We start from the raw sequence: 72,089 nt of genomic DNA, 5'->3' as shown, positions 1-72,089 counted from the left end.
CTTTGCCTTGCAGAAGCTTTTCAGTTTCAATAGGTCTTATTTATTAATCACTGATCTTCTTGCCTACAGTATTCGTGTTCTGTTCAAAAAAGTGTCTCCTGTGCCTGTGTGTTCAAGGATATTCCCTACTTTCTCTTCTACCACATTCAGTATATCTGGTTTTATGTTGAGGTCTTTGATCAACTTGTACTTGGTATTTATGCAGGGTAAGAATATAAATGGAGGCTTTTTGCTCTGCCTGGTCCTGTAGCTGCTTTTAAAATAACCACCCATAGGTTTAATATTAATTATAAATGTATGACCAATGAATGATTCAGGCTTATTATTAGCTATCTCTTTCACTTGAATTAACCCATTTCTATTAATCTAAGTATTACCATGTGGCCGTGATATTATTGGTCTGTTGGCACATTATTTCTTCGGCAGGTGGATGGCGTCTTCCAGACTCCGTCCTTCTCCTCTATCTCTGTTTGGATTTCCCTTCAAGCTCTGTCCTGCCTTTCCACAGGCCAAAGCAGCTTTATTTATCAACCAATGAGAGCAACAGCATACAGAAAGACATCCCACAGCTTAATGAATTTATTTAAATTCTTCTACATGCAGACATTCTGTTTGACTAGCAGCATTTGTTGAAGATGATGTCTTTTTTTCCAGTGTGTCTTTCTGGCTTCTTTATGAAAAATTAGGTGTCCATATGTATAAGAATTTATGTCTGTATCTTTGGTTTGATTCCATTAATCAATATATTTTTATGCCAATATCATGTGGTTTTTATTACTTCAGTTTTATAGTACAACTTGATATCAGGGATGGTGAAAGCTCTCTCAGATCTTTAATTATTCAGGATTGTTGTAGCTATCCTGCTTTTTTTCCATATAAAGTTAAGAATTGTCCTTTCAAGGTCTGTAAGAAATTTTGTTGGAATTTTGATGGGGATTGCACTGAATCTGTAGACTGCTTTTGGTAGGATGGCCATTTATACTATGTTAATCCTATGTATCCATGAGGATGGGAGGTTTTTCTATCTTCTGATATCTTCTTCAATTTCTTTCTTCAAAAACTTGAAGTTTTTATCATTCAAATCTTTCACTTGCTTGGTTAGAATTACCCTAAGATATTTTATATTATTTGAGGCTATTGTGATGGTTATGGTTTCCCTGATTTCTTTCTGGTCCATTTGTCATTTGTACATAACAGGACTGACTACTGATCCTTCTCTTTCTTCTTTCTTTCTTTCTTTCTTTCTTTCTTTCTTTCTTTCTTTCTTTCTTTCTTTCTTCCTTCCTTCCTTCCTTCCTTCCTTCCTTCCTTTCTTTCTTTCTTTCTTTCTTTCTTTCTTTCTTTCTTTCTTTCTTTCTTTCTTTCCTTTTTAAGTTTATCTTGTTTACAGTCACATTTCTGAAGGTGTTCATCAGCTGTCAGAGTTTCCTGGTGGAATTTAGGGTCACTTATGTATACTATCATATCATCTTTTGACAAATAAAGATACTTTGACTTCTTCCTTTCCAATTTGTATCCTCTTGATTTCCTTCAGTTGCCTTATTGTTCTAGCTAAAACCTCAAGTAGTTTATTGAATAAATATATGGAGAGTAGATGGCTTTGTCTTGTTCCTGATTTTACTGGGATTGATTGCTTTGAGTTTCTCTCCATTTAATTTAATGATTTAATGTTGGCTATAGGCTTATTGTAAATTGTCATTATCATGTTGAGGCATGCTCCTTGTATCCCTAATCTCTCCACAGCTTTCATCATGGAGAGGTATTAAATTCTGTTTAAAACTTTTTTCAGCATCTAATGAGATGCTCATATGTTGTGGGTTTTTTTTCTGTCAGTTTGTTTATGTGGTGGATTATATTTACTGATTTCTTTATGTTGAATTATTCCTACATCTCTGGGATAAAGCCTACTTAATCATGGTGGGTGATCTTTTTGATGTGCTCTTGAATTCAGTTTGCAATTATTTTGTTGGGTATTTCAACATCTATGTTCATAAAAGAAATTGGTCTGTAATTCTCTTTGTTAAATCTTTATGTGGTTTGATATTAGAGTGACTGTAGTCTTGTAAGTTGGGCAATGCTCCTTCTCTTTCAATTTTATGGAATAGTTTGAGAAGTATTGGTATTAACTCTTCTTTGGAAATCTTATATAATTCTGTGCTAAAACTGTCTGGCCCTGGGTTTTAGGGGGTTGTGAGACTTTCAATGACTACTTCTATTTCATCATGGATTATAGGTCTATTTAAATTGTTTATCAATCTTGATTTAGCTTTGGTAAGTGGTATATATTAAGAAAGTTATCCGTTTCTTTTAGATGTTTCAATTTGGTAGAGTGTAGGTTTTTAAAGTATTACCTAATGAGTCTTTGGATTTCCCAGATGTCTATGGTTAAGCCATACTTTTTGTTTTTGATTTTATTAATTTAGATATTCTCTCTGTGTCTTTTGGTTAGTTTGGATAAAAGTTTGCCTATCTTGTTGATTTTTTTCAATAAATTAAATTTTTGTTTTATTCATTCTTTATATTCTTTTTTATTTCTATTTTAATAATTTCAACCCTCATTTTGATTTTTTCTGCCATCTACTCCTCTTGTCTGTGCTTACTTCATTTTAATAGAGCTTTTGGGTGCACTGTAAAGTTACTAGATTGAGATCCCGCTAACTTTTCTTATGTAAGCACTTAGTGCTATGAAATTCCTTCTTGGCAATATTTTCATTGTGTTCCATAAATTTGGGTATATTGTGTATTCATTTTGATTGAATTTTAGAAAGTCTTTAATTTCTTTCTTTATTTCTGTCTTGACCTACTTTTCATTCAGTAGGAAGTTGTTCAATTTCCATGTGTTATAGCCCCACATTTGGTAGAAAACGTTGAACAAAGGAGATTAGAATCAGAGTTTTTGTTTTGAAAAGAAAAAAAAGGGGGATACTGATATAATAGAACAAAAGGGTACAATCAACTTTGAAAAGAAAAAGGGGATGATAGAGATTTGATAAGATAAAAGGTAGATTATTGAGTGTACTTTTAGGTAGTCCAGATAGAAGAATTTAATGAAGAGTCAATTTCAGCATTGCTTTATAAGAATAGAGAGGAACAGCCTAAGTTTTTCAGACAACCAACCTTAATATTTCCGGTAACCTCACAGGAGTTGCCAAATGGCAGAGTCTCTGTTATAACTACCTGTACTCCTGTGCCAATGTTAGATTTAAAGAGATTCAAGAAAGCATTAGTCTTCCTTGAGGCATGCATTGACCTTTTGTGAAACAAATGTTAAACTCGTGGTCAGTTTCTAATATAATTATCCCTAACAACTGGATAGATTTGGTTAGGGTGTTTAAGAACCCAGTCCACAATTTCAATTAAGTACATGGTTCAGAGAAAAGGCTAAGATTCTTGAACAACGGAATAAAGCTAGAGGTAGAGAAATATCCAAGATTTAATTATTTTTAAATTGTTTTTATTAAACTATATATTTTTCTCTGCTCTACTCCCTTCCTTTTCTCCCCCCACCCATGATCCCCATGCTCCCAATTTACTTAGAAGAACTTTTCCTTTTTTACTTCCCATGTAGATTAGATCTATGCATGTCTCTCTTAGGGTCCTCTTTGTTGTCTAGGTTCTCTGGGATTGTGAATAGCAATCCACATACTTATAAACTCCTGATTTTTGACAAAGAAGCAAAAAATATAAAATGGAAAAAAGAAAGCATATTCAACAAATTGTGCAATGAAAATAGATTAATATCTATCATCATGCACAAAACTCAAGTCCAAATGGATCAAAGGCCTCAAAATAAAACCAACCACACTGAACCTCATAGAAGAGAAAGTGAGAAGTACACTTGAATGTGTTGACACAAGAGACCACTTCCTAAATATAATCCCAGGGGCTCAAACACTGAGAAAAAGAAGTAATAAATGGGACCTCCTGAAACTGAGAAACTTCTGTAAAGTAAAGAACACGGTCAACAAGACAAAACAACAACATACAGAATGGGAAAAGATCTTCACTAACCCCATATCAGACAGAGGGCTGATCTCCAAAATATACAAAGAACTCAAGAAATTGGTCATCAAAAGAACAAATAACCCAATAATTTAAGCGTACAGATATAAACAGAAAATTCTTAACAGATGAATATAAAATAACTGAAAGACACTTAAGGAAATGTTCAACATTCTTAGCCATCAGAGAAATGCAATCAAAACAGCTCTGAGATTCCATCTTACACCTGTAAGAATGACCAAGATCAAAAACACTGGTGACAACTTATGCTCGAGAGGATGTGCCATAAAGGGAACACTCCTTCATTGCTGATGGGAGTGCAAAATGGTACAGCCACTTTGGATATCAGTATGGTGATTTCTCAGAAAATTAGGAAATAACCTACTTCAAGACCCAGTAATACCACTTTTTGGTATATAGCCAAAGGATGCTTGATCATACCACAAGCACATATGCTCAACTATTTATAGCAGCATTATTTGTCATAGCCAGCACCTGGAAACAACTTAAATGCCCCTCTATCGAAGAATGGATAAGGAAAATGTGCTACATTTACAAAATGGAGTACTATACAACAGAAAAAATAATGACATCTTGAAATTTGCTGGTAAATGGATGGATCTAGAAAATATCATATTGAGTGAGATAACCCAAACCCAGAAAGACAAAATATGTACTCGTTCTAAGTGGCTTTTAGACATAAGGCAAAGAAAAGCCAAGATCAAATTCTTGGAGGAGAGGAGACTATGCTACTACAGAAAGGCAGGCTGTATGTGAGGACCACACCCTGGATTTATGCCATGCAGCAGCTTTGAACGCTTGAGACAGAATTGGAGAATTAGGAAAGAAAATTGAGTCATTTACTAAAGTTATGCAGGGCCCAAAGGAAGTCTTTACGGATTTCTTACAAAGATTGACTCCAGCAGTAGACAGGGTGATACCAAATTCAGAAGCTAGACAAGTAATAATTGAATTTCTGGCTTCTGAGAATGTCAGTTCTCCATGCAAAAAGAAAAATAGGCCATTAAAGGCAAGGTCAGCACCTTTGAAGGAATGGATCTGAGATACAATTAATATGAAATCTAATATAAAATATAATGATATATGGATGGGAGAGTTGATTTCCAGAGGTTTGAGGAAACACCCAAATGTCAAATGTTATAATTGTGAGAAACAAGGTCAATTTTAAAGGAATTGGTAGACAGGGTATTCCCAGAAATAATGTTTTGTCTAAGAATAATCCGTTCAGAATGCCTCTTTCTTCTGGATTATGTGAAAGGTGTAGCAAAAGCAGGCATTGGACTAATGAATGCAGGTCAACGAGGAGCACTCATGGTAATCCTTTGCTATCAGGAAACTCCATGAGGACCCTGAGGCCCCTATGCCAAATCTGATTCAGTCGTTTTCTGCCATTCTAGAGGAAACTCCTTCCCAGAGCAATTAAAGAACCTAATAACTATTCATTTCCTTAAATTGTTGGTTTGTGTTTTCCTGTTTTTCTTTAAGGAATTTTTTCATTTCCTCTTTAAAGATCTTTATCATCTTCATATAGTTTGTTTTAAGGTCTTTCACTTGTGCTTTAGCTATGTTGGGATATTCAGGGCCTGCTGTAGTAGGATAGCTGTGATCTAGTGGAGCCATAGTGCCCTGACAGTTATTGACTGTGTCCTTACACTAGCATCTAGGCATCTGAATTTTGAGTAATTATAGGTCTAGATGTTGATCTGGGTTTATATTTGTTGGCTGGGTGTTTTGTTCTTTGGTTTCTGTTTCTTCTCTGGATTTTCAGAATAGACTGTGTTGCCTATCTTACTGACCTGCTCAGTTGGTGTGTTCAAGGGGAATGCTTGCTGGTGTTTGAGGCCGGGGAAAGAGGAGGCCAGGGGAGATGGCCTGTTGCAGGACTAGGGGTGACCCTGAGAATTGGGTCTGTTATAACAGAGAGAGTAGGGTAGGTTTGTGGGCAGTCTTACTGGTCGTTGGCAAGTGTGGTGTATGGTTGATCACGCGTGTCTCTCTGAGTTGGAGGCTGAGACAGAGAGGAGTTTGGGAGGAGGACAGGGGTAGGGTTGCAGGGGTAGGGTTGCAGGGGTAGGGTTGCAGGGGTAGGGTTGCAGTGATGGTGTGTAGCCTCCAAGGGAGGTGTGGCACAGGGGAGGAGAAGTTGTATCTGGTGTCCTGTTGCAGTACAAGGAGGACCCTGAAAATTGGGTCTAAGGTAACATCAGAAGGGGGACAGTCCATGGGCAGTCTTCTAAGTCTTATCCATGTACGTTTCTGATTTTTGACTCTTCTGATTGTTCCCTCGATGTTGTGAACTTTCCCCTCCAGGTTCTGTTTGAAACCTTCTCCCTGTTTGTAGCATTTTTTTTTTAGGTCATTGGTCATTTCTTTTAATTAATTTTGAAATTTCTACCTTGTGGTTTACCTAGTTCAATATCTTTGACTTGGGCAGCTGAGAAGTTATGATCTTTCCGTGTGCTATGATTTTGCAGCTACTGTTTTGACATCCTTTCCAGTTCCGGAGAGGTCGTATTGAGCATCTGTCTCTTGAAGGCTCATTCCTAGGACTATTCATTGAAGGGAAAAAATGCTACTTTGTGAGCAGTTCCTGCTTCACCTCAAACTGCATTAGTTTATCTCTCTGTGCTACAGGTCAGGGTCTTGGCTCTTTGCAGCTCTTCCTCCATTTTTGTCTTTGGGATGGACTCTATATTTTCTCATTCTTACTTTCTTATTCACCACTCTCTCAGAAACAGACTAATGGGCTTTGCATGGAATGTCAAATGTCAAAATACAGAACCAAGCACAAATTCAATTTATAAAGCATGATATAAATGTTCGAGCAGATCCGACAGAAGTATATGCCAAGAACACTGTGAACTGAGAACAGCTTATAGGAAAGAAAAAAGTGTATAAATAGGCTAAGAAATAACTGATGTTCGGTTGGAACTTCCAGGTTGCCCCTGCATGACCCGGAAATCTCCATTCCTATCTCTCTCCCACTCTTTCCAAACTCCATCCTCTCAGAGAATCTTCGACATAGAAAAGGCGCCCAAAAACACAGTTCTGTGTTCCTGGTGACTACTGAAACTCCCTCCCCTGTTGCTGCCAGTAGCCAAAGTCTCCACCTAAGCATTCTGGCTTTTGACCAGATTTGCGCACAAACCCAACTGCTGGTGGACACCTCGCCTACAGGCTGTATAATCTCCTTGCTTTAGTTTGGGTGTGTGGTTTCTCTGACCTCAATCTGGGACTGGAGAATCGACTGAGGAGTTGTTTTGCTCAAATAAGCCCGTTGTTTATACTTTTTCAGTTTGGCTTGATCTGGCTTACTCCACCGGTGGAGAAACCTATTGCCCAGGTACAGAAAACCTATTAACTTCTACTTGAAGTCATGTATGCAGCTGCAATGACATAGAAACATAAAACAAAAGGTGAGGGAAAGAGAGGTTAAAAGCTGGTTAAAAAAATTCTCTCTATTTGTCCTTCACAGAATAATCACTCTAAAAGAAATCTTATTTTAATTGTCCTGAGTACTCATGAGAAAAATCATGTAAACTGGGTTTTCAAAATAAACAACTTCCTTAAAAATCATTGTCATTATTGTTTTCCAAACCATCAATTTCTGCATTCTTAAAATGCCTCTAACCACTCAAAAAGCCCATTCACAATATGTCATTTTTGGTTTGGTGGAAAGAATTCCTTTCCTACCCCAAAATGAAATTATCATTTCACAACAACACATTGTTTCTTTGCAAATATGTGCCAAGAAGCTTTTTGGAAAAAAAAATCCTTTTAAAAAGTAGCTTTATTTGAAAGCCTTTTGTAAGAGACTGCTTCCACAAAAACGACGCTTGCCCTTCTGCATCTATGCCTATTGTCTGCAGTGTCACTGGGCCTTTAGGAGTGTGTGTGTATGTGTGTGTGTGTGTGTGTGTGTGTGTGTGTGTGTGAGAGAGAGAGAGAGAGAGAGAGAGAGAGAGAGAGAGAGACCCATCCAGTCTCTCCACTAGGCACAGAAGCAGCTGAACTATAATTGACATGCCCTCCAGCTGCCTCCCAATCCTCCAGCCAAGCCTAGGTGTTAATTAAGATTAGCACCCCCAGCTGTATCCTGCTTCTTAAAACTATCTGGGCGAAATCTGCCACCAGTCCAGGAGCAAGTTAGATCCATTATCTATCTCCCTTTCCACTCAATCCCAGAGAAAGACTAAATTCAGGAATAACATTGGGACTTTGAGAAGACACATGGGAAAGAAATGCTTCTCTTACACTGGGATGAAGAAGGAACAGGGACTGTCTGAAATGTTTGTTGGCAAACAATGCCAATCAGTAGTTTCTTTAAGAAAGAGAGTTTGTTTGGGCTTAAGGGTCTTTTTCAAAAATATTTTTATTCATTTTTTTCATACCAACCACAATTTCCCATCCCATCCCTACTCCTGCTCCCCAACCCCCTGTCTCTTCTCACCCCACCCCAGCCCCAATCTACTCCTCTAAAAGAGTAAGGCCTCCCATGAGGAATCTTCAAAGCCTGGTACATTCCCTTGAGGCAGGACCAAGAACTCTTCCCCTCCCCCGCATCAAGGCTGAGCTCTAGGAGTTCAGTGGCAGAGAGGGAGGAGAGATTATATGAGCAAGGGAGGTCAAGATCAAGATAAGGAAATCTACAGAGAACTGAACCAAGCTCATGGGAACCCACGAACTCTAAATGGACAGCTGTGGAGCCTGTCTGGGACTGAATTAGACCCTGTGCATTGTGGGAAACAGTTCTGTATCTTAGTCTGTTTAAGGGGCCCCATTAATTCCTTAAATTAATTCCTCCAGCAAGGCCACAGCTCCTAAACCTATCTAAACAGCGCCATCAACTGGTGACCACATATTCAAGTACATATGCCCATGGAGTACACTCTCAAACTACCACAAGGTCCATCTGAGAGGGTGGTGAAATGTGAATGGAAACATAGTGCTTGGTACAGAAGTATGATGCTGTCCAAAAATTAAAATAATAAAAAGTCCAAGGTAAATGGTATTTCTTGCCATGCCTCTGAGAATCACCTTGACTACTTACCCAGTTTGCAAATCTCTGGCCAGTGTGCAGAACTTAAGATCTGAAATCCTGGCCTTGACTTCTGGCCCTGCCACTTCTCTAGCTTTTCCTTGGTTTCAGAGGAAAACGTTGATGGAGAGAGAAGTGAAGCTAGCAAGAGAAAGGATAGGTTGGTAATACTGAGCCAAATCCTCCAAAGGAAGGCAATTCTAGCTAGTTATTGATGGTCTAAGAGTACAAACAGGCCTACTGTTTCAGAACCTTGAGTAAGAGTGGACAATGCTCAACGAAAATGTTGACTGGGTAATTCAGAGGAAGTAGAAAGTCAGAGCTAGAGGCAGCACTACCTTTGAGTGGGTACATATGAGTCCAGGGGCCAGCTCTATCATTCAGCATGCAAGCAAGTGTGGCTTGTCACTAATCCTACTCAAAAAAGTCATGGTGAGAATCTGCCTTGGAATTGGGGAGACACAACCACAGAGTTGTGTATGAAAGAGTCCACGTCAGCTTGCAGTCACTCACAAGAAAATGGACAGAAGAGGTTAATGATCCTAAGTGAGAACCAGCCATGTTTATCATAAACCAATCTAGCAAGGAGTCTTTCGATATTGTCTTGCAGTACATGGTCCACTTCCTAAGATGGCAAAAACAGCAGTGTCTCCCTTGAGTTCTGAGCTTCAAGGTACAGAAAACTCATGTGATGCTCAGGATCCCTGGCCCATCCCTGGTAGTCATGAATCCAGTTGTGATAATCTGTTCCATAGCCTAGAACCTATCTGTGCTCTGGCCCAAATCTCTTATATACAGTGAAATACAGATGGCAAGCTTGCTGGGTCTAGCACCCCCACCTCTGGGCTTGAGGTTCCTTTGTTTTGCTTTGTGTGTGTGTGTGTGTGTGTGTGTGTGTGTGTGTGTGTGTGTGTGTGTTAGATAAATCTGACTGACAGATACCAGCTGGTTAGTATTTGGGGGGTTGGTTCCTCCTCAATGTGACCTCAAATGGTGTCACATTCCTGAGGACAGAGAGCAGTTCTCAGGTGCCAAGTCTCTTAACAGGAGGAGGTCAGAAGGAGGGATTGATGGGAGAGAGGAGGTAGAGAGTTTAGTATAGATTTGAGGAGAGGCATGCCCTAAGACCACCAATGTGTTTGAGAGAACACTCACTAATCCCACTGTTAACAAGCAAAAAGGCACACAGACCTCCTTCACAGACAGTTCTGTCTTCTGGCTATGCCACACACCCTTGGGCAGGTGACATACTGCCACTGTAGCTCTCACTGAGGAGTTGAATGTGTGAGAACTTGAGTGTACTAGATGACTACTAGCACAACAGAGTACTAGTTGATTATTAGATGTAGTACTAGCACAGCGAAGTACTAGTTGAATACTAGATGTAGCACTAGCACAGTGGAGTACTAGCTGAGTACTAGATGTAGTACTAGCACAGCGGAGTACTAGTTGTGTACTAGATGTAGTACTAGCACAGTGGAGTACTAGATGTAGTACTAGCACAGCAGAGTACTAGTTGAGTACTAGATGTAGTACTAGCACAGTAGAGTACTAGTTGAGTACTAGATGCAGTACCAGCACAGAGGAGTACTAGTTGAGTACTAGATGCAGTACTAGCACAGTAGAGTACTAGTTGAGTACTAGCACAGCAGAGTACAGAGCGATAGATGTAGTATTAGCATAGCAGAGTACTAGTTGAGTACTAGACATAATACTATCACAGCAGAATACTAGTTGAGTATTGGATGGAGTACTAGCACAACAGAGTACTAGTTGAGTACAAGATATAATACTAGCACAGCAGAGTATTAATTGAGTACTAGATGTAGTGCTATCGTAGCAGAGTACTAGTTGAGCGCTAGATGTAGTAATAGCATAGCAGAGTACTAATTGAGTACTAGATGGAGTACTAGCACAGCAGAGTACTAGTTGAGTACTAGATGGAGTACTAGCACAGCCGAGTATTAGTTGAGTACTAGATGGAGTACTAACACAGTGGAATACTAGTACTACACTTGGCTTTCAGATTTTCCCATACAAGGTTATAAGTTTGTCTGCCCCTCAGTTTCTCTTCTGCACAATGGAGACTGTTCTAAGAATAGGGAAATGATGTAGGCCCTTCTTCTGTGTCAGACATGGCTCCATCAGCCTTGTGTTTATTCATCTGGAAATTGAGTCTGATGTGTAGCAAACCCCACTTGACAGGTTGAGCTCTGGTGCCAAGGTTCTGCCTCAGGAATCCATGCAAACAAGATGACAGAAACACCTATGCTTTGCTGGGTGGAGAGTCGGGCTATGGTGATGAGAGCCCGGCGTCAGAGGGGTACCAGGAGCACAGCAAACCACGGAGGGGCAGCCTGCCCTCCACCTAAGTGCAGGTCAAAGTTAGGAAACCCTCATGTCTCCTCTTATTTGAGGAGCTTACATATTATGCTGATATATAATATCAAGTGTGAACATGGGATGTGGGAGTAGAAGTCAGCCTGTTTGGGGGACTGAACAGGAATAGCAAGAGAGAAGGGAGGAAGTGGAGGGAGTGAGCATGGTCAAAGCATGACATACTCATAGGAGAGTGTCTCTGTGAAATTCTTCACTGTGTGTAATATATATATATATACATATATATGTATATATATAAATTATATATGAGAGAGAGTTTGGTATGAGGTAGTCAGATAGACAGAAAAGGAAAATTAGCCTACTGAAGCCAATTTAATATAATTTATAAAAATATATTTTTGCCCGTTACTAGAGAAGTTTTGCTTCTTTATCATAAAAATGTCAAATTTCCACGGAGTCTATTAGCTTGAAGAGAATTTCTACTAATGTCTGCTTGGGGAAATTCACAGATCTGGGTTTCTTAACGTCCCTGACTTTGGCTGAATGTCCGTGTATGAAAAGGCAAATGTGAACAAGTACAATCTGTGCCTCACAAAGACGGGGCCCAGCAGCCATAGGCCTGACTTGCCTCTCACCACACTCTGCCAACGGCTCCCGGAGGACATGCCTTCCATAGGCGCCAGCAAGGAAAGGCCGTGACTCAGGGTGAGTCTGCAGCTGTCTCGCGGGGCAGCACCGCTCTGAGGAGTGATGCCATCTTAAAGCAGCCAAGTCTAACGTAGGGTGTGGAACGGAGACTCTCATTTCCAGTGTGAGTTCTACTTAGAGAGGGTAAAAGTAGTTTTTCATTTTGATAAGACGCTTTCTGCAAGTCTAGGACAGAGGTGAAACAGGACCACTTTCTTACTGTTTTGTGTGGTGGGAGCTATCATTTCCCAGATATTTGCCTACAAGATAATCATAACCACTATTAAGAATAATATGTATGATGTGTGAACTGTGGTGACATTTTGATAACAAAATATGTGTCTCTCCATGCGATTACTGGCATGACGGCTATGGGTGTAACCAAACACTTTTCTAGTTGGAGCTGAGGACTATTATTGGTTGTTTTAACTCTTTTTATTCTTTGGCTTTTTTCTCTTTAGGGGACCTGTCACCCAGCTCCTACATAAATCACAGAGTCTTATTCTTATTTATGAATGCCCAGCCTTACCTTGACTTGTTTCTAGCCAGCTTTCCTGGACTTAAATTATCCCATCTATCTTTTGCCTCTGGAATTTTTTTTATGTGAATACAAGTTTTATCTTTTAACAGAGTTTTACAAATGCAGACCTATTTAAATAACATCATAAATTTATAAGAATGATAAAATAATTACCCCTGTTACTCCCATGAGTACTTTTCAGGTAAAAAAATAACAATCTCACACTTATACAGTGTCATAATCCAAATCTAGTTTGCCTGCGTCTAAGTCCAGGGACCCCCATCAATGAGGAATCTTGAATTCAGAGGTAAGTAAATGCTTGCCCAAGATCAAGTATCAGGGTTCTCCATCAAACAACCTTCTCTGGAACTGAAGAGAACATTCTTTCACTAAGGTAGTATTAAATTCTTTTTATCACCAACCTAGTTGATAACGTCAAGCCTTATCTTTGGTTGTCATCCTCCTCCTCTTCCTCCTTCTTCTTCCTCCTCCTCCACTCAGGCCTGACTTCAAATACATAAGAGTAAAAGGGTCAGAGGAGGAATCACAGAAGGAAAGCATTCTGATAATAAAACACCGTGCGACATGAAAAGGTCAGATGAGTGCTTGGTTTCAGTTCGTAATAGGCTGCAATTTGAACAACCCCAGCCATGAAATACCAAGCAATTTTCTGACCTTTTTAGCTGTGGCTACAAGCACTTTGATTCTGGAGACAGTTTATGTCTATATTTGACACTAACTAAAAGAAACAAATTGTTCCTAGGTGCTTTGCTCCCATGATACAAAATACAATAGTGGAGGCTGATAGTTGCTGGAGAATTTGGAGTAAATTGGGAGCATGGGGGACCTTGGGAGAGGGTTGAAGGGGAGGGGAGAGGCAGGGAGGGGAGCAGAAAAAATTTAGAACTCAATAAAAAAAAAAGATTCCTAAGATGGGGCAATACAGATTAGAAAGTGAATTCTAACATTTCATGGCTAAAGCAAAATGAAGGAAATGGACAGAAATCCCCAGCCTCTGGACTTTTATCTTTCTCTGTAAAACTACACTGGTTTCATTTCATGCTCTACTCACTATGTGCTACAGGAACTAGGCTGAAAATTTGAAAACACACAAACACAAACAGAGATAGATAGACAGATGGGGCCAGGGGGACAACCTTGAGACATGAATGCCAAGAATGCCCACTTTCTTGTGATCAGGGGCAGCTTACATAGGGCTCTGCTCACGCCCCAGCTCTCAGGATCTTTCAGCTGCACGTTCACCAGAAATTACTCCCCTGCCATCAGGGTCTTGTGCTCAGAACAGCTACAGCCTGCTCAGAGCAGAGGAAAACAAGTTGTTCACAAGAAAATCAGGGTCTGGTGGTCCGTGGTCCCCAACATTTAAATATTTCTGTATACCTTTCTTTACTTCTTTCTCTGTGGCTTGCTGTGTAGCTGGGTGACTAGCCCCAATGTCCTCCACTCCTTTTTCTCTTGCTCCTTCCTCTTTGATCTTTTTCTCCTTCTACTTAGTACTCTCTGCCTGAGAACCCTGTCTATCCTTTCTCCTCCTGCCAATAGGTCATTCAGTCCTTTATTAGACCAACCAGGTGTTTTAGACAGGCAAAACAGCCTCACAGAATTAAACAGATGCAACATAAAAGAAGGTAACACATCTTTGGGTTATTAAAACTAATGTTCCACAACATACACAAATGTAGCATGCCTTAAAATAATATTCCACAACAAAGAACCTCTCCATAAGAGGGATCCCATGACTGGTGTTCTAAGTCTGGTCACAAGCCCATTTGTTGGAAGGGAAATTTCTCGTATTGCTTAGGAAAATAGACATTACGTCAAATGGTCTTCTAAATATATATGTATACACTTAGAGAAAGGCTGCTCTTAGCCCTTATCAGAGAGGTTTCTGTTTGCAACAAATGGTGGTAAATACAGAGACTCATTGATTCCCAAGATGCTAAGAACAAGGCATGTTCATCCCTAAACAAGCAATTCATACTACTTACTCTCTTTATGACTCAGAGAACACTGTGGAAAAGAGGGTAGAAAAAAATGTAAGAACAAGAAGAAAAGAAGGGCAGTCAATGTCACCCTCTAGACACAATGCTGCCAATGTCACCATGAGCTCACAGTCACTGTGATCACTCACACTGTGGAAGGCTGGCTAGGCCTTCCAACAGCCAGGCATGCTTGGGGAAGGGCACATGAAACCCTTGCTGAGCTACAGGCTACTGGTGGGCTCTAAAGTAAGCTGTGTCTTAAGCTGTACATCCATTGATATATTCACCAGGCTCCAGAGGGTAGGTCTTGATCCTAAGTCTACAGAGATGTCCTCAGTCAAACCTGAAAGGACACAAACAAAGCAAAATGGCAGGAATGTGGGAACGAGATTATTAGGGAATGTGGGGGGTGAAGGACAGTAGGAGATGGGAGGGAGGAGATGGGAGAGAGTGGAGGTGAGAACAATCAGAATGTATTACATACATGTATAACATTGTCAATGGACACATTTAATGAAGAACAAATACTAAAACATAAAAGGTCAAAAAATAATGTTACCTATTTTCTGTGGATGTACTCCCATCTAAAGGACAGAAATAGCAGGGTTATATATGCAACTAGTTACAATTTACCTTGAAATGAGGGCAGGAAAGCTAAGAGCCTTCAAATAAATCTGATAGTCTTTTCAAAACTGTTCTTATCATTAGTCCATTTATTGACTGGATTGATGACCATCTAAGGGAGTATGGTTGCTATTCTTGCTTATCAAGAATAAGCATATTCTTGGCCACATCTAGAATTAACTAAAGTCCAAGTAGCTGGGCACATGCATGAGGGATTTTTCTTGATTGGATCATTTGGGGTGGGAGGAGCCACCCTAAATTCAGGCCGTGTCTTCTGCTAGAAGTTTATATAAAGAGCATGGGAGAAGGAAGCTTTTGCCTTTTGCCTTCTTGCCCTCACTCTTACTGGCAAGTCAATTCTGTCGCTGGTATCAGAGTCTACCTCTGCAGGATTCTGACATATACCGAAGACCAGCTGAGACACTGAGTTTTGTGAAGTGAATAGCTACTAGATTCTTGAACTTAACATTGAGAGAAAGCCATTGATTTTTTGTTTGTTTGTTTGTTTGTTTGTTTGTTTGTTTTTCGAGACAGGGATTCTCTGTGTAGCTTTGGAGCCTGTCCTGGAACTAGCTCTTGTAGATCAGGCTGGCCTTTAATTCATGGGGAGATTCACCTGCCTTTGCCTCCCAAGTGCTGGGATTAAAGGTATATGCCTAAGAAAGCCTTATGAGACTAGCTGAGTTGAAGCCTGTAAGCCACTCATAAATTCCATATATATCTGTTCATTCCGTTAGTTCTGTTCCCCTAGAGCAGTGGTTTTCACCCTGTGGGTTGTGACCTCTTTGAGGGGTGAAATGACCTTTTCATAGGGGTTACATATCAGATAACCTGCATGTCAGATATTTACATTATGGTTCATAACATTACCAATAGTACAGTTATGAAGTAGCAATGAACATAATTTTATGCTTGGGAGTCAGTCCAACATGAAGAACTATATTAAAAGGTCACAGCATTAGGAAGGTTGAGAACCATAGCTCTAGAGAAGCTTGACTAACACACTGGGGTACTTTAAATAGTAAATGACAAAAATAATGGCTTATTCTCTTATATATCCAAAACTCTAGGCAAAACAGAGTAAGTATGATGATCTCGTTAAGATAGAGAGCTTAAGATAGGTCCTCCTGAACCTTCTGCACTGCGCCTGAGGTGAGGCCTTCGTTTCCATGCTTCCACATGAAGGCTAGAGTGACATTTGCATTCTGGTCCAGGGAGCCGAACAGAGGGCAGAGTAAGAAAGAAGAAGACCATTTCCCAGACACTGTAGTAGCAGCACTTTATTAACCTGAATTTAGTTAAGTCATGACTTCCAATTGTAAGGAGGCCTTGGAAATAACGTCACTATGCTACCTAGCACAAAGAAAGACAAACACGAGGTCAGCACCTGAGATCTTGGCCGCTTTGACCTTGTGTTACTTACTACCACCTCACCTGAGCTGAAATGTTCACCTCTTCTGGGAAGGGATAGGGTTTATTAGTCACATAACTGAACATTGCTTTAAGGTAATAATAAGAAGAAATAATTTCTTAATTTTGAGATTCAACTAATCTGCAAATACCTGTGATATTTCCAAATTGTGCTAATTGATTCTCTAACTATAAGTTCTAGGTGGACCCTGGGTGCCCTGCTGAGGCTGGGAAAAGGGAGAAGAGATTTAAATGGGGTCTAGATTTGAACTCAGAAGTTTAACTGCTGAACTGAATCCTTTTGAGAACTTTGTCCCTTCCCTGACATCTGAGATCCACTCACGATTCTCTGGGCTCCAGTGGACTCACAGAGTCTCACTTCTCTGCCTCTGCCATCCACAACACACTTAGTTCCTCTCCTTAAATCCATGCTATTCATCCACTCCACCGCTGTTGCTGCCCTTGGTGGCCTTCTTAAAAAATGCAGGGTTCTCTTGTTGCTGCTAGGCTTCACCTTCACCTCTCCTGAACTTTCTCTAGGAGCTCTTATCTTGCCATATCGTGCCAAGCCTCACCTCCGTACCTCTTCAATCCTGGGCTTCTACTTCAAGCAAGGCTACAGTTTTACCAAAGGTCTCTCATGGACTCTCACCATACTGTCTAAACTACCCTCCAGGACCCCTCCATTTTCTTCAAATCTAGTATCACTTGGAAGAGTTTTACACATTACAAAGTTTCCCATTACAAAATATACTGTGTTGCCCTCTCCTGCCTTGGACCACATTTTCTGCATTCTAACCCTAAAAAATTCCACCTCAGTAATGCTAGTCACTTCTTAATTGCTATGTGTAGTATGAGGGGGCCGGCTTGTTGGGGTTTCTGTCCTGCCCGGTACCCTACAGCTGGCAAACCCCAAAGAAAATCACACACAGGACTCCATAAGGTTATAAACTGATTGGCCCATTAGGTCAGGCTTCTTGTTAACTCTTATAACTTATATTAACCCATTATTCTCATCTATGTTAGCCATAATGGCTCCGTACCTTTCTCAACTGGGCAAGTTACATGCTGCCTCTTCGGTGGTCTGCGCAGGAATGCTGAGGGAGCTCTGCTTCCAGAATACTCCCAGTCTCTTTGCTCCACCCCTACTTCCTGTCTGGCTTTCCCGCCTATACTGCCTGCCTGGCCAATCAGCATTTTATTAAAATGATTGACAGAATACAGACAATTCTCCCGTATCAGCTATTTATTTCTCAGCTAATCTAATGGGCTTCAATTGTTCCAGTAAAGTAAAAGTCTTGCTTTAGTATTTATGGTCTCTTCTCAGCCTTCAGTACCTGCTGACCATAACCACCAAATATTAATACAAAATAGTACACAGATGGTCCCGAGAGAGTCTTTAGTTCCCTCTGCTGTTTCCGAAGCTAGGACTCCATCATCTGCACTCCTTTAAACATTCTTGTCTTCCAAGCTCCCACAAAACCACTGCTCTCTGAGTACTCAGTGGCTTCTCTGGTCCAAGGTTCAAATGCTACCACAGTCCTCCCCAAAACATGGTCAGGTTTGTTGTAGTATTATCCCACTTCTGCTACCAATTTCTGTCTTAGTCAGGGGTCCTCTTTCTGTGATGAAATGCCATGACCAAAACCAACTTGGGAAGGAAGGTTTAATTCATCTTACATCCTGTGGTTCATCCTCCAAGGAGCTTGGGAAAGGAACCTGAGAGGGGAACTGGCCACAGAGAAATGCTACTTACTGACTTGCTTATCACAGCTGTTCAGACTACTTCCTTATACACTCCAGGACCATCTTCCCAGGAGTGCACCACCTGCAATGAGCTAGAACCTCCCAAGTCAACTGTCAGTCATGAAAATTCACCACAACCCACAACCCCATCTGGGCATTTTTTCAGTTTCGGTTCTCCCTCCCCAAAATCACTCTGTCTTATGTCAAGTTGATATAAAAACTAGCCATCACCGGTGTGGGAGGTCCTTCTGGATATGTGTTGCTTTTATTGGTAAATGAATAAAGGAGTTCTTTTGGCCAGTGGTTTAGCAGAATAGGGCTAGGTGGAGAAAACTAAAATGAATGCAGGGAGAGAAGAAGGTGGAGTCAGAGAGAAGCCATGTAGCCCTGCGGGAGACAGGCACCGGAACATTACCTGGTAAGCCACAGCCTTGAGGCAATAAACAGATTAATGGAAATGGGTTAATTTAAAACACGAGTTAGCCAGAAATACACTTAAGCTATTGGCCAAATAGTATTGTAAATAATATGGTTTCTGTGTGATTATTTTGGGGTTGAGCAACCAGAACAAACAAGAGGTCTCTTACTACACATTACACCTTAGCTACACAGGTCAGCAGTGTTAAATACATTGCATAATTGTGTAACCCCAATATCCCAAATTATTATCTTACAAAACTAAACCTCTAATCCATTTAACCCACAACCTTCTCATCTCCTCTCCCACACGGTGCCATTCTATTCTCTGTCTCTCTGAACTTGACAACTCCATGAGATTCACAAGTGTTACTATATAGTATTTGAGAGTCTATGACTGACTCATTTCATTTAGCATGGTATTCTCAAGGTCTACCCTTCTTGTAGCCTGTGTCCCAATATCCTTCTTTTCTTAAGCTGAGTAACATTCCAATGTCAAGACCACACTGGTTTATCTATTCATCATTTGCCAGGCACTTGGTTTTCATCACACTTTGCCTCCTGTGATGAATACTGCTATTAAGCTAGTTGTACAATGCCTTTGAAGCCGTACTTTTGGTTCTTTAAGTATATGCTCAGAAACTGAATTACTGGATCAAATGGCCTTTCTATATTTAATTTTTTGAGGGACTGCCAGAGCAACATTACCATTTTATACTCCTACCAAACATGCAAGAAGACTCCAATTTCACCTGACTCTTGTTAACACTTGCTAGTTCATGTTAGCTTTTAACTGTAGCCATTCTATTGGATGGAATGTTGTACTTTGTTGGGATTTTGACTCGTGCTTCTTGTATTTGGAGGTCCTGAGCATTTTTCCTGTGCCAACTGACCATTTGCAAGTCTTCCCTGGAGAAATTTCTGTTCAAGGCCTCTACCCATTTTTGATCCAGTTACTTTTGTCCTTGAGTATTTTATGTAGTATTTCTATATCCTTATCAAATATGTGGTTTGCCAATGCTCTCCCTGCCTGTGGGTTGCCTTTCTGTACACTGCAGATTTTGTCCTGTCATGCATCCTGCCTTGATAATTGCTATGATAACTGACCAGACATGAAGCTGTACTTTATAGTATTCTCTCCAGTCCTGTGACTGTGATTGATTCTCACAGCAACAAACTAAAGCTTCCCTGGTAACATACCAACTCCCTCTGGGATTTTACTCTTGGCTCTCCTTTCCCTGGCTTTCTCTGAGGTTCATAAAAGACTTCTTTGCCTTTAAAAAATTGCAAACAAAAATTATAACCACCCATTAATTCTGAGATGGTGGGAAAGATGTGATTTACAATTTCTAAAGAATAAAATAAAGCAAATAAGATGATGACCAAGAGCTACAATGTTTAGAGAGTCAGACTATAGCACTTGGCTATGGATCTTTGCTGCACATGAATATTTAATACAATGGAGACTGTGATTTTACTTACCTGCAAGTTAGTAATTAGCCTGTCACATTTTCATGCATGCTAAAGACTTATGACCCTTTTGAGCCAAAGACAAAGGACTTTCACAGAAACTGCAGCAGCCAGTGTTGCCAGTGTTTTGAACTAATTCTTCCAGCCCCAGACACTACAGGAAGATGGAAAGAGGGTCATATGATGTTCACACAGGAAGCTGCTGCCATCATATAATCTGGAGGGAGACAACAAATCTTCCAAGGTTGTTCATTGATGAGGGGCAGATGAGAACATCGTTATAAGGAAAACACAGAGAAAAGAGGTTGGTAGTGCCTCACTTGAAGATGTGCAGAAACCCTCAGAGATTCTTGGAGTGACTTCCCACAAGTGAACAGCCTCTTTCACCTTGTTACAGAGAGTGTCCTAGATACTGAGAACTCCCACATCCCCAATAGTACACACTGTCCTTATAGATAGTTGGTGACAAATCAAATATGCTTCTCTTTTTACCCCTACACCTTAACAAGATAGACACTTAAAGTCTTATCAGAATACAAACTAAAGAAGATAACAATGTATTCATAGTTCACACATCTAGAGACATTTTCCACGTCTATGCTTCTTGTGATGCTTTGGAAGACATCAAGGAACCTCTGCAGAGGTAATTGTAATGAAGAGGCTCCATCTATAATAATAATAAAGGTGCAAATGACTGATTTTCAGACTAGCAATATTTAAAAAGGGGTGTACAAATTGCGAAAGTTTATTCTGAGTCATGTGTGGGTAGCTTAAGTCTACAGAAGGAGAAGATAAGCTTGGCATGCTCATATGCCAGCAGTTGGCAAGCTGAGGCAAGCTTTTGTGTTGTATCCTTGCTGTTCTGTGAGATTCTGCTTCGGAGCTGAATTCTCCAATAAGAACATAAACGAAAAAAATCTCATTATTCAAATAAACTAAAATTGAAGAAGTCAGTTTTACATTGACACCAACCACAAGAGAGTCTAGAGAAGCTGGAATTGGATAGTTCAGACACAGACTGTCTCTATCATCACAAAATGGTCTATGAAATAGAACTATTCTGAATTATGCCTTTGCTAGTTAAAGACTAGATTCTGGTTATGAACTTCTAGTTGAAACATTGCATTCTGGAGGAAGGTTCCTGAAGAGTCAGGAAGTAAACAACTTCCAAGTCTCAAGAAGCTCCTGAAATTGACCAGATTCACAAGCTTCTTCGCATACCAGGGTATTTAGCTGAGACTAGGTGACTTTACAGTCTGCAAACCTATAAGCAAGTCATACAGAAAGCTACTGGGTCCCAGAGTTCATGAGTTGTCACCCAGGTTTGGGGGATATCTAGCAATACCCCAGCCATCCATGCTCCAATAAGTTAACCTTCAACTATATTCCCACTGACCTCACTGGTTTACCAAACTGGACTTCAGTGTTATTGTTAGTTTTGTCTGTCATCAGTTTCTAATCTGGAGTGAGAAGACATTTGTTCATATCATTCCAGAAATAATGTCTCATAACTAGATAGACCCTATAGCTGGTGTTCAGTAAGTCAGACTGAAGAACAAGGAAGACAGGCACACCAGTACATCCCTGTGACATAGAAAAGGATACAAGTGAAGACATGGATACAAATATGAGTATAAATTGAGTCTGTGCATATACTCAGCTCCTCCTGTTGGCTGTAAAGGAGAAAAAGGCACTGTTAACAATAACAGAGCCAAGGCACTGCACCGCATGTCTGAGTGGGCGGTCAGTTCCCTAATTATTTTTGGCTTCTCCCCTCTGATTGAAATTTCTCTGGCTACATGATTCTCACTGGTGATTTTGTTGTAAAATATAAATCTGTAATTACCACATTAGCTCGCAGAAGAATTAGTCAGGGTATGTGCTTTGTAAATGCCACCTGATATTTGCGTGTGGCATTTGACTTCCTCCCAGTGTTAGTGCACCATCGAGATCTTTGTGTCCTTTCTGAGCTATTTTCTCTGTTAGTTCTAATTCTGCTTGCAGTGGCATTTTAGAAGTTAGTGGAAAAGTTAGACTTTCTTGTGTCTTGCAGTTCCATTGTTCCTCAGTAACATGATACATGAATGAAAATCCAAAAACTACGTTAGGGTTTTTCATCTTCAGGCAACTGTTTCTGTCTCTTAATTAAAGGAGAAACACAGAGCAGACTCTCCAAACCCTCACCTTCAGAGTTCAAAGCAGGGGAAGGAATGCAAGCATCTCAGGCAGACATGATGAATGCACAGAAGCTGTTTTAATGTTGAAATTGAACGTGCGTTCTCCTGTAATCTTTTAAGACGTTAATTAGTTCCTTACTTGTTTTATTGGTGCTATGACTGGGTGACTAATCTCCCCAGACTCAGAATTAGAAGCATGCATGGTATATGTGCTTTCTCTTATTGGTGGAATCATATGTAAATTTGCACATCGTCCCTTTTGGCCCTTTGAACCTGTGTTGATATTTTGAGTGAGCAAATGTCCCTTAATTTCCATCCTTGTTATGAGCATTTGTTTCAGGGGAAAAGACTGTGCATTCTGAAAACCTTATTTGACCCTAAGACTTGTAATTGTGTGGATACTCTGTATTGGTTGTTTGCTTTGCTACTCAGAGAGGAGCTTCTGGGTCTCGATTCTTTGGTCAACATCAGCTCCCTCCTCTGAACAAAAATTCTAACAGGTGCTGAGTCCTGGACTCAGACACACATACTTGCCCTCAGCTTTTCCATATGACTAATTCCACGTAGGGGGCAGGCTACACTACAGATGTATAATCTGATTTGCATTCTTTTAAAATTTGTCATACTTTAAAATTTTAATTTATAACTAAAAACAGAGATCCATGAAAAGGTTTTAGTTTCCTGAAGATAAATATTCATAATATCCCACCTAGGGCTCCCACAAGATTAAAACTATCAATGCAGAGTTTTGATGCTGTCTTGATGCATAATCATAAGATTTTATAGATGTTTTCAAATTTATTCTGTAATTTGATCTTTTACTCACAACATATACCTGATTTATTTACCCATGAAACATATCCCGCAATATCCTGATAAGTTTCATAGTGTTCAAAGACATTTTCTGCACTGATTGCATGAAAGTCCAGTGCATACAAATCCCATAATTCATTGCAGTAGCCTTACCATTGGATTTTTTATTGTTTTTAAAGCAACAAGAAAAAAGCAAATCAATAAGCTTTAGATTTTCTAATCCTAGTACATATTTGCTTTTAAATCAATAGAGGCACCCAATCAAATGGAAGAAAATGAGAAGTGGTGGTTGACAAGGAAAATTCTAATCTCACTATGGAAAAAGATGTGAGTCTGCTTATGCTCCAGGAAGAGAAACAATCACTTGAGTGAATCTTGATTACAATAATAATACACATAGTAATATAGACCTAAAATAACAGTCAACTGTGCCTAAGAGGGGCAGGGAAATAGTTACCCAGGAGAAGTGTTTTAGAGCATGGTGTACTACTTACTGTTCTATTACTGTGAAGAGAGACAATGACCAAGGCAATTCTTATACAAGAAAGCATTTAACTTGGACTTGCTTATAGTTTTGGAGGGTTAGTCCACAATCATAGCAGGAGGTAGAGAGGTATGGCACTGGAGCTTTACATGTTAATCAGAGCAGAGAAAGAGAGACAGAGAGACACACACAGAGACACACAGAGAAACAGAGAGTGACAGAGAGAGGAAGGGCAGGAGGGAAGGAGAGAGAGAGAGAGAGAGAGAGAGAGAGCAATATGGGTCTGTCATGGACTTTTGAAATACCTCCTTCACTAAGACCACAACTCCTAATCCTTCCCAAAGAATTCCACTAACCAAACATTCAAACAGATGAGCCTATGGGGGCCATTCTCATTTGGATAGAAGTTAAATGAATAGGAAGATACAGGGAAAAAAAACCCGACATGCTGTGTAAAAACGGTGTCTTGGTTAGGGTTTTTATTGTTGTGATGAAACACCATGACCAAAGCAATTGGGAGGAAAAGGTTTATGTAGCTTATGCTTCCAAATCACTGTATTTATCACTGAAGGAAGTCATGACAAGAACTTAAACAGGGCAGGAACCTGGAGGCAGGAGCTGATGCAGAGGTCGTGGAGGGATGCTGCTTTTGCCTTCCTTTCCTTGTCTTGTTCAGCCTGCTTTCTAATAGAACACAGGACTAGTAGCCCAGGGATGGCATCACACACAATGGGTTTGGCACTCCCATGTCAGACACTAATTAAGACAACGTCCTATTGTTAGAAAAGGGGAGACTTTTCTCAACTGAATTTTCCTCCTTGTGTCAAGTTGACACAAAACTAGTCAGGACAGGATATATCAAGTCCGAGTAATCCTACCACTGAGATCTTAGCATGCCCAGTATCCGGCACAGAGTGACAGTGTATAAAATTAGAAAGGTAGAGTTGGGCAGGTAACTTAGTGGCCAGGAACCTTGCTTCATGGGCACAGAATATTTGCTTTGTGTGAGTATGGGGCTGTGGGCTTACACTTTAGGACTATAAGAGAGGAATAAAAGGGAAGGCAAGAGCAAGAGAATGAAAGTGAAATACAGAGTGATTCTTTTTCTCAAAGAGAGAGGGGGAAGTGGGATGGAGGCAAGAAGTCAGGGAGGAAATGGGGAGGGAAGAGCAAAGAAAGGAAGGAAGGAAGGAAAGAAGGAAGGAAGGAAGGAAGGAAGGAAAGAAGGAAGCAAGCAAGCAAGGAACTGTGCAGGTGGGCCTGGCAATATTATAGAGGTGCTATGTACTATAAGAACAAGTCAGTGGTATTGTCTAGGTCAGTGTTTGACAGTCTTACCTGTATGTTCATACTGCTCGGGGTGATTGTCAACTGCATAGATTCTAAAATCTAACATATGTGGGTCTATGTGTAATTGTTAGCTTACCTTGGGCTGCGGCATGCTGGGGACAGCTGCAGTACCTGAGGCAGAGACAGCTCATTAGTGGTTGTGGACTCAGGTCTGGTGCTGTGCGGAGCTCTGTGAGCCTCCTCTTTCTGTGGACACCGTTGACAGTTCATTAGCCTAAGTGGACAGGAAGTTTTAAGCATCAGCCTATCGAGATAGCAGCCTTGCAGCCTTGGGTAAATTTTCGTTTAGCCTCAGTCTGTTGTTTGAAAATAGGAGCCAATGCGATGAAGAACACGTGTGCAAAATCTTATAAGGCTGTGGTTTTAAGTTGCATTATTTTCACCACTAATTTTTGTCTTGATTTTCTATACCTCATGTTTGCATTTGTGTCTTTCATTTTCTGTGCATGGTTCAGAAGAGAACACAAGACAAGGATTAAGAGGTGTCTTTTCATTGTCTAGGCACATGAAGCCATCCCTTACATGAGAACATTTGTAATATGAAAGGTGGACAAGTCAGCAGTTTGAGACCTCTGCTCCATGGAGCTTCAGATCTTCCAATCAGCATCTTGGTGCTTGCCAAGGGATGGAGGAATGAGGATGGAAAGGCCATTGTAGTCCTTCAGCTAGCTCACTGTTTTCATCAATTCAGGCTATAACCAAGAATCATGCACAGTTTTGGAAGTTTGAATAGATCATCTTCTTGAGCTGGAAGCCAGAAGTTCAATCTCAGGAAGTCAGTGTGGCCAGGTCTGTCGAAGGCTCCTATTTTCTTCTTGCACATGGTGATTTTCTCAGTGAGTCCTTAAGGTATATAAAACCAGAAATCACTATGGTAATCATCTCTAATCCCAGTCATGAAGGATCACCTTCACCTTCATGACTTATCACCAAATTCCCACCCTTCAACATGGTCACATTTAGGGTAGTGTGACAATGTCAGAATCAGAGAAGAGTATACAAACATTTATCCCACTGTATTTACATTCTGGACTTGTGTGTGTGTGTGTGTGTGTGTATGTGTGTCTGTGTGTTTGTGTGTGTGTGTCTGTGTGTGTGGTGTGATGTGGTGTGGTGTGTAGTGTGTGTGTATGTTTGTGTGTGTGTGTATTTGTGTGAGGGAACACACCATGTATTATGCATGTGTAGAGGCTAGAAGAGGGAAACAGAAGAGGACAGTGGAAGATATCACCCATGCATGCATGCAGGAACACCTGAGTTTCCACATAAGGGCTGTGCATTTGATTTAGGCAGGTTCTCATAAACCTTCCTGAGTAAGGTAACCCAGACCCAGAAAGACAAACATGGTATGTACTCACTCATAAGTGGATATTAGATGTAAACCAAAGGATAGCCATGCTACAATCCACTGACCCAGAGAGGCTAGGTAGCAAGGAGGGTCCAAGGGGGGAGCCTGGGAAGGGGAAACAGAAGAGATCTCCTGGATGGACTAGGGACTGGTAGAGAGGGAAATATCAGGTTGGAAGGTGGGTGCAGGGGGAGAGTACTGAAAGAGATGATTGGAAAGGGGAAGCATTTCAGGGTCAGGTAGAAACCTAGTGCAAGGGAAACTTACAATAATCTACAAGGATAATACCAGCTAAGTCTCCGAGCAATCATGGATACATAGCCTGCACTGGTCATCTCCTGTCATCATGTTGGTGTTTACCCCAATTGCTATTGGGGGATCTTCATTTAGTAACTGGTGGAAACAGGTGCAGAAACCCACAGCCAAACACCAGGCTGAACTTGGGGAATCCTGCTGAAGAGAGGGGAGAGGACTGTAGCAGGCCAAAGGGTCAAGGACATCACAAGAAAACCCACAGAATCAACCAACCTGGACTCATAGGAACTTACAGGGTCTGAACCAAAACCAGCAAGCCTGCATGGGACCAACCCAGGCCCTCGACATACGTGATAGTTGTGTAGCTTGGTCTGCTTGTGGGAATCCTACCAATGGGGGTAGGGGCTGTCCCTAACACTTTGCCTGGCTCTTGGGAACCTATTCCTCATACTGGGTTGCATTGCCCAGCCTTAATACAGGAATGAGTGCTTCATCTTACTGCAACTTGATATGCCATGCTTTGTTGGTACCCATGGGAGGCCTGCCCCTTTTTGAACAGAAACAGAGGAGGAGTGAATTAAGGAGGTGACAGAGGGGAAGGGAACAGAGAGAAGGTGTATCAGAGGGAAAGGAAGGATTTGGGAGGGGGGAAACTGGTTGAGATGTAAAATAAATAATTTAATTAAAAAAAAAACTTTTACCCATTGAACTGTCCTCCCAGGACCCTCTGGAATTTGTCACCGGCTGTAGCCAGATACTGTGATGTATCCACAGGCCCACATTTGCAATCTTTCACAGAAAATCTTTTCTTTCTGCTTTAGGTGGAACTGTGGCAGGTGAGAATGGAAAACATTCATAGCATGTACAACAGTAATGGCTATTCCTATTGTGACCCAGTGTCTGCGCTTGAGAACCTGTACAGGTAACTCTTTTTGGAACAGACATTTGAAGGAGGATGCAGGCCCAGAGATCCATACTCACTGTTCTTCTAAAAGCAAAGATGCTTCCTTTACACCCAGTGGAGTTTGTGCACAAGGCACCTCCTCAGCCTCCATCTCTGTGGAGAGGGAGGGGTGCTTCCGGGAAGTCTAGTCTCACAGTTGGATTCTTGCCTGGGACACCAACAGTTCAAGAAAACACCATGTTTTTAAAAGTTTCATTGAAAATAGACATGAAGTCGCTTCTTTGACCTGATAACTGGAACGGCATAAGGAGTAGAACAATTGTAACAAAGTCAGGGTGAGATCAAGATCATCATTGATCTAAACACTTCTATCCAACCATGTAGTTAGTACTTGCTCTTGCTGGTACTTAGGGACTTTTCCCCGAGCAAGGAAAAGTCCCCGAGGAAGGGCTTGTACCAGAATAGATAACACTTAAAACTCAATAATGGAAACACAATCTATTTTGAATTGACAAAATATTTTAGCAGATACTCCATCAAAGAAGACATGGGTGGCAAATATTAAATAAAAAAAAAACTCATCATGATTAGTCATTAAAGAGATGAGAATAAAAGCCACAGCGCAAAATGCTGAGGAAGACATGGTGGTGACCAGAAATTTTGTGGGTTGTGGACAGAAATGCAAAATGGCGAAAGCACTTACCAAGAAGGTCCTTCAGGTTTTCAGGAAGTTAAATGTGAGTTTACCATGAGCTCTGCCCTTCACCTGCTTCGAGGTCTCTTTCGCTAGCTTTCCTCTCTGGCTCAAGCCACATTCAAGAAGAAAATGGGAATCCTGAACCTGATGCTTCCAGTGTCCTCCTGACGGACTGTCCTGCCTGCCACTCATTGTCACTCTTCGATGACACACTGCACAGGCAGGCAGGAGAGAGTTGGCATATGCTGGAGCAGCTCTGGGTTCTCTCTGCTGATCCCTCGGTGTCTTATCAGAGACAATACCCTTGAAGCCAGACCTATGACCCTCAGGAGGACTTAGGGACCCAGAGTCCATCTGCTACTGGAATTTCCTTTTAGATAGACTTTGTACAGTTGTATAAACCTGCAGTATTTTAAAAGTTGAAAATGATGGCAGCTTGACAACCCAGAAAACTATAAAATACTTGCCAGAGTCCTTCTCAGTTGAGTTCCAACAACGCTCTCTGAAATTATCAAACTTGAGAGATAATTTTGCTAATGTTAATCTTTACTTTGCAAGTAACTTACAGAAGTAAACAAATAACTCTAGAATGCATTAAAGTTGGCTCTAAGCGCTGTATCCAGCACCTCAGACATGGCATATTTAAGCTCATAAAGCTTTCAATATTAGTGCTTACTTACTGCAGGGGAAATGGCCAGGGTCACACTGTTAGTGAGGAGCTGTGCACTGACTGTCATAACCACTGTGTGTGCAGATCTTTGGGCTCCACTCCATCTCACCGCTCGCATGCTTATTTGCTTTCAGAAAGACACCAGTTCCCTCCAGGTCTCACTCTCTGTATTTTGGAGATGAAGATGCTGTTCTAACAGCCTACTCAGAGGAGAGAAACAGATACAAGCTAGGATTGGACAGGTGGCTTGGTTGCTAAAGCACCAGGACCCAAGTTCAATGCCCAGAACCCATGCTACAAAAAACAGAGCTTGATGCATGTACCTGTAATTCCAGTGCTGGGAGGCAGAGGCAAATGGACCTGGGGCTCACTGGCCTAAGCGTCAAGACCCAGGTCCCAGTGAAAAACTTCGTCACAAAAATCAAACAAACAGAATACCAACCAAGACATTAGCCTTCCTGAGGAACAGCACAGAGGTGTCTTTTGGCCTACACACACACACACACACACACACACACACACACACACACTTGCATGCACGCACACTAGGAGACATAAGAAAGATACATAACATAGGCCATAACAAAGAAAACATTTGGATTGCTGGGACAATCTTCTATAAAAATTCCAAAAATAATTTTAATAGGTTGGATGCTTCAATTATAAGGACAGCCACAGCTCGAATGTCACCCAACCACCTGGCTTTTTACCAATGATGTAAAATGTACTTAACCCTGCTATAGTCCCGGAATGACATACTACATCCTTCTCCTTTCTTTTGTGTCTTTTCTTTCTATTTTAGCTCTTTCCCACTTCCCAAAAGACAACCATCAAAGTGTCTCACAGACAACGGCGATTCTCATTTCCTGCCCATTCAACTATCTCTAACCTTTATTTCATCTCCTTCTTAAACAAACCAGAGGCAAAGACTTTTGCTTGACTTCCCCAAAACGAAGCGACTCATGTGCATGTGTGATTCTCTTCAGTTTCAGGCCAATGGAAGAGGAATGTGTTGGCTCACAGCTGCACAGGAAGTGATCTTGAAACCCTATTTCATAGTTCTTTATTTAAGCTCCCTCCTCGACCCTGCTAGCCAGGGATGAGTCACCAGACTCCCACTGTGTCTTCAACTTCTGCCTCTTTGATCATTGCCTCTCTGACTTTTTTTTCCCTTCTTTGAAGCCTCAGTTTTATGATGGTTCTTGTGGAATACTTTAGCTAATGCTTCCTACACTTCCTTCCTGTGGGTGTTCTGTGCTCCTCACCTTTACAGCCAGCAGCATTTGTCTCATCAATTCCCCTGTCTACTGAAGAAGGATTCAGGTTTCTCATAGTAACATAGACCCTTTTAAAGCCCCATTTCATATTTGATATAATATGAAATAATAATAATGATGTTTCATATTATTAAGACCCTCCTGATTTGCTAATATTAACAGAAACCAAGAATTAAGCATATACAATGTCCCAGGGAGTCAACATCAGTATCTCAATTTGTTGGAACATCAATATCAAAATTTATTGGAAGGAGCAATGATGGTTGAAATGATGTTAAAATTATGGGGAGAATTTGTTCTGATCTTTAAAAAAAAAATCCCACAAGATCTTTAGCAAAATCACTGCCTTCCTTTGCTAGAAAGAAGAAGCTGGGAGAAGCAGGGTGACTGGCCACTCCCCGATGTGGTCACAATACATCCACAGATTAGTCTGTCACGTGCTGAGCACTCAGGCACTAACAGGCTACAAAGACAAGCCCGCTCTGCCTGCTGCACCAAGCCATGAGAAAGCAAAGAAAGCCGCCATAGGGAAAAAGCAAGCAGGCAAAGCCATTTAGATAAAAGATGGTTGCAGCCCAGACAGGCACAGTGAAGCTGTAGACTAAATCTCTGGAACTTACTGCTGCTAGTGTAACCCAATTTGACTAGCTAAGTTTTCAGTCACTTGAAATCAATCTTGTCAGTTCAAAAAACAAAAAAAAAGCAGATTTTGATGAAGTTGATGTCTGGCCTACACACACATGCATGTACACACATGACAATGCACATACCCGAACACACAAGCACATACACACACCAGAGGAAAAAAGGCATAAAATAAGTAATACCTCTTAGGAGTGTCGTCTGAATTGATACAAAGTCCTGACTGAAGAGGGTGCTAAGCTTGTAGAAGAGGATCCAACAATGAAGTGAATTACTGGTGTGTGTGTGTGTGTGTGTATGTGTGTGTGTGTGTGTGTTTAATTTGTTAAATTAAACATTTGTTAAAAATGTGCAAGTCAGTCTTGTGATATGACTAATTCAGTTTTCTAATTGAGTGTAGAGAATACATTTTAGCTATGCATTCATTTAAAAATACTTATTTTCAGATCATGTTACTTAGTAACCAAAACCCAACTAGTCATAGAAAATAAGAAAACATAGGACATCCTAAAGAACTCTGACATATCTATTCCTACAAAGAACACATTCATCACACCCAGCAAAACTTCAGCTGATTTTCTCTTCTCTAGCTGACCGAGCTTGGCTAGTTGTGGACTTTGATCCTAGACTCTGGCCAGGATGTGCTGCTCCCCAGCAACTATTGTGGGCCCTGTTGTTTCATCTGCTCCTGTATTTCTAAGTGATGTGCTAATATTTGAATAGTTCAGTTTTCCAAATAATATTCTTAATTTCTACACAAACACTGTATTTATACCTATTATGCTTAGTTTAGGCCCCTCAAATGCTTTGCAGTATCTTCTGAAGAACACTTGGATCTGATGCTCAGTGTTTGGAGAGTATATTCTGTTTCCTCATGAATGACAGTGCGCCCTCAGGATGCGTATCCACTCCAAACTGTCAAGTTGGACAGCAGCTATTTGCTGGGTCGTGTTCTTATTTTGTGGGACGTATTTCTAATTGTTTCTGTTGAGCGTTCTTCCTTCCTGTCGCACATGGCCATCAGAAGGTTCAGTACATGACCCTCCTACTTGCCTTCATGGAGATGTCATATGTTGTTTTCAAAACTATAGTTCTAAAACCCTTATGGAGAAGGTACACATTATTAAGGAAATGGGTCCTTGCTTCTACAAAGGAAAGTTTAAAGTAAGACTTAATTATACAGTGAAATGAACTTTTTAAAAGCCTGACTGAGGAGGAAATGAGAGCAAATAGAAATGTGGCCAGCAGGGCTGTCCATGGCGAGCTCAGAAATAAACCTGGGCAAATTTGCTGAACTAAGGAAAACTGTGGGCACTGAAGTGTCTTCCAGATGGACTGCCCCATCTGCCGTTCACCATCATCCCCATTTCTGGGCCTGAAAAGGAATAGGAAATTCTGTGTTGATTATTAAACATTGTCAAAATTGTCAGTTGGCTACAGAGGGCTGGAGATGAGCTCAATGGCTGGGCATTTGCCTCACGTGAACAAGACTCTGGGTTGGTTCCTCAGCACAGATGAAAAACAGTTAAGAAGCCCTAACTTCCCCAAAGACCATAGTGAGGTTTGTAAAGGACTCCCAGTGGCTGGTTGTGGAAAGATTAACTGAGCAAGATTCTTTCAGAATCAGATGTTTTTCGGAACTCATTATTGGCCCCTTATGCTCAAGGGGTTCATTCCAAGACCTGAAACTAACACAGCACTGAACTTTATGAGTTGGCTCTTGTTCTCCAAGACTGAGCAAGATACAAATTGAAATGTTCAAGGTTGGAGGCCGGTGAGATGGTGAAGTGGGTAAAGGTGCTTGCCACCAAATCTGAGGACCTGAGTTTGGTCCTTGGAACTGATGGAGTGGAAGGAGAGAACCAACTCCTACAAGTACTCCTTTGACCTCCACACATACACTGTGGTGTGTGTATACACACACACACACACACACACACAGAGGGAGAGAGAAATAAAGAGAGAGAGAGAGAGAGAGAGAGAGAGAGAGAGAGAGAGAGAAATCAAACATTAAAAAAGAAAATATTCAAGGATAAAAAAATATGCCTGCGATGAATACGGGCAGATGCTTTTCCTGGCATTCTTTCCTAAACAGTACAATAAAGCAAACACTTCCTCTTGTTTACTTGTGTTTGGGGAATAGAAATAGCCAAGGATGGCCTGAGTTTCGCATGCTGTATATGCAGCCACTATGACATTTTTGTAGCAGGAACTTGGGGATTCAGATCATGTCACTCTCTGTGTCCTGAATTCAAGAGTTGTGCTTCTGCGATGGCAATGTACACTTTTTCTCTACATGTATGTACATGTAATAAAAGTTAACTTACAAATTTAGCACCCTAAGCGAAGCCGCTAACTCACAACAAAGTTGAAATACTATGTCTATATACTGTGATGAAGTGGTTTGAGCCAAGCTCTGTTGTGCATGCCTGTAATGCCAGTACTTAGCAGTCTATGGCAGGAGAAACATGGTTCGACACTACTCTAGGTTTCACTGAGAGACTATTTCTAAAACTAAAACTGTTGATTGAATGTGGTCAAAATATGTTACATTTAAGATCACAGTTAACCATAGGTAGTTGGAGGCACAGAAAACAAAAGGTTGCTTGTGAACTACTGGCTTGTGAGCTACTGAAAAATCAATTCTGCCTTAGAGAAATGTGCCTTGTTCATGTTTCTAGAAAAGAAGGAGCATGCATCTTCCTTTTCTATTTTTTGAAACCTAATTACATACTGAAATATCCACCCCTGTGCAGTGCAGTTTGGTGTGTGTGTGTGTGTGTGTGGTGTTGTGTAACAGTTTACTCCAAGACTGGAATAATCCATTCTGAAGGAAAGTATCTTAAGCTAGAAAGTAAACAACTCAGAATAGCTTCAGGAAGTCCCTGAAACTGACTATGTTCACTAGATCCCTCCTTCCAAGAGTAAGCAAGGACTGCTGGGAGTTGCTCTCAGACAAGCTGCTAAGAAGATTCTCAAAGCAGTGGAGGGGCCTGGAAGCAGTCTGTACCAAACAAGTCACTTGGAAAGGATACTTTTGAGCTGCCTGTAAGTATGCTCCAGGTTCCCAGATACTGTGAGCTGTCGCCAGTGTTGGGGTTGGATTTGGTGATACATATGTCTTTGAATCATTTCTGTTCCTGTAAGTAACCCTTCATCCACCGTGCTGGCTAGTTTTATATCAGCTTGACCCAAGCTCAGAGTCATGTGAGAGAAGGGAACCCCAAGTGAGAAAATTCCTCCATAAGATCAGACTGTAGTCAAGTTTGAAGGGCATTTTCTTTACTAATGACTGATGGCTGAGAGTTCAGTCATTGTGGGTGGGGCCACCCCCAGTCTAGTGGTCCTGAGTTCCATAAGAAAGCAGGCTGAGCAAGCCATAAGGAGCAAGTCAGTAAGCAGCACCCCTCCATGCCTCTTTATCACTTTCTGCCCTCAGATTTCCGCCTTGCTTGAGTTCCTGTCCTGACTTTCTTCAATGATAAGTAGTAATGTGGAAGCATAAGCCAAATAAACCCCATTCTCCCTAAGTTGCATTTGCACGTGGTGTTTCATTACCACAATAGAAAAACACCCATATCTCTGTAAGTAACCCCAGTAAAACTCATTGGCTGACCCAATTTGATTTTGTTGGCATACATATTTTGGTCTTTTTGGGCTCTCTATCTGTGTTGTGTCTCCGCAGGAAAAGTCTTGTCACAAAACATACGCATATGCACATGGAGACTGAAAGACAACCTCAAGAGACATCCACCTTGTTTTCTAAGACAGAGTGTCTACTAGTCTGGATCTCGGAAGCAGACTAGGCTGGCTAGCCAGTGTTGCTAGGGCCAGTCTTTTCTCTGCTTCCCCAGCACTGAGATTACAGGTGTATCCCTCACGTCCAGATTTCTATGTGGGTTCTGAAGATCCAGCTCAGGTCCTCATGCTTGCAGAACAAGAATGTTAGGACTTGAGCTATCTCCACTGTCCCACCCTTGGTGTGGGACAATTGTCCATATTTGTCAATTATATTTTAAATAAATGCTGATTAGTCAGTAGCCATACAGGAAGTAGAGGTGGGTCAATGAGAACAGGAGAATTCTGGGAAAAGGAAAGCTTGGTCTGCAGTCCTGGCCCAGCCACAGAAGAAGCAAGATGTGACTGCCCTGCTGAAAAAGGTACTGAGCCATGTGGCTAACATAGACAAGAATAATGGGCTAATATAAGTCATAAGAATTAAAAGAAAGCCTGAGCGAATGGGCCAATCAGTTTATAACTGATGTAGACCTCTGTGTGATTTCTTTGGGACTTAACGATTGCAGGAACTGGGCATGACAGAAACCCTGACAACACACCCTTGTGCTACACAAAAGACAAACTCCTTCAAACTCAGCACAGCTGCGACAGGAGGACTTCTTGGAAAGGAACTCGGGCTCTCTTCCTGAACACCTGAGCACCTTGCACACCATTCTTTGTTCAAATTTTTCTTCCAGATGGCCAGAGAATGCTGCTGGGCTTATATGGTCTGTCTCTAGGTAAGACAGAAATGATTCTTTATATGGTAACATAGGTGTGAAGATTGAAATAGCAAAGGAAAATGAGCCTACTCAATCTTTTCCCCAGGGACCAGAAAAGAACTGTGTATGTGATTACCTTAGACAATGAGCAACTCCCAGCATCTGGACGCTGTGGGAAACCTGATGACTTAAGAAGTCTGGCTCCTTTTCCTGTTGTCTGAGAGCACCAACCTTGGTAGTTTCTTCTGACTTTCTCCAGTCGACATTCACTTCCTGAAAAGCTATTTGCACGGCTGTTTTGATTTGGTGAAGGGCATGCAAATCTGACATTGCTTTCATAATGGTTGTGTGCACATGATGCCATAGTCGGGCCTGACTGGAAGGGGTGCTTTCTGCACATCTGCCCTGTGTGCCTTCTATCTGGCTTATTGGACCCGCATTTTGTCATCTGAATGTCTGAGGGGGTCCCTGAAGATCAGATAATCTACAAGGCTCACATGATTGGCTCACTGACTTTGAAGCAAAGAATTTTATCTGGTAACTGTGCAGGGATTCAGAGGACAGCATCACCTGTGACCAACTCCTGGTCCTGCAGGACAGCCCTAGTTTCCCTGATGTCATTAAGACACAAATGTGATAATGAAGCACAAGGCATGCCAGAAGCAGAGGGATTTTTATCTGAGTCCCAAATTCCAGGGCATGGGAAGTGATGGAGCTAGCCCAACAAGGGGGCAGGGGTGGGGTGGATCTAGGAGTGCTGGTGTCTGAACGCAGCTCCCCGTTTAAGGAGAAACTTGGAGCATGCAAGTATAACTCAAGATGGGGAAGGTTGTAGAGAAGACAAAGGACTGGTAGCACAAAGGGGAGAGAGATGTGGAGGCATTGATGACCCTGTCACTTCCTCCGGCTGGTCCTGAGCTCAGGTGACACTGCCACAGACCTCCACTCCAGGACTCAGGCTTCAAGGAGATAGGAGCTAGACTGATCCCTGAAAGGCAGTTAAAGAAAGGGGCATAAATTAACAAGATGTCATGCTTCCTCCTTGTCCATCCAGAATGAAAGACTTGACAAGCTCCCACAACCCCTCAGTGGGGTGAGGTGTTCTTTACTGGCTTTCTGTGGAAATTATAATATAACTCTCTCTACCTCAATCCCCAGCATGTGCACACACCTGGCCTCTTCCACTCTTCTCCTAAGAGAATGTTATGTTTTGCCCATAATTTTGATAACATCATTAAAGCAAAGCCTATCACTTAGTATAAATTATGTTTCACCATTCCCCAAACAACTTTCTCCTTCCTTCCTTCCTTCCTTCCTTCCTTCCTTCCTTCCTTTCTTCCTTCCTTCCTTCCTTCATTTCTTTTTCTTTTTTATCCTTTAACCGTTTTTAACAGTGATTTTAATAGCTCCTTGTCTTTTTCACTGCTGGTATTGTTTATCCTAAACTTTCTATGTACCTGTAATTTTTCACAAAATTTATTCAGTTGTGCAAACCCTTTTATTGACCAGTACATGATGCACGCCAATTCCATGCACCCAAGGGAGCCTGAGCACTCCGGGTGCACCCTGTTCACCTTCCGCTGCCTCAGAGTCCCTTCCCCATGACTCCTGAGATGACTTTTTCATGCTGTGTGGAATTTCTTTTTAGTTTTTAAGCTTTCATACTAGTATATACCATATATTGAGCAGTTTCTCCCACCCCCCTTATCCTCTTCCTTGTCCCTGTGTTTCCTTCAACAGTTTTGTTTCTGCTGTATGTCACATGAGCATGCTACCCTATGAGCCATAGCGGAGAGGAAGGCTGGAGTCCCCAGTGGGTGGAGCAGGGCTCTAGGCCTGGGACAGGAGGACTCCCCATTTGGAACTTTCCAAATTCCAGTTTCGAATTCAGTTCTTTTTTATTTGCTCCATTTATGGCATGCCTGTCTCTGTCACATGCTCCCGTTCTTTTGGGCCTGCTATGTGCACATTTCCCCCACAAAATATCCACTTTTGCTATTTCAGTGGGACTTGCAGAGATGGTAATGCAAAAAGAATTTGTGTGTGTGTGTGTGTGTGTGTGTGTGTGTGTGTGTGTGTGTGGTGTTCAGCGGCCTGTAAACCTGCCATTCCTAGTGGGTATCTCCTCCTTCAGCACAGTAAGCTTCAGTCTCCACAGATGGTAACAATCCTGACCTTGTGAGATTATTATAAGGACTAAACGACATTTAATGAGATGAACAAATGCAGAACACCTGGAGTGAGGTCGCGCCATAGCAAAGTAGTCATTAGTGATCCTCACTAGCATGATGTCTGAGGAACAGAAGTGTGCTCTAATTAGCTGAAGGAAGATGTATATTTAGAACATTCCACAGTCTCATTTTACACGAACCTAGACCAGTTGTGAGTCCCTGTTAATCTCCATCTTCTGCATAAAGAAGCTTCTCTGATGAGAGCTGAATGAGGCACTGATCTGTGGTTATAACATTATGGCACTTGGAGTCTCATACTACGCCCACTTAGCAGAATAATAAATAGTCTAACTGCAAGTCCTTGGTGGAAGAGGGGACAGATATATAGAAAGAGCCAGAGGTGGTCGATGGAACCATTTCCTGAGCCCAACAGGTCAGATACTCACATAAACTCACAGCAGTTTTTTTTTTTTTTATGACATCATGCATGAGACCTAGGCACGCTCAAGCCAGACAAGGCCCCAGCAGGGAGAGGGAAGGAGACACAAAGTCCTGCGCATAGCTGAGGAGCTATGGGCAACTGGTGACTGCTGAGAGAGGGGGATTGTTTCTCCTTCAGGGCGTGGCCCCTGCAGGTGGCCCATGACGCAGTGAATGACCCCATACCCAGAGGATGGCACAAGTAGGACTCAATAATTTAAAAAAAAATTAGGATACAAATTTGAGTAGGTAAGAAAAGTGTGGGTGGATCTGGGAGGAGTTGGGGGAGCGTAGCAGGGAATGATCAAAACACATTATATAAAACTTTAAAAGAATAAAATTATTAAAATTCTATATTTGACAGGATAGATAAATAGATCTCTGTAAAGGGGATGCTGGAGAGATGGCTTAGTAGTTATAAAGCATTTGCTGTTCTTGCCGAAGGTTCAGAATCAGGTTTGAGGACCCACATGGTGGCTCACAACCGTCTGTAACCCTAGTTTCAGGGGACCTGAGATCTGACACCCTTTCAGTCCTTTGAGCACCAGGCATGCATATGGTGCCCATGTGTACATGCAGGGTAAACATTCACACACATAAATAAAAGTAAATAAATCCTTTAAAATATGTATATTTGGAGATGACCCAGAGAAATGGGGGTTCCATTTGGGTTTGGGGAACCAGTAAGATCTCTAGCAAGATCTCCCATGAGCTGGGAAGGCCTCCAGCAGCCCTGGCTCCCTGGTTTGTCCCGTGCTGTCCAGTTTCCTGTCTCTTTTCCCAGTTTATTTTCCCCATTATTACACAAAAACAGCAGGTGTCTTATGTGAGTTTGTGAGTTTTGGTTTGTTTGGGGTTTTGAGATAGGGTTTTGCTCTGTGGCTTAGGCGGACCTGTACCTCACCGTGTATCAAAGGCTAATCCCTCTTCCAACTTCAGTCTCCCAAATGCTGAGATTACCGGACTCCGCTACCACACCCGATCTTCCTCAGCCCTTTCATTTTTTTCTCCTCCAGCTTTGTTTGTGTTTTCTTAAGAAAGTGAAGCTCAATCTGATTGGCTACTAAATTGTGTCTGTTTCCACAGATCTGTATAAGGACACTACGTGACAGCCAGTTCTCTGCTTTTGGTAAAACCTGCACCGTGGTGCACACCTCAGGCCTCCATTTGAGCTGATCTTTCTGACAAGCTCAGAATCCTAGCAAGGTTCCTTCAGCGTCATTCTCTTGTCAAGGCATTCCACGGCCTGGTGTCTGCTTGCCTTTCTTTCCCTCCGAAGGAATTTCCTTGTATCGCTTTCTTTGCTATTGCCTCATAAATCATCTACAACTGGTCCTGGAATAGAACAGCATAGGAAGCAGAAAGCGGAATGATGTTTATGCATTTGGTTTTCAGGGTAGCCTTGGGATACATATAACATCTTTTTAAAGCCCGTTTTATTGTCTTGACAGGTAAGCTTGTTTGCAGGCCTTAGCCGGAGTCCATTGTAGGCAACCTCAGGTCACCCAGTGCTAGGTGGTGAGACTAAAACAAATTGGTTTTAAGACTTAGAAAATGCCTCTGCTGAGTACATGTACATAGTTCTTGGGCCTCTTTCCAGTTCAGTTATATCATAAGGCATTTCTTTCTGTAAGCTTGACAGACACTTGCAATTCAAAGTAGAATATATGTGAATATTGTCGGGATTGCCTTGAAGAATGGCCACACAATGTGGAGGAATCCTCCAGAGGATGCTACTGTACCTTCCCTGTGTGTTTTTCCCCCTTCAAAGACGAGAAGCTGAATTCCACGGAGGCCATGAGAACGGATGACCACCCAGGAGAAAAACAAAAGCCAGGCAGCTCTTAGCACCTAAAGATCAGTATTGTGTCCTCAGACCACCACGGCTCTCAGCAGCTGACCTGAGCCTGCTCTGCCTCTCTAAGCTGAGCATCTGTGGTTAGAGACTGTGGAGTTCACAGGCCATGACCGCTGGCCACTCATCTTCTCTGTCCTTTTAGCTCATTCTTCAGATGTAAAGGGCAGAGATTCGTTGGGGTTTCCTCAGTCTGTGTATATAAAAGTGTCAGTTTGTACAAAGAGAAACTTTTGCAGAAAGTTGTCTTTAGCCGGGCGGTGGTGGCGCACGCCTTTAATCCCAGCACTCGGGAGGCAGAGGCAGGCGGATCTTTGCAAGTTCGAGACCAGCCTGGTCTACAAGAGCTAGTTCCAGGACAGACTCCAAAGCTACAGAGAAACCCTGTCTCGAAAAACAAAAGAGACAGACAGAGAGAGAGAGAGAGGAAGGGAGGGAGAGAGAGAGAGAGAGAGAGCTGTCTTTACATACCAGTACAATTAAAGTTTTGCAATTTGGAGAGGGGAAGTGGTAGATTTAAAGTTAAGCAAAAGGTACAATCTATCTTATTCATAAAAGAAAAAACTCACATATTATATTGATAGCAACTTTCCTTTGAATTGGAACACTAATGCTAAAATTATGAAAATGTCTGTACTGTTTTGAATTTTCTTTCATTTCAAACATCCATCAGAACCCTTAGGCTTACTCAGCCCCAGCCTTCAGAATCACCCAGTTTCTCCATTTCCCGTTGCCCGGAGACCTTAAACCTAGGAGTTGTTCTTAACTCCTTGTCCTCCCCCACTGGCCTATAGCCGGATTCTGAGTCCACCCTTATGCTCCAGATCCTACCAAGAGGGTTCTTCAGGGCTGGTGGATTTCCCCACATTTTTCTCTTACTCCTAGCCTCTCTATCCATCTTGTGTGACGCTTTGGCATTTGTCCTTCAGCATAGAGCTCAGACAGTCCCCTGCTGAGCTCCTCCCCCCCCCCCCCGTGACTTCTTCAGAGCATTTCCTGGCCAGCACCCCAACTCTCTATCCTTGCTCCCATGTCTCTCTCTCCCACCATTCCTCTGGCCTCAGTGACTTCCGTCTCTTTGAAATGACCATGCTTGTTCTTCCTCGGGATCTTCATGATGACTGTTTCCTCTGCCCAGCATGGCTTTTACGCTAATGTTTGTTGGCTCACTCTGCTCCCCAGGTCCTTCCCATCTCTGCTTAGGCTCAACTCCTTAGAGGGATGTCCCTCTCTGGGGAAATGTGACTTCTTCACCCATTTCTCACCTTGAGTACCACCTCTGTTTTGTTCCTACACACAATCCATCTCTGATCTACCTCCCAGGACATCAGCAGCTCCAACCAGTTAAGGAGAATTGCTGGGGCTGCCCCTTTCCTACAGCTCCCAGGAGTTCCTGCACAGCGTGTATTTTCGTTCCCTTCTTTGAGTACTAGTCTATCTACGCTTTACATGAGCCAACGCTGCACCTCCAGCCTGCGGCATTCTTCAAAGTGCATCCTTGACAAAGGGAAAGAATGAGCTGTCAGGAGAACCGAGAAGCTAAGTGAAGAAAGGGAAAGTTGGGATAAGCGTGACCTAAAACAGGGCACATTGACGCTGAGAAGAGAGAAAAGCTGGGAGAAGGAAAATTAGCCTGAAATTAAAAAAATCCAAAGGTCAGTGAAAGGCAGCTTCCAGGTTCTAAATGATGTGGTGCTAGAGAGGAGCAGATCTGTCGCTGTCTGCGGAGAGGGACTTGGCACCAGGCACAGAGATGTCAGGGTCATCATTCTGTAATGGGCTCCGGAAACTCCTTAATGGCAGCGGCAGGCTGTCTGCTGGAAGGTTAGCTGCAGAGGGCACCGGAGAGGGAAAGTGAGCGACCAAATGCATTCCATGATCCAGCCAGTGAGAGCCGAGAGCTGCTAGTGAGAGATGGACTCCTTCTCTGCACAGGAATTAAAAATAGAACAAAACACGTGGTCAGGAACACGGGCTGTTTTCACATTCAGATTTGTTAGTCTAAAATGAGGTTCATTCTAGAATTCCCCCCCACGAAATATTCCAATATGCTAGGTGAGCTATTAAACAAGGAAGGACAAGATGGCGGTTTGCATACCTCAGCAGCAAGGCTGGTCCTCCCCATGAACACGTTGCTGTGGTAGACAAGAAGGCTGAGAGATTGCAAATAGAGGTGAGCATGCTCACACATGCAACAGTATACAGGGGAATCTCTTGGCCATCATCTGATAGCTTGTGAATTCAAAACCAGATTGGTGTGTCAAGAGGTCAGATGGCCATCGTGAAATTCTTGGGTGGTCTGTGATTCACTTCTCCTTTCGCCTTGCACCTTCTTCTGGGTGAAATGACTCCTCGAGTCTAATCACATTGGAACAATCCCTGTAAGATGATTGGTCCTAGACTTGAAGGAGGTGAAGAATTAGAACATAATTGCTGCTGGTCGAGGGTTAACACCTTCCTTGAATTGTCTTGGAGTTGATCGGATGTCTCTCATCTCTCGTCTTCTGCCATCCATTCCACAAGCCTTTCTTCAGCAACTGTTGTAAGCCAAGCACCACTAAGGAATTGCAACAAGGTATACGATATGCCCCTGCCCTTAAAAAGTCCGCTCCTGGCCTGTGCCAAAATGCTTTCACACTGTATTTTTCGATTTGTTTTCAGGTTTTGGTAATAGATATATATAGGTTTGTTTATTTTTGAACAGGCAGATACGTTGGATAGATGTGCATCTGTATTTCCTTGTGAAATACATTGGGATTTTCTGCAGTGTGCACACTGCATGCCTAGTCATGCAGGTGCTTTCCCAACCATGGCACTGTCAGCGTCCCAGACAGAGACAAGCATTGTTTGCTCTAGCTCATTGCTATCTGCTGCTTCATGAGAACGCTGTCCCCTACCTGGTTCCATGCTGGGACAGGCAGACACTACTGCTTCTGCAGACAAACACAGGAAGGCGCAGTGTGGTCTTGGCTGACCAGAGCCGAAGAGGAAGAAGGTCTAAACCTTCTTTACATCTGCTTCATTTTCCTTCCGGTTCATTGATTGGATAAGGAAGTCACTCCCCATGCTTCTCTTCCCCTGAGGAGGGTTTGTTGGGTTCTCATTCTCCTGCCCTTCACCAATTCCCAGCATTCACATAGCCTAACTTTCCAAACTTTATGAGGGGTTTGCTTAGAGCTATTATTCCATTTCATTGCTTTTAAGGACAAAAGAAAGACACCTGAGGGTGGGGAGTGGACAGGTAGCTCGACGTTTTGAAGTTCTCACTTGCTGCTCTTCCAGAGGACATGTTCAGTTCTCAGTACCACATCAGGTAGTTCACAACCACTTAGAAGTCCAGCTCCAGGGGATCCGGATCCGTCTTCTAGCCCCTGTAGGCACTGGCTCGCATGTGTCATGCACACATAAATAAAAACTAAAAATAAACCTTTCCAGTGAAATTAACAACACTGACAAAGTGTCTGTGTCCTTTAACTCAACAGCCTCCTGTGGAGGCAAAGGCTCAGATCCGCTGTGCAATGGCTAGGCGTTTCTGTTTTCTTCTACCCAGGCAACAAGAGATTTGTGGTCTTAAAAGGAACCTCAAATTCGCTATAGTTTATGGGTCACAAAAAATACACAAAACTGAATAATAGACTATTCTTATTCCAGTATTATTGTGTTTTCTTATTCTGTGAATGATTCTTTGTGTGGCTTTTCTCAGTGGCAAAAAAGGAAAGTGCTGTGTGGGTCTACCTCCGAGGACAGAGTCAGGGTCCATCCTTGTAGAATGTAGGCATCAGACCCTGCCAGCCACTGCTCCTTCAGGATCTGCCTTTAGTAGACACAGTGACAGTATCTCTGAGGCTTCCTGTGCCGTGACTGAGCAGGGAATGGAGAATGAGAAGGGATGCCTCAGGACAAAGGCTGTCGTGGTGGGCTCAGACTCCTGAGAGAGGCTCACTTCGCACCTTCTGGTACACTGTTGAGTACACCCGAGGTACAGCTGAGGATCAGGAATTCTGGGAAGTCGGGGAAGAGAGCGATCAGTACTAGCAGTTGCCTGAGATCAGTGTTAGGACTGACCCTAACAGTTTGTCCACAACTTTCTTTATCTAAGCCTCCCTCAAAACAAGGAGGCTCATCAGCACCCCAGAGGACTTGCTGCCAGATAAATATGGAGAAGGCAGCCAGGAAGAAAGGGTGGGCTGTTCCAGACAGGACAGCACACTGTCAGAGGCTTCTGCTTTAGAAAATGAGATTCTTTTCGGATGAACAGGACACTGCCTGTCACCCCTGGCCACCTCCCTGCTTTCCTGAACTATGGAAAACAGGGGTATTCTATCCCTGAGCGGGTTGCAGCCACCAAGTGTGATGGAGCTCACCCAAGTCAGGTCAGTCCTTTGTCCAGCTCCCCATCAGGGTGGCAGAGGCCTTCCCAAGACTGTACTATGGCCTGAAACGTCGCTTTACCGAATCTGACTCCCTCTCCTTCCCTTTCTCTTCTCGGCTCAGTACCTGCTTCTAAGATCTGGTCAGCCCTCCTCCCCACTTCCACTCACGGAGAATGTGATTTCTTACTTTTCTGCCTCTCCTTTTATCTTGGAGAGACACAGAAAGGTCAGGTGTCAGCAGCCGGGGTGGGGGACAGTGAAGAGCGCAAAGGGCAGCAGTTAAATGTCACCAGTGTTTCATCACTTTCCATCAGTCCCGGACTGAGGGTGACCGGCAAGGGCAGGGAAGACTTCAGGGATTGATGTATACCTTCCCGCTCAAGGCAGTAAATCCCTATGAAATAAATCCATTGTAAACATCCTGACGGCAGTGTGCCTGGTTCGCAGTAAGTTGCAGTGAGCCATTTTGTAAAGAAAAGCAACAGTTCTTTATCTGTTTCCCAAGATTCCTCACACATAGATGCACTGTATTTTAAACCACTAAATTAAAGCAGTTTTTCTGGTCAATGCTACAGCTCAGGTTGGGGGAAGGAGAGGAAGAACACACAAATCTTATCATTGGAACATGTGTACACACCAGCACTTACCTTCCCATTCTCTCCACACTGAACAGATGGACCGACCTTCAACCCTTACCTGGCCCTTCCTGTTCTGTCTCCACGCTTTGACTTATTTTCCCCATTTAGTCTTAGCCTTGTCCTCCTCTGTCACGTGAAGAGATGACTCAAGAATTTTCCCAGAAGAGTTAGAACGAGAACTCAGCCATCAAAAGTGCAAACTTTCAAGCAACTGGACAAGAAAGAACGCCCTCAAAATAGAAAACTAAGCATAACACATAGGAGAGGTCATAGACTAAAATGCCAGCAGGTAGTCTGTATAAAAATTAGCCTGTGTATAAAGATGTTGGTATTTATTAACTTTTAATGTTTAATAACATTCACTAGTATTTCTTTATCTTCCTAAATAAAAATTCCACAGCTGCTTCAGATTTCAGTCCCCTCCCCCAATTTTAGCTTTGTATCTTTTGTTTTTCTTAAAGTTTCTGACATTGGATTAGTGCATGGCAAGACAGGATTAAACCTAAGTCTATCTGAGTTCAGGCCAGTGCTTTACTGTAGTCTGGATTTCCAAGATTTGTTTTAAAATGCATTTCAGCTGATCATGATTGTGGCATCTATGGGGTGTAGAGTCATGTCGATGACTTCTGGGGCTTCTCTTTAGATCACAGAGCTCCTGTGGCTCCATGGCCGTCCCTTTTCCCACTGCTGAGCTCTGTCCTCCTCCCGCCCCAAGTTCCCTGACCCCCTTCCCCGGAAGACCCTTCCTACTGCTGCTTCCTTTAATCTTTCAAAACACGTAGTATGTTTTATTGACAGCACTTTCATCTCTGTGAGAATGATCTCTGCAGGGGGCCATTCTGTACGACATTGTTCAAAATTCTCTTTTTAAGACACAGTTTATATTAATTTACTATGCATACATGGAGGGAGAAGAATGAGAAGAGATGTGTGGAGGGCAGAGGGAGAAGAGTGCGCACATAAGAAGGCACATATGTGATGAGGAGGCACATGTGTGATGAGAACGCACATGTGTGGAGGTCAGAGGGAGAAAAGTGCACACATAAGAAGGCACATGTGTGATGAGGAGGCACATGTGTGATGAGAACGCACATGTGTGGAGGTCAGAGGGAGAAGAGTGCACACATAAGAAGGCACATGTGTGATGAGGAGGCACATGTGTGATGAGAACGTACATGTGTGGAGGTCAAAGGACAGCCTCAAAAAACAGACTTTCCCCTTCAGCCTGGTGAATTCTGAGGAGATTTAATCCAAGCCATCAGATTTAGTGACAAGTGCCTTTTGCCACTGGGCCATCTAAGTTGGCCCTGTCAAAAAATCTTATTCATAGACATCAAATTTCTTGCTCACTAAACCAGTCCCAGACAAGATTAACTTCTGGGATCATCTGCCTCCACAGTGATCTTCACACTATGGTCTTTGTTAATTTCAGCATCTTTCCCTCGTGACTTGGATCCTTGGCCTTCTCCATGGATACAGCCTCTTGCTGTGCTCATCTGGAGCCAAATGGCAGGACCTCTTCGCACCCAGCATCTTCCGGCAGCTCTGCATTCTAGATTCACGAACTGCAGCCCTCCTCTTCTACCCTGGGCTGTTTTTCATGCTTTGGTTATTCTAAAGCTGCTATTTACCTTCTGAAGAAGGGCATTAAGCCAGCTCCTTTAGTTCCAAGGAGGGATCTCGCTACCTCCGGTTTAATAAATCTTATGTCTCCATGGTATTTTGAAAAAAAAAAAAGTCATCCAACCTTGTCAGGCACCAAAGAACTTTCTCAAATTTTTCCTCCCTACTAAAAAAATTACTATTATTCACTTTCTGAACAAAATGTTGGCTCTTGCTTTACAGGAAAAACCAAAGTCAATACCATCTGGTCTTCTCTGTCCTCCTTAACACTTGCTTCTCAGAAAGGGATTTCTTTTCGCGGCATCCCTTCAAGTGTGACCCCACCCTCCCTGAGTCATTCTCCCCTTCCTGACAACTTTTCCATCTGTTTGTGTTTCACATTGCTCCTTCCCTGCTGGGTCCTTCTATGTCTTTTTTTCTTTGAGGCCCTGTTTCTTTGAGCCCAGGCTGGCCTTCCTCGTAGACCTTACTTCTCTTCTACTCCAGATGTCTGACCCCACCTTCCAAGTTCTGGGATTATAGGTGCTCAGAAACACGCTTGTTGCTTCACCTGCTTTGACTGCTTCCTGCCACTCACATGAAACAATTAAGCAACAAAACGTAGCATTTTCTAGGACTGAAAGTCTAAGCCAGGCGACAAAGACATCAGACTCTTCAAACCCAAACAGAGAGTGGAGCTGACACTAAGATGATGGGGGTACTTCAATAAGTTTCTGTAGTGCAGAGAAAAAACCTCCTGTTCCAGGGTCGTCTACACTATGACAGGCAGCAGACATTCGCCAAGGTGGGCATTGGGTACCATGGCCTTATGGTTTGCACTTCAAGGGCAGATCAGTGGTGGTTGGGGAAGAGAGGGCCAAAGTCCTGTGCAGCTTCCTCCTCAGAAAAGCTTACCTATCAGAGACTGTTCAATCTAGCTAGATGTGCCCCTTTGGGAAGAAAGCAGGAAGAAGAGAGGTGTCATATATTCCAAATGACTGGATATTTAAAGACTGCTTTTATCTTTGTCATTCTGAGACACAGAATTCAGAAGAGCATCTGAGAGTCACCTTGTCCGGTGGTGACAGAAAATGTGTGGGCTCACAGGTAAGTATTCTGTGTTTTTCAGTAACAACAGCGATAAACCCATAAACATCTAAGGAATTTAAGTGAATGTCAGTTTTTGTGTGTGAGAGGTACTGGGGAAAAGACAACTGAAATTTCATTCTGGCAGCCCTAGTTGGGCCTGAGCGATGCTCTAGGGGTGAGTTTGTTCTTCAGGTCATCATCACTGAGTAGACACAACCCTGAGCTTCTGACTTAGCCCTTCAATGTGTCACATGTAATATCAGAATATGAGTGACAGAAATTACACCCGGGGAGTTGCCATGGTGACTCCATGCTCATGTGGATAGTCAGGTGATGAAGGACTCCACATATCACATCACTCCTCAAAGATGCTTAAATCTGACATTTTAATATGCAAAAGTAACAATCCAGATACTAATGAAGGCACAGAATGCAAGCAAAGGTTTCTAGCATTAAAGCATCTTCTTGGGATAATGCAGTTCACTCAAGAAATCTTGTCGTTGAGCAGATCAATAGCTCTGACCTACTTGATTATATAACTTGTGATCGTGTCCCATTATGAAACTCATTACCTGGTACTGCCAGAAAAAAAAATTTCTCACTTGCATTTTTTTCCAATTTCTTCTAAAACTGCATATTCTGAGGATCAGGCTTTGTCATTGTGCATAATGACATAATGACAAGGGTTTTTATTTCTCCATTTCATCAGGTAAGGAAGACATAAAGAAGTCAGAACCCTGGATCAGTAATTTATCCTCTTGTTAAAAGCCCAGGACTGATGTTTCAGCAGCCTTCTGTGTGCCGTTCTGGGAGGTGGCTGTTTCTTCAGCATCTGCCTACGTCTTATTTGTTACTGCCTTGACAGACAATAAAGCTGAGGGAGGCATCTACATTCCAGAGCGTCTTTTCTCATAGAGAAGAGAGCAATAGAGAACCTGAACAATTGTAAGAGTAGAGTCATGTAGGAATGTAAGGAGAAAACAGCCCGAGCTGGCAGAGTAGATAAGCTGCCAACTGAGTAGGCAACCTTAAAACTAGGCCTTAGAGCGCAGGCAGAAGTCCGAGATGATGAGGGCAAATGACGCCAGCAGCCTTATCTTAGGCCTGCTCTCTCGTTTGATTCTTGTCTGAGTTTTCTGGACTAGTGGCTTTCCGTAGCAATCTGCACAAAAATCACCTGGCTGTATGTGGTGTGTGCCTAGGCCTGGCAGCACATACCCATCCTCACAGCTTTGCCGGATCACACCGTGGAAACCAGGAAAACAGGCTCCCTGGGCCTGTTAAACCCAAGCTCAAAGTGCCCCTTGAAGCCATCGTGGGTCCCTGAGTAGAAACTGACACCTAAATCTGTGATGTCAGCTGACATGGGAGATAGTCATTCAAAATTAGACTTTATCCATGACTTAATTGAAACAACATACGATGTATCTAGTTCAACATTTACCATAGACACTTAGTTGTAAAAGGAGCAGTGGTCTGCTTCCTGCTGCCAGGCTTCCGGCTAGTTTACCCGAAATAATTACATGGAAACTGTATTCATTTAAACACCGCCTGGCCCATTATATCTAGTCTCTTCTTGGCTAACTCTCACATCTTAACTAACCCATTTCTAATAATTTGTATATCACCATGTGACTGTGGCTTACCAGGATGAGTCTAACCTACCTCCATCTTGGGCCGGAGCTTCATGGCATCTGCCTGACTTTGCTTCTTTCTCCCAGCATTCTGTCCTGTCTACTTGGCCTATCTATGCTGCTGTCCTATCAAAGGCCAAGGCAGTCTTTTTATTTGACCAATGAAAGTAACACATAGAGAAAAGACCTACCTGCATCACTCAGTAGTCAAAGCAACACTCGTAAAACTGTCTTGAAGATTATTATGGACAAGGAAAAGTCTGTGCCCGGTATAGATCCACCCTGTCCTTCCTACTCCCTACAGAGTCAGTACTTACTCTCTGATACAGTAGTTTCATGTCCACAGGGATCAGCATTCATGGAAAGCCATGAGAATGAGGTTGCAATAGGACCTAAGAGCCAGGGTTGGGGGAGTGTGCCAGCCAGCATACTACAACAATCAGGGAGTTGAGACAGGCTTTGGGAGGGATAGAAGACTGGGCTGAGGACAGGTGACATGCTCCTGTGAGCGTGGCCACCTGGGGCCTCCAGGAAACCTGGAGATCTGTGGGAATCTGTGGGCCTGAGGGCAGGAAGAGTTCTCAGGAAGTCTTTGGATCTGCCAAAGATTTCTTTTGTTCTCTGTGGCTTCTAACATTTTTCCGAATACTAAAACCTACAGGATTTCCGTGATTTTAGAGATTCTGATGTGTGTTTCTGTGGGAGTGGGGGGGGGGGGGAGTGGGAGGAGGTTGAGTTTAACTAGCCAGAAAAGGAAAGCATGCTTGAGCTCCTTACTTCTGTGTTGGCTTGTCTTAGAGGAGCCAACTCGGAAAAGGGGGTCTCTGTTGGGTTGGCCTGCAGGATGTCTGGGGGGCATTTTCTTGACTAATGATTGATGTGAGAAGGGTCAGCCCACTGTGGGTGGTGCCTCCCCTAGGCACGTGGTCTTAGGAAAGAAAATTGAGCAAGCTGACAAGAGAAAGCTGGTAAGCGGTGTCTATTGTCTCACTCCTGTTTCCTGCCTTGAGTTTCTGACCGGCCTTTTCTTCCTGACAGACGGGAAGCCAGATGATGAAATAAAGCATTTCCTCCCCCAGTTGTTTTTGGCAATGGAATTTATCACAGCACTAGAATGCAAGCTTGAGTAAGAGACACGGTGGACGAGGACTCCTGAAAAGAAGACTGGCTGTTAGGATGTGGAGAGGTTGGGATGTTACAGGGTCCTCACCTGAGCTAGTTTTAACCCTGCCCTTGCCCTCCTCTGTGCCAGAACTAGCATCTGTGACTAATCAATAGCATCCTTTTGGAATCTAGGACTTCAGCAGGTCACTGGCTTTCGCATAGCCCCAAGCGAGGAGTGTCATCAGTTATTACCCAAAGCCTGGGAATTCTCTTGTTGCTGTGACCAACCTCTGATGTTCCCATCATTGCATTTCAAAGGTGTCTTGATTTATGCCTTTCTTTATTCTTTTACTATAAAATCTTTACGGAACTGCTTCCTTGTTGGAACATGGGATTTCGGGTTACCTAAACTGTGTTCCCATGCCAAGGTCACTTAAATTTGAAACTAACATAAGCTATCTCTTATTCCCTTTGAGGTGAGAGCTTGTAGCTTGCTTTTTCCCATTGTTGTTGTTTTTGTTTATCGTTTTGTTTTGTTTTGCTTTGCTTGTTTGTTTGCATCAACAACACAGAAGTAGGGAATTTTAAAAACATATTCTCTGGTAATACCATATATGAATACAATGTGTTTAGATCACACTAACCTACTGTCTCCCAACTCCAGATGAGCTTCCAAGAGGGATTCTTTTGATACCAAATCTTTTGACAATATTTATTTAATTCCATTTTACATATTTTTTAAAAAATGCAAAGCCAAGTGAATCTAGACTACCGATTTGTTATCGACCGGGTTTTACAGTGGTCCAACTGCAACCAGTGCTCCTTCACCAGATCAGTTTAGATTTGGCAAAGGAGCGATTGCAAGGCAGACATGAATGAACCCTAGTTGAAAGATGCTGTGCCTCACTGTCTTTGTGGTGAGTGGGATGGAGAGGCAGGAGAGCTGAGGAGAGAAGGGAGAAAGCCAGGTAAAGGGGAATGAGACTCTGAAATGTCCTGTTAATTTGCATAAAGGTTCAGGCACACAGAATACAGGATTATTGTTCAATTCATCCAGAAGGAAAGCAAGCTGACAATGCACTTGTCATGTCTCGACTGTGACTGAGCCTCTTATCTCTGTTCCAAAGAAATGGGTTTAGCACAATTAGGAGTGTATTCCTATTTAGTTTCCCTGAAAAGACCGTCTCTGCCTTTCTTTACCTAGAGTCCTCATTCACATCACTTGTAACCCTCCAGGGGTTCATGAATATTTACATACACAAATTGAGTGCTGCTGGAGTCACAGAACTGCATGCATGAGTCAACATCTTAGAATTTATTTCTATAACCTTTCATTTGTAAACCCAAGAACAGTTTGTTTTCTTGTTGACATGGTACAGTTTTAGAACTATGATTGATTAACTCCTTGTAAGGGAATCTTGGTTTGGAACCAATAACAGACTGAAATGAGAATCATAGGATTGGGAAATAAAGGAATCTTGTATTGAGAAATGTGCCTGTAAACTAGGATTGCATCTCTAGAAAAATCTGTGACCTTCTTTAGTCAGTGTGTATCTGAAGACCTCATGTGGCCCTGAGAAGGTTCGGCTGTATATTTTTCACCATTTAAAGGGCAGATCGTGTGAAAATGATCTCTGGACCGGTGGGAACCAGTTCTCCGAGAAGTGTTTTAATTTAGCAGATCATTTGGGGCTGGAGATTGGAACCTTGGAATTAACATAATGAATTTGTCTTATCTTCATTTTCTTTATAATATATGCCCACAATTTAAAATTTCATTGCTAACTAACCTAAAAAGTTATCAGTGCACAAAAGACCTAGAAAATGTTCCCACCAGAAAGCTCTTAGCTCTCTGTGTGGTTACGTAACACTCAAAAGAAACAGAATTTTCCCAGTTGGGAACTGCAGTTGGAGAGTTACATACAGAGTGAAAGTGTATAAAATGATGAGATGAAAAACGCTGTTGAAAGTTCTTGGCGCTTTTTAATGAAAAGCATGAGACAGAAACAAGACTCTTGGGTTTCTGAATAGGAAGCTGAACCTGTTAAATGTATCAAGGTGATATAATCCATTATGAGAGACACAGCCCTCTTCCAGAGACTAACAAAGGAAGTCTGTTTCTCACACAGCCTAACCCTGAAAGTATGGTGTCCCACCAAAGGACACACACAGTCTGATTTACACCATCCTAACGTCCAGGCTAATTTCAAGATTAAACAAAGATGAAAACCATACTCAGGGGCTTTTCTAAGTCATCCCGAAAGAACAGACAGGGCCTTTGATTTCATTCTCTTGACTAAAGTTCAGTTACATTTAACTATGAAAGAGTTTGGGGGATAGAGTAGGCCTAAGTGTCCTGAAAGAAGAGAAAAACTCTCATTGATGACATCAGTAGAGAATTCCTGCCATCAGGGAACTACCTGGTACTTTTAAACAGAAATCCTAACAGAGCAAGAAGGTGTTATTTGTCAGTATCTTGTGAGACTATTTTAAACAACAAACATCCACTTCTTCCAAACAATAATTGTCATTGTTCAGTTTAGGGGCTTTTCAGAGACTGTTTCTCCAACTTTATAGTAGTGTTGGCAATTATTTGAACTTTATTTTTTGAAGTTTGTCTTAGATAAAAATGAGTTCTTCACCAAGAGACTTCATACTGCCTACCTTATCATGACTTATCATAATCAGAGGTCAAGTAGGGGTATCGAATTCCAAACTGTCTTATCACATGCAATGGCTAGTCTTGGTTGCCAGTTTGATTGCATTTAGATGAACTAAAACCCCAAAATGGAGGGCACACCAGTGAGAGATTTTTTTTTCCTTAATTTGAAGTAGGACTATCCACTTCCAGTCTATATATTTGAGGTAAGAATACATGCTTTAGTTTAGATCTTTTGAGCTGGGAAAAGACATGCCTTTAATCCTGACCTTTAATCCAGGTCTAATGTTAGCCATACCTTCTGCTGGAAACACATGTAAGGGCATGGAAAGAGGAAACATCTGCTGTTTGTCTGCCTGCGCTCACTTTGCCGGAAAGTTCGTTCCTTGACTGGCATTAGAGTCTACTTCTTCCAGCATAGGCAAAGATTTCAGCATATACGAAGACCAGCTGAGATATCCAGGCTGTGGACTGAGCAACTTCTGAATTCCTGAAATTTCCATTCACAGCCAACCATCACTGGATTAGCTGAAGCGAAGCCTGTAAATCATTCTAATAAATCCCCTTTGTATATAGTGAGACTCGTTCTTTAAGTTGTTACACTGGGCAGCCGTGACTCCGCACCACAGTGGCCCAGCTCTGGCTCCCCTCACCACAACACTCTCATGTGATTAGCTCATTCTCTGTCCCTGCCTTCACAAATATCTTGGCAGGGTTTTTATTTCCCCCGTATTCCCCTCCCCCTATTTTTCTTCAAAATAACACCCTGAAAATTTGTGCCACAGTTAAAAGCAGCAGCTTCCCTGGTGATGGGAATCATGGGAGTGTTCACAGCTCAATTTGTTTCTCAGCTCAAGTTTACCATAAGAGCTGTTTTTGGTACAGGGTTTCTCAGGGGAAATCAGAGGAGCCTTGGAAAAGTAGCTTAGGATTTCCAGGTTAAGCAGCATGGAGAAGCTGTGATAGGGTTGAGATACCTGCTGTGTGCTGAGCCGCCCAGGGGCCCTGACACCATGAGTCAGGTGTCATGTGCTGTGCCAACTGCCCACATTCTTGACTTCAGCTCCTGCCATCCAAGGGGCATTGCTCTGAACGCTCTAATTTTTGAAAATGTTAGCACCATTATGATGTTAAATGTTCTTAGATGGAGGGCTAGGGAACACGTGGGAGAAATGTGTTCATTATTACCACATCAAGCCTTTGTTCACTGCATAAGAAAAGTGGATCTTCTCAGCACAGGGTAGCCGTGAGGCGGCTTGCTTCTCAGTGCCGGTGTCGAGTGTGTGGTCAGAACGGTTCTCATTCATTTTCTTTATGGAGGTACTGTAGACCTTTCCCCTCCCATGTCTTAATGATAATGAAAGGACTCGTTTAAAAATAAAGACAAAAGTTCTCATCTTAATACGCTAGCTTTATTCGAGTGTCTAAATTTGTTTTCCATCCGTACCTATATGCATCCAGGGTCTTTCTGTTAATATACATGTTGCATCTTTTAACCTTTATAGCTGTTCAAAGTAGCCTAATTTTTAAAAGAGTTTATTTTTTTTTTTGAGATCTTTGTATGTGCTAGACACTGCCTTGGGTTCTATGTAATAAGTAAGATATGAATTCTGCATTAAGCAGCTTACATTCTAGGAGTAGGGCCAGACAATGAGATATAGAAATATAAACAAAACAATGACCTAAAGTGCAGTGAGTTGGTGCATGCATGATGAAAGAGATATAGTTACATGAAGACCCGGAGGGAGAGGAGGCTTCTCATACATCTTTTCCTCCTAATTAAAATTCTCCCTCCTAAGGGAGGAGTGAGGCTTCCACATTCCTGCAGGCTTGACCTCTGAACATGTCACACACACACACTGGGTGGAGAAACAGAGAGAACAATAAACATGTAAGAGTAATTTTAAAAACTAAGAATCATAGGTAGAAAAAAATGGGCATGCTGAATTCTAATTCATGCTAAAAGAAGAGAGAAGGAGCATTTGCATGGGGATGTGAGAGTCCTAGGGTTAGAACTCCAGCAGAGGAGGTACTAAGGAGAGTTTAGACCCAGGGTATAGTGTGCAGAAAGAGGTATACCTGGGCCGGATGTGTGCAGTAAAGGAAAATGTGAACTCAATGACTGCTAGGCACCTAGAAAAACTACAGTGCCGATTGTGATGATGGGGTTGCTTGGCTGACAGTTAAACTATTCAAATGTTTGCTAATTGCTTTCTTTCGACACTCAACTTGATACTGCATACAGTAAGGATGCCCTAAGGAGATTCTAAGTCAGAAATTATGAGAGCTGGCGGTAGGCAGAGGAGGAAGGATGAAGAGGAAATGACAAATTTAAGAAAACCGTGGGTGTTAGAGTTGGCAGAATACAGTGCCTGATGTTGGGAGTTAGAAAGATTCTGGGAGGATTTTGAATTTTCTGACGCAAGTGGGTTGACAGCAACGCCTTGAACAACAACAACAGGGAATGCATGGTCATGGTCACAAGGTGGCTTGTAGACCAGATCATCATTCTGTTAATATGACAGCTAATGACTGAGTGCTGGTCACTTTGTAAGCTCGGCTATGATGCTTGCTGCTTGCCATAATCAGCTCCAACTTAAAGCCATGGCACTATTATTGTCCTTATTCTTATGTAAGAGTTGTCTAAAACTCAGAGATGTCATTAAATAACTCAGTGTCACATATGCAGGGACTGGGAGAGATGGACTTGGATATGAACACAGCGATTGGGTTTGAGTAGACACAGGTATTGACTAGAAGCACTTAGTAGTTCTCTGAGCATGGGCTTAGAGGCGGGTACGGACTTGAACCTCACTGGCATGACTAGCTTCCCCTGCATTGGTTTCTTTTTCTCTCTCATCTCATTTTCCACAACCTAAAGTCTTCTCTGGAGCTGTCACTCAGAGGAGCACCTCGCTCTTGAGTCCTTGTGCCAGAACCTGCTGCTGAGAGAGCCCAACCAAGAAATGAGAAGCTCCCAGCAGAAAAGAACCTTTTGTAGAAGCTGGCTGTGAATAAGAACAAAATAAATTGAGAAATAACCACAGGAAACCCAGAGCTACATTTTAGGAAGAAATTATTAGAAAGGAAATGAGTAAAGAGGTGCTGCTAATGAAGACTTGTGCCGAGAGAGCGCAGCAAACCAGGCACAGAAACGATTGCAGTCACGTGAGATTGGTTTCAAACGTCCTGGAGCCTAAGAAATGGCTCAGCCCATGACCTTAGCTTGATCCCAGAACCAGGTAAAAACTGATGTACTGGTTCCCATCTGTACTCGTAACACCCCTGTGGTAGCTGTGTACCCGGTCATTATTCCTTTATCCCATTAACAATGGCAGCTAATGATTGAGCGCTGGCTGCATCCCGTGCTCAGCTATGATGTCACTTTACACAAACAGCTCCGGTAGATAAAAGAAAGCTAAGGGACCCCTAAGCCGCAGTAGGCAGCACATAAACAAGAAAATTGCCTCAACTAGGAAGAAGGTGAAACTTGATAGACTCCCCAAAGTTGTCCCCTGACCTTTACATGCCTCCATAAGATGTACCTCTCCCCCTGACAAGCCCAAGCCTAGTGAAGGAATGTAGTGGCAGGTGAATGTGTGGTCAGTCCAGATTACCCCAGCTCTTCGGGGTCCTGATGGCCACAGTCTACCCACTGAAGACTTCCGACCCCCAAATGATCTCCGTGATGTCTTCTTAAATCCTTTGTTCTTTACCGGTTCCTGACCTTCAACTCTGACCTTAAGATGTCCTTGAATATATTTTGTCTTCTTTTTGTAGTGAAATTACAGATTCCAAGGTCACTGAGTTGGAGAATTTTTAAAGCTAGAAATGCTTTTGCATACAAAAACACATGGAGTCTCAGAGATGGTCTCATGGTTACAAGAAAAGGTCACATGATGTCAGAGGAACATCATCCGAATGTAAAGAGACAAAAACAGAGGCAGCAATGTGCAAAAAGAATATGTGCAGACTCCACCCTCTGAAATAAAAACGAGTTCGTGGTTTGCACATTTTTCTTAATTCTTACTCAACATTTCCCCTACCACAGTGTCTTCTTTAGCTTCCTGTCAGTCACAGAGTGTGTGATCTACCTACCTGTCTTCTGTCACTGGGTCTCCTAGCACTGTTACTCAAGGGGCAACCTTCTGTGAGCTTTAGGATGGAGGGAGGAGGGGTGAGACCACTATGGTCAGGTGAAGGATGTGGCACATGTGACTGATGTCTCTTCCCTGTCCCACGAGGAATCACGTCAGCAGCCAACTCCACCCCAAGAGACGGGAGCAGCAAGAGATCAGGCAGGCCAATTAATGACCATCTCTCCCTGCGGCCGCGAGCATCATTCATCATCGAGCTGACTCGCAGTCGCTGGTCCTTTAATGAAGATTTTAATTTGCATACTAGTCAAATGGTTGCGAGAGTGCTGCTCGGGAGAGAAGTTGTGAGCCACGTCCAGGCAGGATGTTTCAAGGTCAATTGTACTTTAATACTCTTCATCTGAGAAGTCACTCTTTCATTTTGACAGCTTCATTTTATAAATGCTCTTACTGCGCTAGGTAAATGAATCCTAGCCAAGCATTCGTACGTCACAGAGAAGGAAATAAATAAGGAAAAAAACCTTGCTTTTAAAATTGTAATGAATCAAAATTGATCTAAATTTTAGAGCTATAAGACAATTAACGTGTGTGTGTGTGTGTGTGTGTGTGTGTGTGTGTGTGTGTGTGTGTACATGTGGAGACCAAAGGACAATCTTGAGTTCAGGTGCTGTCTACCTTGTTTTTGAGACAGGGTTTCTTGTTGTCTTTGGGTTCACCAGTGAACCAGAGGTTTGCCTGTCTCTACTTCCCCAAGGTTACAAGTGTTATCACTACCCCTGGAAATTTTTAGGTGTGTCCTGGGAGTTGAGCCCAGGTCCTTGAGTCTGCACCTTAGAGACTGAGTCATCTCCCCGGCCTAGACACTCCTTCAAGTGATTTACAAAGGAAACCAGAAGCCAGGACTACTAAATGGTTATCAGAGGTCACAGAGCAATCAATCACAGAAAGCAGAAGTCTGTTTTTTCCTCTCAAACTCCTAATGAGTTTAGAGACATTTAGAGACTTCATTGTGCGTCCAAAATTGCAGGTTTTTCCAGAATCGATTCAATCCTCCTCAGCTCCCAAGTCAGACAGACGGGCTTGCAGCTTCACCTCCCTCCCATATAAAGTTGTGTCTCCTAAGGAATTTTCCTTAATTTGAAGGCAAAGCTATTTACTTGTCTTTCATTAAGTAATAGTACTTGTCTTGAGATGAAGTGGCCAAAAAATTGTAGCTGCAAAAAGAAAGAGCTCGGCTGCATTTGAATGGCGTTTAAAGATCCAGTTAAATCCCCCAGGATGCCAGGGCATAAGGCATAGGAGAGAAAACTGTCTGATTTGGCAAAAGTGCCAAGGCTTCCGAGTGCTTCACAGCTTTGAGACAACCTCACACTGCCCCTTGGGTCCTCCTTATACTCAAGTGTTCAGTTATTGTTACTATCTGAATGGTTTTTGTTGTTGTTTTCTTTCTTCTTGGTCTTGTCCACGCTAGGCAAGCTGTCACTAAACTCAGCCCCACCCATTCTTGACTTCTGTAAGTCAAAACACAGGTTGATATGATTCTTGTTTCAAGTCCCACACACTGAATGTTTCCTCAGGCTTTGGTTCTCCTGGCTATCCTGTGAGTTTCTTCTAGGTGACTCAATGATTCTTCACAGAGCCACTGTAAAAAGGTCACCGTGTGACCTTGTTACACACTGCCTGGTTGCCAAGTGCTTGGGCACTCACCCATGGGTGCAGAGACAGCACTCAACTCCTGGGCTGTGATCCTGTCTCTGAGGTAACTGGTGGAAAATGTGTTGTCTTTCATCGGAGTCCTTTGACTTCTGTGTGACTCCTGTGGCGTGTCCGAGTGGTGGCATCCCTGCTGAACCACACAGGACCGCCATCAGGGAATAACACAGTCCTATCAGAAAAGCGTCCTTTCTTTACACACGGAGGCTAGACCTCTGGGAGAATGTGCTCACTTGGAGTAGATGGAGGGTCGAATCGAGTCCCTTAAAAACTACTCACTGAGTTCTCATACATACAGAGCGTTACTGTGGATGCTGTGGGGTGTGTTGATATAGAAACCCACATCCATTCTATTCTCATCTCTGTTCTTCTACAATAAAAACAGGAAATGAATGTGAAAAGTCAGCTTGAGCAAGTGCTGAGCACAGAGACAGTAGGGAATCATTGCACCACCAATAGAAACCATAGGAGGGAGGATGGGGTGGCGTGTGCTCCTGTCAAACTTCACCTCAGAACTTTACAGTTAGCGTTTCTAACCATATCCGGTCACTCACGTCCTCATTTCTATTAGGACAAAGGTGGGTGAATGGTGTTGGAATTCGGGAAGAGCATATGGCTGGAGAGATTGGGAGACATCTTGCCATGAAGGCCAACAAAACCCCAGGGAGGGGTTGAACACAGGCTTCAGGCCACAGATACCTCCTCAGGTTTTACTTAATGAGATGATGCAAAGTCATAGCAACTGAGCAAGGTAATGTCAGCAGCAGGTGGGGTGGGTCACCATGGAGACCGAGGGACACATGAAGGGCAGCAGGTGGCATAGGTCACCATGGAGACCAAGGGATGCATGCAGGGCAGTAGGTAAGGTAAGACACCATGGAGACCAAGGGATGAATGCAGGGGAGCAGGTAGGGGAGGACACCATGGAGACCAAGGGATGCATTCAGGGCAGCAGGTGGGGTAGGTCACCATGGAGACCAAGGGATGAATGCAGGGCAGCAGGTGGGGTAGGGCACTATGGAGACCAAGGGAAGCATTTGAGTTCTTTGGCAGGAATAATGGGGCTCTGGCTTTCAAGTTAGTAAGGACCTGTTTTATCTGACCACATTGTAAACCTTGCTGCATTTCTAGGTTCTAGGATTGATGGGTGGGAGGTGCGGAAGGAGGGTTGTTTCATGTGGAATGCGTCTGTGCTTACCTCTTTTTCTAGTTTCACACCTGCGTGGCCCATGTGTTTGAGATCACCTTCATCTCACATGACACTTCAGTTAATTTCTGGAGAGGAAATGGTGTTATTTTAAATGATTTATCTTTTGCTCTTTTTAAAATACTTTTAAACTTTGTGCAGTATCATGTATAAGAAATTGGGAAACAAGCTGTCAAATGTGGATTTATTTACTATAAAATAAAAAATAAATAAGCATAGAGGAAGGAGTCTGGCATGCCGGTGAACTTTGCTTAGCCAGGAGCCACCAATGGGCTTGCCAGGATGAAATTCATTTGGAATGTTTCTCAATCACAGCACTAGCTGGGAATAAATCATTTGTGTCCTTCCAAGTAGTTTCTTGTTAAAACTTATCAATTTAATGTTATGATTTTTCAAAATCACAACCTAAGTTTAAGATGATAAAATAGGCACTGTATCAATTATTCTAAGTTATCAAGGTATCACTTACCCTGCCAACGATGAAATAATTAGGCTTTAAAAAATTCTGGGAGTCTGTCTTTAGTTTAAGCTAAGTATGGGGATTCGCAAAATCTATATTCTGCCCTAAAATTATCCAGTACAGACTTGTGGTTGACATTTACGTCTGTACCAGCCACACAGCCCCTCGTGCTCTCTGCCTTCAGAAAAGAAGTTATGGTATATAACAAAGTGCTTGTGAATAATGCTCCCGAGTCCCACATTAGCTGCAAACAGGAGTCTAAGTCTAATAATTCATGAGGAACTGCTGTGAATTATGGGTTCATCTCAAATTGAAAATAGATCCACAAATCATGTAACAGTAGACATTTGCTACCACAGTGTGTAAAAATCTATCAGCTGCCATTTTAAGGATCAGTTATTTTCGATAGAGGTTGTGCTAATTGGGCATTTCTGGTATGGCTTATCAGGAGAAGTACACACAAGAATATTTCTGTGCTTTGTGCTTCTATCCTGGCCATTGCTCCCCTTTTAATTCTATCATTTTAGTTTCTCAGCAGAAAGAACAAATAAACACGACACGGCCCTTGAAATAGATCTGAGTAGTGTCTCCAAGAAATGGGAATTTCAGAGAAGCCAGTTTTCCCATGGAATTGGCTTTCCCAGCAGCCTTTACAAAAACAACAGTGGAGAAAGATTGTGAGAGAAAGAAAAAGACACGAAAAGAGAGGGAGAGAGACAGGGAGATGGACACAAAAAGACATACAGAGAGGTAGACACACAAAGACACAGAAACACAGACAAAAACTCATGGAGGAAGGGAGAAGGGGGCATTTGCCTTTTATATCTCATTCTTCACAAGGCACTCTCATAATTATTTATTATGTGTAGCTAATACTATATACTTACTTATTAGTTAGGTTTATGCTCAATTCTTACAAAGGGGACCCAGGCTAAGGAAATGGCTCAGTCGGTAAAACACTTGCCTTGCAGGTATGAGGAGCTGAGCTGAGACTCCCAGAACCCATGTCCAAAGCCATGTGTAGTGGATCCCTGGAACTCCCTTGCTGGCCACCCTGCTTGGTGAGGTTGCAGGTCAGTAAGACTGTGTCTCAGACGAAGGGTTGAAGCCTCCTAAAGACCAACACCTGAGGTTATCTTGTGCCTGTCACATGTACAGCATGCACTGTGAGCCCTGCCCATACACACATGAATGTATACACGCACACACCCACACCAAGAGAGTGGGGGGTCTGAGGCTAGTATTGGTGTATTAAACAGGGGGAGACTGAGCCTCACAGAGATAAGGATCATTTGCATGAGGTGCCGGAATGGAGCCAGTGTTTCCATGTTGATCTGGACTCATAGACAGTGTCCTTAACACTGCAGCCCGGTGACAGTGTTTTGTGTGATTACTAAAGAAGAGCAGAAGGGTGGTTTACAGGGTGCCAGATGATCATTATGCAGAAAGAGAAGTCTGACTTTGTTAGTGGCTACTCACTGAGAGCAAGGTCTGTGCTTTGGCCAGGCTGGCTGGGTGTGACTCGTGTGTAAGGCTTCTGTCACTGCAGTCCAAGTGGCAGTATTTCAGCGCCTGTGAAACTGACCAGCTCTGTGTGGTTCACATGCTGCGCAGGACTCCAAACAAGCTCACGGACACGTTCTGACTACCTCCTCTAACTCAGGACCCACCATCTTCAAGTTCCATTCTGAGTTGAGCAAATCGCCCCCGAAACCTGACTGGCAGTCTGATACTATCTGATCAGCTTTCCTTGGAGGGTGAGTGCGTTCTTGCCCTATTTCAGGCAGCTGGTAGAGACACACAGTGGAGAGGACTCGGCTTCAGCTGGCTCAGCCATGTGGTCATATCTACTGTCCAGCCTTGGCTCGGCTGAGACACCCTGACATTTAACAGTAGCAAATAACAGCACATAAAGAATATGTTATGGAGGACCACGTACACCGCTCTTAAAATTTGCACAAGATTCACAGGGTTTACTGTAGAGGTCATGCCGAGATTTGAAGGATGGAATTTATGCAGAACAGCCATGTCCTAAGTGCCTCAGAGGCAAAAATTGGCCTTTTACAAGTTTTTAGTGAGGAACATAGCAGAGAGTTATACCCTCCCCTTCCTCTAAGCCCCCAAGTCTGCTTCCTTTCCACTGGGCCATTTGCAAGCACAAGAAGCTGAAGTCTTTATCATTCCCAGCCCAGGCCATTTAATTTTTAATACATAATAGATGCCGGGTACATAGTTATTTTGAAACAATTTTATTGTATTTTCATAATTTTTTACCTTTTAGAATTTCATGCATATACATGTGACTTGTAACAAATGATTATGTAAGTAGAATATAAGGAATGTAACCCTGATGTCTCTTCTTTTTCTACTTTTTATTTTCAACAGTTTCATACATGTATACAATGTACTGTGGCCACACTCTCTCTTCTTCATCCCACTTCTTCTGACTCCCTGAATTTCCCCAACTGATCCCCCAGTTTCAAGCCGTTTTGTGTGTAAATCGACACAGTTGGCCACCGCTGCTGTGTGTTCATATGTTCTGGGTCATGTCCCAAACCCAGCGTTTCGGAGCTTTCCTCCTTCTCCCCATGCCCTGGGTCTTTTCTTCCAATCCTCTTTCACCATGCTCCCTGGACCTTGAAGGTTATCTGTAGCCAACGTGTTTAGGGAGGAATCTTCAGCAATCACTTCTTCTTAGCGCTTTGACACGTTTTGAGTCTCTGCCTTAACCACTGTCCACTGCAAAACAGAGTATTCTCAGACAAGGCCTGAGAAAGGCCCTATGGCTGGAAAAATGACAATACTTAGAAGGCAGTTTGACAACATATCCATTCAGCAAAACATCAGTAGTAGGAGAAAAGTGAATTTATTTTTTCTTACTACTAGCATTTTCATTTTCTCAAATCTACCAACTTGCTAAACTAGAGAGAGCTGGAATGTTATAAAGACATTTTAATTTAAAATAACTTAAGACTCTGGCTTATAAAAGGCCTTTGAGCTGAGCGTCCACACTGACAGCGAAGGTGCCCTGGCAAGCGTGTAACTGTTGTCTGCATCTATTACAAGGCGGTGGTAGAGAGATCTGGGGAAACAGGGTCTTTCTCTTTAGTTCAGAGTCATGGTAGGAAGTAGCTACATGGCTGGTGGTTGACAACACTACCAGTCCTTCTTACCTAGATTGGGACACACAAACGACTGGAAAGAATCAGAGCAGAAGTGTGGCGACTCATCCAAGTCAGGGTCGTCAAGAGGAAGCATGCCATCTGTACCAAGAGGACATGAACTTTCACAGTGATGAACTGGAGTTCTTGAGTGATGGGATAGAAAAGGCTGCCCATAGACAGACCACAAATAACACAAGACAGCAGAGCTGTGGAAACATTGAAATCTGTTAGTTACAAAGCTAGATTCTCATGGGAACAATGAACTCCAAATCAAAGAAACTAGCCCAGAACTATTTCCGGGACCCCTGACTGCAGTGGTCAGGAAACTCCTAAAAAGCAATAGGAATATAGATGAATGTCAGAAATGGGGATGAGATGGGAGAGAACTGCCAGGCCCCAAAACATCTTTTAGATCTTTGAAGGTACAAATAATTTGATTTTTAAAAAATATATGTACATTGATGGGTAAGCTGATCATTCTCAGAACCTTACAGTTCATGAAACATAACAGCAACTTAACATGAACTTGGTCACTAGGGTTTGTTGCCAAAGGTGTTCAATTTATCTTAGGAAGCTAAGGCAGGAGGATTGCTGTGAGTTTGAGGGGGTTAATATCAGGGCAGCCAGTGATATACAGCAAGAATTCATCTAAAATAAATAGTAAGTAAATAAATAAATTTTAGAAGTAATTTAGATTTGGAGGATTTTTCATATATTTTAGTTTTTTAAAAAAGAAGAAAATTATAATTCTTTGTGTGGGTTTTTTTTTGGAGGGGGAGTCTGGTCTTATTTTAATGAAGCTATCCTGTAAGGTAAAGATAGTTTGCTCTGGGGATGTATTCTGAGCCATGCTATCCTGGTAGCTAAGTAGGTAGTGTTAGTTATTCCTAGGTCTGGCAAAGTAAGTTCCTTTTGTATTCCTTCCAAAGGACAGTATTACTATTATATTCTTCTTTATTGTTTTGTATTTATTGTTACTGTGTGTGTACGCATGATGTGGGAACAAACACTGTGGAGGCCCTGTCTTAGGGTTTCTATTGCTGCGATGAAACACCATGACCAGAAATCAAGCTGGGGAGGAAAGTGGTTTATTTAGCTTACACTTCAGCATTGCCATTCATCATTGAAGAAAGAAGTCAGGATAGGAAATCTCAAACAGAGGAGGATCCCGGAAGCAGAAGCTGATGTAAAGACCATGGAGAGAAACTGCTTGCTGGCTGGCTCCTCGTGGCTTGCTCAGTCCACCTTCTTATAGAACTCAGGACCAGTAGCTCAGGGATGATATCACCCACCACGGACTGGACCCTACCCCCGTCAATCACTAAATGAGAAGATGCTTTACAGCTGGATCTCAGGGAGGCATTTCCTCAGCCGAGGCTCCTTCCTCTGATGACTCTAGTTTGTGTCAAGTTGACACAACACCAGCCAGTGCACCTTGTAAAGGTCAGAGGACAGCATCATGGAGTAGGTTCTCTCCTGTCTTTGCATGAGTTTTGGGTATTGAACTCACATCATCCAGCTTTGTGGAAGACGCGTTGTCTGAAGAACCACGTTATTAGCCAGTGAGTGCAAGGAGAAGCCATCTTCTTGGGAAGTTTGTTACATTACAAAATCCCTTCCTTGATGCCAGGTCAAAGAGGCAGTGATGTCCATGGGACAGATGCCCTTGTCTATGTGTGACAGCAATGCTAGTATTCTCAAGAAATTTTTTTGTTATCACTCTTATTTATGATGGAACCATAATTTCTCTCTGACTGACCCAATACAGTCTTAACTAATTTGGTAAAAATACATTTTTTAAAAAAACCATCGCTACAAATTTTACCAAAATGTGACACCTCTCCGATTTTTGCTCAAGGTTAAAGCTGTCTCTTAATTTTCTTTCCTTATAGTGACATCAATTTTCTGAGGTCTAACACATGTAGATTGGAGTGTCAAATGTCAGCAAGTTATAGGAAGTTGCTGGCATTTCACTGCTTAAAGCATTATACATTACTTTTCACTTTTTTTTTTTCTGGGGCACAGCATGGGCCTAAGTCCTCTTCACTCCCAGAGCTGCTGGCTAGAGGCTGGACAGGGTTCTATCAGCAAACCTCAGAGAACCCAGTCAGCAGACAGAACAGCAGCTAAGGCATGTCTGTTTTGTGCTCAATGATGTTTCCATTGTTTTACAGGCAACAGGATTTTATCAGCGTCCACAGATCATCGTGTTCTCTTTAATTTTAGTGCCCTGGTGATTCACTCAGGAACTGAGAGAGATGTACTCGGTAGTGTCTGCAGTTTTCATAACACTGATCAGTGTGCATTGGAATCCAATTAGTTATTTTTCATGTGTTTATTTGTGAAGCAGAACAAAGGAGGAATTGAAATGCTATTTTGTTATTGACTGAGTTTGAAGACTATACATTTTTCTAGATAGTCCAAGTCAGATCAGACCTCTTGGGGGTGATGAATTCTGTTGGAAGTTGTGCCCATTTCCTCCAGGGCTTCAGATAGGAGCATCCACATAGAAGAGCTTGATCCCTGCCCTCTGCTGGATCCTCTCTGGGCAGTGCCAATGCCTTTGCTGCTCCTGCTCTGTCCCTGAAAGCATGGCTAGAACTGTGTTAAGCTCATGTCAACCAGACTACCATCCGGGGCAGCTTTGATGAAGGGTTGGGACAATGACAGACTGGTAAGGGGTTGCTACCTATCCTCTGTTCTACCTAGAGGAAACGTAAATAACCCTGCTCAGTGGTGCCTGACTTTCCCATGGAATGTTCTGTAGAACCTGAACTCAACAATTAGAGTAGAAATTTCTAAAACAGAGGATTTGACATATGACTATTTAAAGAGAACATATGATACAATCACCCAAATGTTAAATCTTTTTATATAGTTTACAGATTTTTTTCCATTTCATCAAATAGATGAAATAAATGGAAGAAGCAAGAAGAAGGGGTGGGGGAGGAGGAAAGTCCAGACTATAGAAAAGGAGGGAACTGTTTTTGCTCTTTTTTCCTGTTCAGATGATTGAGTCTGTCTTAGTCAACAGAACTGAGTCCATTGAATTACCTCTTTCCATGTTTAAATTCCAGTAATAGCAAATCAATTTATTGTTCTGGCCAGTGGCTCTCCATTTTTTTACAGGTGAGATGGTCAGTCTTCATTATCGACATGACTGGATTGAGAATCTCCTGGGAGATTGGTGCAACACACCTCCGGGCAAGCTGGTGAAGGTACAGAGGTGACTATGAGTGGTACCAGCAATGGAGTGGTCATGGGGAGGGAATGGAAGAGGTAATAACACAAGCCCTCTGAGTCTCGCTATTCTTACCACTGCTTCTGTACCATGAAGACCCTCTCATGTCACATGTCCCAGCAGTCATGATCATCTGCCCAAGTGTATGCAGCCAAGCAGCCATGAACCAATCCTTTTGATGCGTGAACAAAAATTAATAACTCTTTGCCTTAAAATTTCTTATTGAGCATTTTGTCACAGTGAATGATGAGAAAAGCATCCTATGCAAAGGGTCTCCTGCCCTGCTAGCCTTAGTCATCCTTGTCTTCTCAGTCCAGGTTCATCCTGACCTTGAAAACACTCGTGTTAGTGACTGGTGTTTAGTGTCACATACTTAACTGCACTTCACTGAAGCTGCTACAATCAATAGTGATGCCCAGTGGTGATGACAGGCAGCCTCAAAGACAGTGGTGCGCAGTGGGCAAAGGGCCATGCACAGTTAGCATCAGTGTCCTCCAGAAATGGAGACATCCAGCAAGAAGTGCTGACAGAACCTTCTGACAGGCTTATAGCCAGAAGAAACCCAAATAACACATGGGCATTGCTATTCTGTTTGCAAATTAGAAATGTTTGATTAAACATTTGCTTCATATTTTCTTACATGCTAGTGAATGTGGAGTCAGTCAGTTTCACACTGGCTCAACTACTCACCAGGACATCAGAAGTTCAGAGTGTTCAGTCTTCTCGTTTTGTTTTCATGTTCAAAGCTTAAGACAACTTTCCATGGCTCTTCAGATTGTGAGTTCACGGCTAAGCCAAGATACTAAGAGAGCATCACAGAGTATATCTCCTTCGCACTATGAGCAAATGTTTTATCATAATCTCCCTAGATCACATGGGCACTTAGGTCTGTCGGTCACAGCAACCACATTTCTGCTTCTAGCTTTTAAAAGCAAAGACACCTGGACCAAGTTTGCTGTGAGTGGCTTAGAATAATCAACTACCCAAGCTCCAGATTCTGGTAGTGAGTGCAGAGGGAAACTGGAGTCTATAGATACCTAAAAGGATCACTTGGTGCTGAGTGCCAGGATGTTGGGGTCCCTGCAAATACTAAGATTAATGATCTTCATGAGGCAAGAAGGAAATCTGGTACAGCATGACTTAGTTATTCGGTGTTAGCTCACACTTCTAGGGTCTGACACTAGGCAGTTTATGTTTTAGACATTTAAGTAGAGTGCAATTTTGGGGAAAAAAGTCCCTTGATAACAATTATCTCAATCCCAAGTGCATAATAAGACTTAGGGAAACTTAAGGGCCTGTGAGGAGATCAGGTGTGGTCAGACACATAAAGTGGAGGTCACCGAGCTACAAAGTACATGTGACATCTCCCTTAAGGATGGGTACTATCAACTGAGAACCAATGCTGGGGGTGAGGCATATGCCTTTAATTCCAGCATTTGGCAGGTAGAGGTAGGTGAATCTCTGAGTTCGAGGCCAGACTGGTCTAGAGAGCTAGTTCCAGGACAACCAGGCTGTTATCTTGGAAAAAAGTAAATAAGGAAAGAAGAAAGAAAGAGAGGAAGATGGAGAGAGAGAGAGAGAGAGAGAGAGAGAGAGAGAGAGAGAGAACAAAAAGAATAGCTCTTCCTGAGAATTTTCAGTTTCCAATTGTCTTTGAACTCTGGATGCAAACACCGCTGGTCGTTTTAGGATATTCAGTCTGACACTCACTTTGAGGTCATGGGCTGTTCTGAGATCATTTGTAAATTTGGAATAGGAAATACTAAATTTAGAAGCTGAGGAATGAGGCCAACACTATCTATAAATATCTTTCATAGCTTGAAATTAATAATGAAAAGAATAGATGTTTGTGAAAGTTTGTTCTCTAGTGTAGGGAAGAAAGCCTATTTGAGTTCTTTATCATCAGCACTGGATCATGAACAGCTTTACTAACCAGTAGGTCTGAGTTTAGCTCTGGTCCCACTGTCTTAGCTTCTTACAGTCCTGACGTGTTTTATTGCACACCACAGAAGTACTGTTCCCTAGACACATAAGGTCTGAGTCTTCTCCCAAGGTTTATCTTCATTCTTCCATCGTTCACCCATCTCTTCTTGGTGATTTGAGTTCATTTTGTTCTCCTTTACAGAGCCCCATCCACGCATCCAGAAAAGGTATCTTTTAGCAGCACTAGTCCATTGGCAGCCTGGTAGCTTTAGGTCTAAGAAGAGGAGAATTTTGCTCTTGTGCTGGAGAAGGCTCTGTGGCTATGTTTGAATTAGCTCAGAATCCATCAATGACCTAAGGGAGAGTGGGGTAGAATCTTCTTGTTGGAGGAATCTGGATAGTGAGTGTACACCTCTGGGTAATGGGTTGGGATGGAGCCCACCTAACCTGTAAGAAGAGGAGAGGCTGGCCAAGGGATGACCACCTGTGTGACACAGCACAAAGCAAGAGCATCAGATGTCTGCTCAGCAGCAAATCAGCATACCACAAAACCCAGCGCTGAGAAGTGGAAAATCACTGTCTATTCCTGTCTGCTTTAAATGGGATATAGCTGTACTCGTATGTAGGAGCTGCAGAGATACACAAGAGGCCCACTAACTTAGATCAGATTAATACAACAATAGTGTCTACTGTCTCAGAACAGGACCTGGGCTGGCCTTGCATTGAATGTATATTTATTTGGGGGATTCTTCATAAACCTTAAGGGAAACTGCATTTTTCTAAGAAGGAAGTTGGAATTTAGAGTTGCCTGCTGCCCTTCAGGTGAGTGTGGCAAAGTGTCTTTGGCTCAAAGGACAATTTTTTTACAAGGAGATTCATTGCAATGACCTCTAAGATATTCTAGAATGTTCTAGAACCACTCTATTGTTTCCTAAGATACATACTGACACCTAAGAAAGATTAGAATACATTACTTTTCTTCGTTATTCTACAAATTTTATTTTACACCTATATCTTATAAATGTAAGCAATATGTAAAATGGCTGATAATTATCCTATGAATTTACTTTTTATGCATTAACACTCAGGGGCTGGAGAAATGGCTCGGCAGTTAGTAGCAAGTACTGGTTTTACAAAGGACCTGGGTCAGGTTCCCAGCACTCACATTGTGTGGCTCCCAGTTCCATCCAAGGAATCCATTGTCCTCTTCTGTCTCCACGGGTACTACACACATGTGCACTTATCCACATACATAATGAGCATTAAAATAAGCCTTTAATTACAAAATAGTGCTAAATTTATTTATTTCCTGAGTAATTTAAACATTCTCATTGTTGATATTAAGTTTTGCCATCTTTGGTAAATATTTGTCAACCTTGAGCTAATCTTTGCCTACATTGTCACAAATTTGAAATCAGTGGGAAGAAAATTAGCGTACTTTTTTTCCCACTAAAAATGTGAAAGTAAACACTTCCTTCTTCTGTTGCTGAGTAAAGAGAGAAATGTTGAGAGAGTGTTGACCAGGGAGAGACATTTGAAAAGATCCAAGATAAAAATCACAAATTAGTTACAAAGAATTCAAACTTAATTCTCCATTCAGCAATGGTTCATCAGTCGCCAAATTTATTTGTGGTGTCAGTTGAGTGTTGGACATTAGAAGAGATGCTGGGATCCCCACAAATAAGAATGTGTGATGTGTGATTTCAGAGTCCAGAGGTCAGGAAGACAAGCACAATGAAGCAGAGCAAGGAGTGCCGGGCTAAAGGCCCCAAGACAACTCAGGGCTGGGTTGGATGAGTAATTGGAGTGCGTATGGAAGGCTTGGTGCTGGAGTTATGAAGGAAAGAACAACCAGAAGATGAGGAGGAGAGGCTAAAAGAGGTTCCAAACTGAAGAGACAGTGTAGGTTTTGACCAGGATTGGGATGAGGACAGGGAGTTAGACATTTTAAATAATTCAGTGTAACAGGCTAGACTATGATATGATCAGGAAGGGTAAGTGATGGGGAATAAAAGCATTTCTGTTCTATCCCACCATGACAACATTTTAGGGCCTCACCTGCCAATAAGTAGAACTAGCTATTTTGCTATCCACAAAAGCCATTGGCAGCATGAAATTTGCCCCAGGGTTCCAACTACAGCCAAAGTCCAGAGCTGGAGAATACTAACAGTGTGAGAGCCAACAACAGTATGTTTGGACACCGGAAATGGCTGAAAACTGGGTGAAAGTGAGGAGAGCAATGAGGCTTGTGTGCGTCAGTAAACCAAGCGTTTAGAGAGCTCGGGGATGCGTCTTATGCCCAATTAAAGGGCACAAAGGGCATTGATACTTGGCTACCAGTACAGAGGATATCTTTCAACTGCACCCAGGAAGAATGACAGGGCCACACTTTTGAAATGGAGACACTGCTCTGGATAAGGTGGGGGATAAAAAAAAAAAAGCAAAGGCAGAACTAACTACTTTAGGCTACTAGGCCTTCTCTCTGACAAGAAATAGTGAAGGCATCCTGTAAGGCTAAAAATATCAACCTCCAATGAAGAGATGAAAAATACAGAATCACATATTTCTCTACTGTGCACAAGAGAAACAATGTAATGCCTTTCTGATAGAAATAGAACACTTAGAAATATATTCTCCTGTTTATGGGAGGTTTTTTTCAAGAGCCATATTTCTTTAAAATTATGGTCACTTTGTAATGAGTATATTCAGTGTTTAGAGGGTTTATTTAAATAACATTGTATAATATGAGAAGGAAACATGTAGAAAATGTGTGAAAATAAATATCTCTATATTAGCCTATCTCTTCACTCTTGTGATCATCGCAGGACACATATGTGAGTCTAATCATGGGAAATCACTGTGGCTTCCCTTGTGACTGTTCTCTGTCACCTTCCAAATCCTTATCAAGGTTTCAGATGTATAACCCAAACCTACCTTTCAATGAAACACTAGTTAACACACTGTCCCTACTCCTAAATTAGAAATACTAATGGTCTTTCTTGCATTTTGGAACTTGAGGCTTTTTTTCACATGACTGAAGACTGGTGAAATGACAAAGGACTTTAATATGAGATGTCCTCCTCTCTTCCCTCCCTCACTCTTCCTTCCTCCTTCCTCCCTTCTTCCTTCCTTCCTTCCTTCCTTCCTTCCTTCCTTCCTCCCTTCCTTCCTTCTTTCCTTCCTCCCCTTTCCTCTTTCTCCTCCTTTGTTTAACATCTCTGTTCTGCATATGGGAGTTTTGCTTGCATGTGTGTATGTGGTGTGGAACAATTATATTCTGTCAAT

This window comes from Myodes glareolus, chromosome 20, assembly GCF_982192425.1.
Source record: "Myodes glareolus chromosome 20, mMyoGla1.1, whole genome shotgun sequence".
NCBI classification, from domain to species: domain Eukaryota; kingdom Metazoa; phylum Chordata; class Mammalia; order Rodentia; family Cricetidae; genus Myodes; species Myodes glareolus.
Note: the sequence above shows the minus strand (reverse complement) of the source record.